The sequence below is a fragment of the Pan paniscus genome, chromosome 9, assembly GCF_029289425.2.
Source record: "Pan paniscus chromosome 9, NHGRI_mPanPan1-v2.0_pri, whole genome shotgun sequence".
Lineage (NCBI taxonomy): Eukaryota > Metazoa > Chordata > Mammalia > Primates > Hominidae > Pan > Pan paniscus.
The window spans coordinates 7,075,979-7,143,540 of record NC_073258.2 but is presented as its reverse complement, the minus strand read 5'-3'; the positions used below and the strand labels follow the sequence as shown (position 1 = coordinate 7,143,540).

The 67,562-nt window shown below is 41.2% G+C and overlaps 2 protein-coding genes and 1 pseudogene across 3 annotated transcripts; 2 read left to right on the top strand and 1 right to left on the bottom strand.

Annotated features, from left to right (window-relative positions):
* The first annotated feature begins 572 nt into the window (after positions 1-572).
* Positions 573-5,303, top strand: LOC100976603 (olfactory receptor 51E2). Its single transcript, XM_003804647.4, has one exon. The coding sequence runs from the start codon at positions 623-625 to the stop codon at positions 1,583-1,585; it is 963 nt and encodes a 320-aa protein (XP_003804695.1). The 5' UTR covers positions 573-622; the 3' UTR covers positions 1,586-5,303.
* A 16,407-nt stretch (positions 5,304-21,710) lies between these two features.
* Positions 21,711-22,741, top strand: LOC134731160 (olfactory receptor 51I2-like; annotated as a pseudogene).
* Positions 22,742-28,006: 5,265 nt separating this feature from the next.
* On the bottom strand, positions 28,007-46,263 carry LOC100977711 (olfactory receptor 51E1). 2 transcript variants are annotated; one of them, XM_057299068.2, is made up of 3 exons: positions 45,718-46,263; positions 43,612-43,703; positions 28,013-31,008 (listed from the first exon to the last, which is right to left on the bottom strand). In XM_057299068.2, exons 2-3 carry the CDS (start codon positions 43,687-43,689, stop codon positions 30,013-30,015), a joined length of 1,074 nt encoding a protein of 357 aa, XP_057155051.2. In that variant the 5' UTR covers positions 43,690-43,703; positions 45,718-46,263; the 3' UTR covers positions 28,013-30,012. The 2 variants fall into 2 exon arrangements, with proteins under 2 accessions (XP_054950004.1, XP_057155051.2); XM_055094029.3 differs by lacking the exons at positions 43,612-43,703; positions 45,718-46,263 and adding an exon at positions 39,452-39,551 and having other exon boundaries at positions 28,007-31,008.
* Between the last annotated feature and the right edge of the window lie 21,299 nt (positions 46,264-67,562).

The window sequence follows — 67,562 nt, the reverse complement described above, 5'->3', positions numbered from 1 at the left end:
AATTTGCAGTTATCTCCTATCCTCACTGCCTTGGAACACCCATTATTCCACTCTGTCTAATTTCTACTCATGTTTCAAGTCTAAACAGGAAGATTCCTCTGTGATCATGCCTCTCCCTTTCTCATGAATTAAATGCATGTATTATGCTAGTAATGCTTCTGGAATGAATGAATAATAGAAAGAAAGAAAGTGGGGGGAGGGAAGCAGGGAAAGTAAAATAAGAAAGGCAGCCTTATCTGGAAGGAGCTCCCAAAAGTGTATCTCTTAACACCTATCAGAAAAAAAAAAGGGCCAACAAATATCCAGGCAACGAAGGTATGGACCAGTGGGAAGAATCTGAGGGAATTACATTTTGGAAAAAGCATTGCTCTCCCAAGATTCCCTTTTAAAAATTTAAATAAACCTTGAGAGTAGTGATGCATAAATGAATTTGATCTGTCACAGTCCCGCCTTTGGAAGAGGGCCTCAGAGCTTATGAAAGACCCTAAGTGGGGGTGGGAGAAGACAAAAGGGGTGGGATGTCAGTTTCAAGTTTCCAGGGCATTCTCTGATTGTGCTCTATGTCCCTGCAGACTGCCAGTGTGACCTCACCCTCTCCAGTCACCCCTCCTCAGTTCCAGCTATGAGTTCCTGCAACTTCACACATGCCACCTTTGTGCTTATTGGTATCCCAGGACTAGAGAAAGCCCATTTCTGGGTTGGCTTCCCCCTCCTTTCCATGTATGTAGTGGCAATGTTTGGAAACTGCATCGTGGTCTTCATCGTAAGGACGGAACGCAGCCTGCACGCTCCGATGTACCTCTTTCTCTGCATGCTTGCAGCCATTGACCTGGCCTTATCCACATCCACCATGCCTAAGATCCTTGCCCTTTTCTGGTTTGATTCCCGAGAGATTAGCTTTGAGGCCTGCCTTACCCAGATGTTCTTTATTCATGCCCTCTCAGCCATTGAATCCACCATCCTGCTGGCCATGGCCTTTGACCGTTATGTGGCCATCTGCCACCCACTGCGCCATGCTGCAGTGCTCAACAATACAGTAACAGCCCAGATTGGCATCGTGGCTGTGGTCCGCGGATCCCTCTTTTTTTTCCCACTGCCTCTGCTGATTAAGCGGCTGGCCTTCTGCCACTCCAATGTCCTCTCACACTCCTATTGTGTCCACCAGGATGTAATGAAGTTGGCCTACGCAGACACTTTGCCCAATGTGGTATATGGTCTTACTGCCATTCTGCTGGTCATGGGCGTGGACGTAATGTTCATCTCCTTGTCCTATTTTCTGATAATACGAACGGTTCTGCAACTGCCTTCCAAGTCAGAGCGGGCCAAGGCCTTTGGAACCTGTGTGTCACACATTGGTGTGGTACTCGCCTTCTATGTGCCACTTATTGGCCTCTCAGTGGTACACCGCTTTGGAAACAGCCTTCATCCCATTGTGCGTGTTGTCATGGGTGACATCTATCTGCTGCTGCCTCCTGTCATCAATCCCATCATCTATGGTGCCAAAACCAAACAGATCAGAACACGGGTGCTGGCTATGTTCAAGATCAGCTGTGACAAGGACTTTCAGGCTGTGGGAGGCAAGTGACCCTTAACACTACACTTCTCCTTATCTTTATTGGCTTGATAAACATAATTATTTCTAACACTAGCTTATTTCCAGTTGCCCATAAGCACATCAGTATTTTTCTCCGGCTGGAATAGTAAACTAAAGTATGGTACATCTACTTAAAGGACTATTATGTGGAATAATACATACTAATGAAGTATTACATGATTTAAAGACTACAATAAAACCAAACATGCTTATAACATTAAGAAAAACAATAAAGATACATGATTGAAACCAAGTTGAAAAATAGCATATGCCTTGGAGGAAATGTGCTCAAATTACTAATGATTTAGTGTTGTCCCTACTTTCTCTCTCTTTTTTCTTTCTTTTTTTTTTTTTTTTTATTATGGTTAGCTGTCACACACAACTTTTTTTTTTTTTTGAGTTGAGGTCTCGCTCTGTCACCAGGCTGGAGTGCAGTGGCACGATCTCGGCTCACTGCAACCTCCACATCCCATGTTGAAGCAATTCTTCTGCCTCAGCCTCCCGAGTAGCTGGGACTAGAGGAATGTGCCACCATGACCGGCTAATTTTCTGTATTTTTTAGTAGAGACAGAGTTTCACCATGTTGGCCAGGATGGTCTCGATCTCCCGACCTCGTGATCCACCCGCCTCGACCTCCCAAAGTGTTGGGATTACAGGTGTGAACCACTGAGCCCGGCCTGTGTACAACTTTTTAAATAGGGAATATGATAGCTTGGCATGGTGGTGTGCACCTGTAGCCCCCACTACCTGGAAAGCTGAGGTGGGAGAATCGCTTGAGTCCAGGAGTTTGAGGTTACAGTGATCCACGATCATACCAGTACACTCTAGCCTGGGCAACAGAGCAAGACCCTGTCTCAAAGCATAAAATGGAATAACATCAAATGAAACAGGGAAAATGAAGCTGACAATTTATGGAAGCCAGGGCTTGTCACAGTCTCTACTGTTATTATGCATTACCTGGGAATTTATATAAGCCCTTAATAATAATGCCAATGAACATCTCATGTGTGCTCACAATGTTCCGGCACTATTATAAGTGCTTCACAGGTTTTATGTGTTCTTCGTAACTTTATGGAGTAGGTACCATTTGTGTCTCTTTATTATAAGTGAGAGAAATGAAGTTTATATTATCAAGGGGACTAAAGTCACACGGCTTGTGGGCACTGTGCCAAGATTTAAAATTAAATTTGATGGTTGAATACAGTTACTTAATGACCATGTTATATTGCTTCCTGTGTAACATCTGCCATTTATTTCCTCGGCTGTACAAATCCTCTGTTTTCTCTCTGTTACACACTAACATCAATGGCTTTGTACTTGTGATGAGAGATAACCTTGCCCTAGTTGTGGGCAACACATGCAGAATAATCCTGTTTTACAGCTGCCTTTCGTGATCTTATTGCTTGCTTTTTCCAGATTCAGGGAGAATGTTGTTGTCTATTTGTCTCTTACATCTCCTTGATCATGTCTTCATTTTTTAATGTGCTCTGTACCTGTCAAAAATTTTGAATGTACACCACATGCTATTGTCTGAACTTGAGTATAAGATAAAATAAAATTTTATTTTAAATTTTGCTGAGTGTTATGCCTATTGATTTTACATTTATAGAATCCTATAAATCAGAATTGGAGATGTGAGTGATTTCCTAGTCTTCTTTCTCACCAGTGCAGGAATCCTGACTGGAATGGTTCACACGTTAGTAAGGATGCTGAATGCATCTTATTTCAAGGTAGGGTATTCCCACTGTACTTTTGAGCAGATCCAGTGAGCAGCTGAGATCTGAATACAATCATTGGGCCTATATGTTCCCTCTGTAGCTTCACTAAGCAAGTCTTGGGTGCAGGACTTGGGTAGATAAACCATGAGGGAGACTCTATACTGTAGGCTCTCTCTTAGGAGGAGGGAACCACAGATACTTGATGTGTACTGATGACAGATTCTGCTAGCATATAGATCTGTGAGCATTCAACTGTGCTTCATTGTTCAGAGGCAGTAAAGTGGCTTCCAAAGTCATGCAGTTAATCAATGTGCATAGGCCAGGGCTAAGGGGAGAAAACACAATGGAAGAAATGGGTGATTTCTCTAAAGAAATGAAAGTGTACCCATGCTCTGTAAAGTGGAGATTCAGGTGTTGGGCCCCACCCTCAAATAATGAGGTCAGGTGCCTCATTTTATGAGGTTAAACTCTGTTATGTCTCTCCCCACAATCTCAGTCCTCTTCTACCTTCCTGTCCATTGCTTTACCTCAATTTGGATCCTCCAGCCTACTTCCATATGCCTAAGAACATAGCCATATTGACAATTTAGTGAATAGTGGATTTCTTTCTCTTCTGTGAATAGCTAATCCCTTACTGTCTCCCACTATGATAGGTTGTTTATATATTCTTATTATCTCCTCTCCCCTTTCCTCTGTCCTAAGATTTTTAACTTTTAAAAGTAGCCCAGGCTGGGCACGGTGGCTCACGCTTGTATTCCCAGCACTTTGGGAGACTGAGGAAGGTGTATCACCTGAGGCCAGTAATTTAACACCAGTCTGGCCAATATGGTAAAATCCCATCTCCACTAAAAATACAAAAATTAGCCAGGTGTGATGGTGGGTACCTGTAATCCCAGCTACTCTGGAGGCTGAGGCAGAAGAATCACTTGAACCAGGGAGGCGGAGCTTGCAGTGAGCCCAGATCGCCACCACTGCACTCCAGCCTGAGCGACAGAGTGACACTCCTTCTCAAAAAAAAAAAAAAAAAAAAAAAAAGTAGGCCAAAGACTTCTGTGCCAATGTTCATAGCAGCATTATCCACAATAACCAAAAGGTGGAAATAACCCAAATGTCCATCAACAGATGAATGGATAAACAGAATGTGGTTTATATATACAGTGGAATATTATTCATTCTTAAAAATCTGGTACCTGCTACAACATGGATGAAACTTGAAAACATTATGCTAAATAAAATAAGCCAGATGACAAAAGGACAAATAATATATGATTCCACTCATATAAGGTATCTAGAATAGGCAAATTCATAAAGAAAGAAAGTAGAATACAGGTTACCAGGGGCTGGGGGAGGGGAGGATGGAGAGTTATTGTTTATGGGTGCAGAGGTTCAGTTTGGGATGATAAAAAAGTTCTGGAAATGGATAGTGGTTATGGTTGTACAACAATATGAATCTGCTTAATGTTACTGAATTGTACACTTAATGTTTAAAATGTTAAATTTTATTTTATGTATGTTTATCACAATAAAAATTGCCAAAAATAATGTAAAACTCTCATTATCAATTTTATCTTAAGAATATGTTGAAATGATTATATTTTAGATGTTAGGTTTAAAATATATTATTAAGTTTTTTTTTGTTTTTTTTTTCTTTTTTCAAAATGTGTTGCCAGGTGCTGTAGCTCACGCCTGTAATCCCAGCACTGTGGGAAGCTGAGGTAGGAGGATCGTTTCAGCCCAGGAGTTCAAGAGTAGCTTGAAGAGGATGATATTTAGTTCAAAGTAATAAAGTTTTAATAGTAGGACTACCAAGGTTGTAACAGGGCCATTATTTATAGTGGCAATTTTTATAGCCTTCAAATCCCATCCTGAAGGATACCAGCTGTATGTACATCTGGTCACCTAGCCTAAGGCTGAGCAAACAGAAGGCGGGAGACCAGGCTTCCTGGCACTGTGCACACTTAGGTAAGTCAACTTTCTCTTCTCCATTTTTCTACCTATAACCTTATTGTAGGTTTCATTTCTCAGACAGCAGTACAGAAATAGAAAAAATTCCTTCAATTATACTTTGTGTAATTGAATTATACAATTCAATTATAATTATGTAAGTATAATTATACTTTCAATTATCCTTCTATGACTGCCAAGTAATAATTTAGCAATACCTTACTGATTGGAATAATAAAGTTGTGATCATGTGGCTGAGAAAAAATCATATGACCTTGTGATGGTTAATATTATGTGTCCACTGGCTGGACCACAGTACCCAGATACTCAGTCACACATGTTTTCTGGATTTTCCTGTAAGGGTGTTTTTTTCCAGATGAGATTACTGTTTTAATCAGAGGACTTCAGGTAAAGGAGATTGTCCTCCATAATGGGGGTGGGCCTCATCCAATTCGTTGAAGGCCTTAATAGACCAGATTGACCGCCCCTGGGCAACAAGAATTATCCCAACAGACATGGCCTGAGGACTTAATTGCCATGTTGGTTCCACGTTGGCTCTGCAGTCTACTGACTTACCCTGCAGATACTGGATTCACTAGTCTCCATTGTGTGAGCTGATTCCTCAACATAAATATCTCTATTTCTCTATCTCTACATATTGTCTATCTATCTATGTGTCTATCTATCTATATATCTCCTTTTGATTCTGCTTCTCTGGAGAACTCTGACAAACACAAACCTAAAAGTTATAAAAGGGGGGAAAATTGTCCCTGTGAGCAGCTAACCTGTGAAGGGAGAACTGAAAATTGAAAGAAACCCCATAAAAAAGACAACATGCAAAACACAAATTAAATTAACTGGGCCAGCCCAATCTAAGGTCGGCATCACAAACTATACAAGTCCAAATTCTTTATTTATTTATTTATTGAGACACAGTTGTCTCAATACACTCTTGTTGCCCAGGCTGGAGTGCAATGGCGCGATCTCAGCTCACTACAACCTCCACCTCCCGGGTTCAAGCGATTCTCCTGCCTCAGCTCCCCGAGTAGCTGGGATTACAGGTGCCTGCCAGCACGCTTGGCTAATTTTTTGTATTTCTAGTAAATACGGGGTTTTACCCCGTATTGGGTAGGCTGGTCTGGAACACCTGACCTCAGGTGATCCACCTGCCTCAGCCTCCCAAAGTGCTAGGATTGCAGGTGTGAGCCACCGTGCCCAGCCCCAAGCTTAAATTCTTTTAGTAACAGTTTGTTCAGACCATGTGATTGCAGATCAAAGATAAACTGATCTAACCATAACTCTGCATGAACTCACATGTTCTAAAGACAAAATCCCTGAACAATCCATGTGAAAACCATCCTATGACTAACCCTGGATCCCCCACACTCCATAAATAGGCTTCCCTAACTCTCTCCTTTTGAAATACTTTCTTCCATTGAATTGTTCTTCTTAACTGCAGCAAGTTAATAATCTAACATTGTTTGACTACAGGTATGGCCCTAGTGTTCTTTAGCTACTGGGTTTTAGCAAAATTTATAAACATAAGAATTCTGGTTTTTTTGTTTGTTTTTTTGTTTGAGACGGAGTCTCGCTCTGTCGCCCAGGCTGGAGTGCAGTGGCGCGATCTTGGCTCACTGCAAGCTCCGCCTCCCGGGTTCACGCCATTCTCCTGCCTCAGCCTCCCGAGTAACTGGGACTACAGGCGCCCACCGCCACGCCCGGCTAATTTTTTGTATTTTTTAGTAGAGAAGGGGTTTCACCGTGTTAGCCAGGATGGTCTCTATCTCCTGACCTCGTGATCCGCCTGCCTCGGCCTCCCAAAGTGCTGGGATTACAGGCGTGAGCCACCGCGCCCGGCCAAACATGAGAATTCTTAAGCACGAGGCAGAGAGTTATATAAGAAATGCCTGAAATATTTATTTGGGGGTCCTAAAAGCAGTGCCTGAGACAGGGACTTGGGTGAAGGTAGTGTAATTAAGACATGTTTCTAGAAAATAGGAGTGAGGGAACAGAGACAGTGAGACAAGGAAGAAGCAAATTCAACACAGAGTTATTACCAAGGTTGCTGCTGTGGACAATGACCACTCAACTCTGCTAGGACTCTGTTCAGAATGACTTGGGGAATTTCTATCCAAAGGCTGGACTAGGGCATTTGCAGTCAACTGTCTTCCTCATTTGACCCAAGGTTGCCCCTGGGCTTTGCCTACTTCTATGGCTTTGAAGAAAGCACAAAAGCAGAAAAACGTGGAGAAATGGCACCAATTTAAAGTGGGAGAAATACTCAGAATGAATTAAAATGTCTTTCACAGCCCCCGGTAAAGTCAGAAGTGGGCCAAGGCGGTATGACATGAGACACAGAGCATCCGTTCCACCTGGGTGTGGGGAGTGGAGGGTGGTAAAGGTTTGAGAAATCTTGGATTCATGTATCTCTATTGCATTTAATATTACCACATGCTGAGGGCTTACTGTTCATCCTCCAGTAAAATAATACCTTACTTACATAATCCTCAAAACAAGCATCTGGGGCCGGGAGCAGTGGCTCACACCTATAATCCCAGCACTTTGGGAGGCCCAGGCGGGCCGATCATGAGGTCAAGAGATTGAGACCATCCTGGCTAACACGGTGAAACCCCATCTCCACTAAAAATACAAAAATTAGCCAGGTGTGGTGACGCGCGCCTGTAGTCCCAGCTACTCAGGAGGCTGAGGCAGGAGAATCACTTGAACCCAGGAGGCAGAGGTTGCAGTGAGCAGAGATTGTTCCACTGCACTCCAGTCTGGCGACAGAGCGAGACTCTGTCTCAAAAAAACATATATAAAAAAATTAAATTAAAAAAAACAAGCATCTGTGTTGATGGCCACTGTTCAGACTAGGAAACTGAGGCACAACTGGGAGTTGTATAATTTTCTGAGTCACTCAATACTTCAGACTTGAACCCAGGTCTCTCTGACTTCCCAGTGTACTCTTTGTGAATGAAGATTGTAGCCTGACCAGGCAGGCATGGACCAGCATGGACTGGCATGGACCGGCCCAGCAAAGTGATGACTGATACTAGGAAAAGACTTCCCCGACAGGAGGTGACTTTGCACAAATCACATTCTTCTGTGTACTTCTGTTTTTTCCAGATGAAACATGGGCAACAGTGTAACACTTGCCCTTCAGAGATCAAGGAGGGTTCAGTCACAGGCACAGGATCATTTGCTTTCAATGTTTCTGCATCTCTTCTGCAAGGAAAAAGAGCATTAGAAGTGTAAGCCAATCTGTCCCAGTTCCCACAGGTTCTACCCACGAGAGTTATGTGAGATTTTCTTTTTCTTTTTTTTTTTAAGCCACTTCATTGAAGTCTGATTGACATACAAAAAGTTATAGATTTTTAATGTATACAACTTGATATATTTGAACATAAGTGATATACCCTTAAAACAATCACCGTAACTAATGTGGTAAACTTATCCATCACCTCCAAAAGTTTCCTCTCACCTCCTTTATTGTTGTTGTTGTTGCTATTGTTTTTCGTTCTGTGGTAAGAGCACTTAACGTAAGAGCTAATCTCTTAACACATTTTTAAGTGTACAATACAGTAGTGTTAATCACAGGCCCTATGTTGGGTTGCTTTTAAAGAGATGCCTTCCCTCGTGCTCCATACTACGTTCCCAAGGAGCAGGTCCAGAGAGAACCTGGGGGCAGGGGTAAAACACAAGAATAGCCTGCCCTGGGTCCTATATTGGGGGAAGGACAGAGCCCTGGAATGGAATTTGGAGCTCTGAGCTACATCTCATGTTCTGCCACTAGGAGGATGACCTTACTTAATTCATATAATCTCTTGGGATTAACTATAAAACATGGTGATTGAATTAGGACATCTCTAAATCCTGCCCCCATTCTAAATATTACATTCCCTGGACACCACTAAGAAGTCACAGGCAATTCCAAAGGGCCTGCAAAGGCTGACACTCTCTGCGGTGTCCTTGGAAACTATTCTCTGACCCACACGAGAAAGCCAGCCCCCTTCCCTGTGGCCACCTCTTTGCCCAAACATGGCATTTCTCCACTTGATCTCCTACCTCTTGTTCCTGCCAATTATGACTCTCTTCAAAAATCAAACCTGTTCCCAAATATTGTGGATTTTCTACCCCAAGAGATATTCACAGGTTTCCTATAAGGAAACATAGTCCAATAAAAAGAACAGATAGTTATCTTACTCATCAACTCAATTCACTCTTTGTGGGCTGGCTTTCATCTGTTTGCTAGGGATGATAATGCTGTCTATGCTCAGTGCTTTTGTGAAAATTATGTGCAGTGATCCACAGACAATGCCCAGGATAGTATTAATACATAGTATAAACTCAACAAATACTCATTATTATTACCATGGAAACGGGATAGGTAATAATATCTGCCTCACAGGAAAATGGAGGGGATAAGAATGTGCATTGGTGTGTGTGACAAGCAAGTCACAGATTTTCTTAAAACACTCACTTGGTCACATCTGCCTAGAAACTTGAAGCTTAAGAACTGGGTTCTCGTTCTCTCTCTCTCTCTCTCTCTCTTGCTGTCTCTCTTCTCTCTCTCTCTCTCTCTCACTGTCTCTCTTCTCTCTCTCTCTTGCTGTCTCTGTTCTTTCTTTCTTTCTTTCTCTCTCTCTCTCTCTTCTCTCTCTCTCTTGCTGTCTCTGTTCTTTCTTTCTCTCTCTCTCTCTTTCTCTCTCTCTCTCTCTTGCTGTCTCTGTTCTTTCTTTCTCTCTCTCTCTCTTTCTCTCTCTCTCTCTCTCTCTCTCACACACACACACACACACACACACACACACACACACACACACACAGTAGTACCAAGACTAAGATTGGAGGACAGTAAAAAGAAAGGTAGCATGGTGAGCAGGGGACGTGGGATTCAAATAGGTTTGAAGTGAGCCTAAAATGACTGATCTATGCACTGAAGAAGGAATGGCAACAGAAAGGCCAGTTTCCAATGTTGTCTCAGGAAAATATGATTGAAGTTTAAAAGGTGGTGAATTAAAAGGGAGGGGTTATGGCCACTGCTTATTTCTTGTTCACAAGGATCAGCGTCCTGGGAGTGTGTTTGCCTTCCTGTTCTCATTAATCTGGAAGGGCTTCCTGGGTGTTTTGGGAGCTGAATCAACTCACTGAGGTGGTCCTAGACAGCTTCTTCCGTGAGAGGCTTCCAGAATTGGGAGTCTCAGGCAAGTGGTCACTATAGTGAGAGTATCTTTCCCAGTGAAACAGGGTCTCCAGGGACTAAGGACCATAAAAACATTGCCCTTTTCCCAGCCATGTTTATGTTGGCCTGGTCAGTGGAGGGTACCAGTTTAGGTGGCCAATTCCCCCGGAGAGCCACAGTCTGAGGTTGCCCAATAAATAGGACAGCTCCCATCCCCCAGTAATTTCATCTAGCCCCCATCTCTGAGCAGCACATCATCTATCCCAGACTAGATTGATAAGAAATAAGAGAAGAACATAAATGTGTTTGTGTCTGGGGATAGATATTTCCTTAGGCATTTTATTATTGTAAGAAAAGATTTACGCTCAATATTATTTATGACCAGAGATTACCAGCATCACATATTTGGGATTCTTTCCGACTATAATCATCACCAATTCTCCCAGCTGGTGCTAAAGTTATTGCCCAGTGTCCGTTTCTTAATATCATTTAATGTTAAACCTTCAAGAATGATTGACAATGTTTGGCAATGTTTCAGGACCTAAAATATAAAAGAAACAAAAAAAAATAATAGTGGATATTACAATGAGTATCAGATATAAAACCAAATGTATTGAGAGCCCTCAGTGCGCCCATGGAGGAATAAACAAGGTACAGCAGCCACAGAGAAGGGAGAAACCAGCTTTGTTGTGGAGATGAAGGAAAGCTTCATGAACAGGTGACATTTAAACAGGGGCCAGATTGAGGTTTGGGGGAAGTAAGTGAGATTAAAGCAGAGGGAGTATATGGAGACATCAAATAGTGAGGTGACTTCTGACAATGCAAGAAGATTTTATTGCCAGAGCATAGGCCATGTGTTCCCCTGAGTTCTCCTAAGACAAAAGCCTAAGAGCAGCTACTCTACTGGGGACTGGACCCAGTAAGCAAAAGTCAGGGACAGGGAGTTTGGAGCAGGGAAAAGGGAGAGCCCAAACAAACATGCACTGTAGAGTTGTCCACATAATATGAGACTGTTGCCAGTTCTTGCAGTACTTGCCCATAATCTTCTTCCTGGGGGAAGTAAATGAAAAGTAATTATTCCTCCTGTATTCAATTAGTTAAGAATTGCTCCACAGAGCATTAACTCCCAAAACTGGCAGACTGCCTATGCTTGAGTATTCAGTGGGTTCCCATGGGCCCCCACGACAGAGCATCAGAGGAGAAACCCCAGGGTCCAGATGAGCCTGTGACAGGCTGCACCTGCACAGAACTGGTAGCCATAGCAGTGGCTGAAATGGGAATTGAAGTTGCAGGGATTTTAAATGATTTACAATTATCTCAGGAGCCAAGGCTGAATAGATGAATTAAAAATCTTAAAAGAGATTCCTCCCACATTGGGGAAGACAGAATAGACATATTTTCCTATTTATTTGCTAAGAACATGTTTCTATTTATTTGCTAAGAACAACTAAAAACCTTGGGCATTGTGTATAAAACAAACACAAAATTCCAAGGGTAGACAAGAGGCAGACCATCTAAGGAGCTTGGGATATGAGGAATGACATCATGAAATAGAGGAATGACATAGTGGTCATCCTTAATGATTGAATTTTCTTCTTACCTCATATATCTGACTTGGAGCTGAAGAAACTGACAACACAGAAATGCTAACGTGCACAAATAGTAAAAGCCCTCTCAAAAGCCTGCTCCCTCTAGCCAATGAAAGGGGGATCCTAGCAAGGCAGAAGATTCAAAAAACCACTTTACTCCAGCAAAACACTGCAGAAAAAAAAAAAAACAAAAAAAAAACTGTGACCACATGACCCCCAACTCATGTCAGCAAAGGCCAAATGGAGAACCCAGACTTCCAACCTCATGAGGCTGTAATGAGGCACCCAACACCCTCCTCAGGGTGGTGGTATCAGAGAATGTCGAATAGGCAGTTGAGACTGTCATTCCTGCCAGCCAATAATGAGTAGCCCCTTTCTCCATGGTGTCAGTGGAAACCACGCGGGTGCCTGGATTTCAACCCTCACTGGGCAGTAATGAGATGTCCATCCCATCCCCAATGGGATGATGGCAGAGGAGGCCTAGTAGAGAATCAAGATATTCACCGCCACCCCAGAGTAATGAGGACCCTCGCACCATGTTATCATAAAGAAAATGTGGAGAAAATACCCATCTTCACTTAGCGGTAATAAATCCCCCACCACCAGTATCAACGGAGACCAAATTTAAAAAGAATAAAAGTTACACGCAATATGTTCTCCAATACAATGTAATCACAGAAAGATAACTTGGAAATTCCTAAATAATTAATGATAACAAAAAGCAGTCTCAATGGAAATAAAAAATAATTTGACGTGAATAAAAATGAAAATAAAACATACCGAAATTTGTATAACACAGATAAAACAGTGCTGAGAAGAACATTTGTAGCTTAAATGAATATATTAAAAAGGAAGAAAAGTCTCATATCAATAATCTAGGCTATGCCATCAAGAACCAAGGAAAAGAAGAGCAAAACAAAACCCAAAGCAAGTAGAAGGAAATCATAGAGATAAGAGAAGAAATCAATAAAATTAAAAACAGAAAAAAATAAATAAAATCTTTGAAACAGAGCTGATTCCTTGAAGAGATCAATAAAATTAATAAGCTCCTAGCAAGACTAACAGAGAAAAAAGAAAGAAGGCACGAATTAATAATATCAGGAATGAAAAGGAGGTTATTATTACAGACTCTGTGTACATCAAAGGAATAATGAGGAAATACTACAAACAATTCTATACACAGAAAAGTGGACCACTTCCTAGTAAAACACAAACTACCACAACTCCCAAAATATGAATATATAATTTGTAACCCTGTAACGATTAAGAATTGAATTTTTAGTTTATAAAATCCCCAAAAAGAAATTCATAGGTCCAGATTGTTTCACTAGAAAATTCTAACAAACATTAAAAGAAGAATTCTACACTATCTCTTCCAATAAATGGAAAAGGAGAAAACATCTCCCAATATGTTTTGTGACGTTAGAATTACTCTGATAACAAAACAGTACAAAAACCACAAAAAAAAAAACTACAGGCTAATATCTCTCATATATAGACACAAACATTTTTCACAGTGCACCACACTCAGTATGGCTACTAGAATGTGGAGAAATTAGAATCCTTTAACACTGTTGATAGAAATGTAAAACAGTAAAATGTTATCACAGTTCTTCAAAATATTAAAAATAGAATTACCGTATGTTCCACTGATTCTACTTCTGGGTAATCTCAAAAGAATTGAAACCAGGATCTTGAAAGTATATTTGCACACTCATGTTCATAGCAGCACTGTTCACAATAGTCAAAGGGTGGAGGCAACCAACTGTCAATGGACAGATGATGGATAAACAAATTTAGTATATACCGACAATGAAAAATTAGCCTGAAAAAGGAAGAAAATTCTGATAAGTGCTACAGCATGGACAGAACTTGAGGACATTATGCTAAGTGAAATAAGAAAGTCACAAAAAGACAAATACTGTATGTTGTCACTTATATGAGGTAGTCAAATTCTTAGATACAGAAAGTGGAATGGTGGTGGCCAGGAGACGGGGAAGGGGCAAATGGGAAATTGTTTGTTTAATGGGTATAGAATTTCAGTTTCACAAGATGAAAATGTTCTGGACATTAGTTGTACAACAATGTAAATATGCTTAACACTACTGAATTGTACACTTAAAAATGGTTGGGCCAGGCGTGGTGGCTCACGCCTGTAATCTCAGCACTTTGGGAGGCCAAGGCAGGTGGATCACGAGATCAGGAGTTCGAGACCAGCCTGGCCAATACAGTGAAACCTCGTCTCTACTAAAACTACAAAAAATTAGCCAGGCATAGTGACGCGTGCCTGTAATCTCAGCTACTTGGGAGGCTGAGGCAGGAGAATCACTTGAACCCAGGAGGCGGAGGTTGCAGTGAGCGGAGATCGCGCCATTGCACTCCAGCCTGGGCAACAGAGCAAGACTCCATCTCTAAAAAAAAAAAAAAGGGTTAAGATGGTAAAGTTTATGTTATGTGTACTTTTTAAAATTATAACCAAGCATGTTTTGTTTTCAGGAGGGCCAGTCTTGTTCAATATTCAAAAATCAAGTAAACTGCCATATTAACAGCATTAAAAATAAATTTCACATGATGATATAAATTGATACAGAAAATGCATTTGATAAAAATTCAACAAACATTTATGATGAAAACTCAGAAAAATAAGAACAGAGGAGAAATTCCTCAACTTGAAGATGAGCATCTATAAATACCTATAGTTAATGTTATAGTTAATGGTGAATGACTGAATGTCTTCCCTCTAAACGTGGGAACAAAGAAAAAATGTCGACTGTCATCATTCTTATCCAACATAGTCCATAGTCAACGCAATAAAGCAGGAAAAAAAGTAAAAGGCATACAGACAAAAATAAAGAAATGAAATATCCCTGTTTGTACATTATATTATATACCTAATATTACATACATAGAAAAATATTCAAATAATCTATTTTTTTAAAAAACCCTAAAACTAAGTGAGTTCCACGAAGTTATCATATTATACAAGAAAAAATGATAAATTAGACTCTATTAAAGTTAAAAATTATTGCTCTGTCAAAATTCCTGCTAAGAGGATGAAAAGAGGACCCAGAGAGTGGGACAATGTATTCCCAAACCAAGGATACAACAAAGGACTAGTGTCTAGAATATATAATGTCTCAAAATAACAAAGTTATAGCGATATAGAACACATTTGTGGTTTTCAGGGATTAAGAAGGGGATGGCAAAGGAGGAAAGTGAGCATAAATGCAAAAGGGCAACATGAGGAATCCTTGTGGTGGTGGGAATATTCAATGCCTTGACTGTATCAATGTTAATATTCTTACTGTTTTATTTTGCAAGTGACTTTATTTTTTCCAGATTTATTGAGGTATAATTGACAAATAAAAATTGTATATGTTTACAGCATACAGTATGGTGATTTTATTTTTGTTTTTGTTTCAACTTTTATTTTAGATTCAGAGGGTACACGTGCACATTTGTTACATGGGAAAAATGCATCTGGCTGGGTTTTGGTGTATGAATGATCCCATCACCCAGATAGTGAGGATAGTATCTGGTGGGTAGTTTCTCAGCCCACACCCCCTTCCCACCCTCACTCCTCTAGTAGTCTCCAGTGTCTATTGTTGCCATCTTTATGTCCACGTTTACCCTAACAACATAATGTTTTGATATATGTATACATTGTGAAGTGATTACCACAATCGAGCTAATTAACATGCTAATCACCTCACATAGTTCCCTTGTGTGTCTGTGTGTGTTGAGAACTTTCAAGATCTCTTAGCAAATTTAAAGTATACAATCGGATATAATTAATTATAGTCACCATGCTGTACATTAGATCAGATTTTATTCATCCCACGTAACTGAAATTTTGTACCCTTTAAACACCTCACCATTTTTCCCACCCAGCAGCCCCAATCATTGGAAACCATCGTTCTACTCTCTGCTTCCATGAGTTTGACTTTTTTAGATTCCACTTATAAGTGAGATCATGTAGTACTTGTCTTTCTGTGCCTGACTTATTTTACTCAACATAATTTCCTCCAGGTTCATCCATGTTGTTGCAAATGACAGGGTTTCCTTCTTTATTAAGGCTGAGTAGTGTGTGCGTGTGCGTGTGTGTGTGTGTGTACGTGTGTGTGTGCATCACCTTTTCATTTTCCCTTTATCTGTTGATGGGGATTTGGGTTAATTCCATATCTTGGCTCTTGTGAATAATATTGCAAAGAACATGGGCATACAGATATCTCTTTGAGATACTAATTTCATTTTTTGGGATATATATCCAGAAAAGGGATTGCTGGATCTTATGGTAGTTCTAGTTTTATTTTTTGAGGAACCTCCGTATTATTTTCCATAATGACTATATTGATTTACATTTTGACCAATAGTATACAAGGGTCCCCCTTTCCTCACCAACACTTACCATTTTTTTCATTTTTGATAATAACCATTCTAATAAATACGAGCTGATAATGTGGTTTTGATTTGCATTTCACTAACGATTATTGATGATAAACATCTTTTCAAATACCTTTTAGCCCACGGGTCCTCTTCATATTTTGAATTTAGGTCAGTCACACTGTAAGAATGAAGGGAGGCCTGTTGGGATATGCAAGACAGCAAGGAAAAATTCTTAGGTTGAATGACTCCCTGCCCCTCTAAAGAAAAAAACAGACAGCTGGTGGCTACATTCATCTCTCCCTGTTTCAGGGCCCTTTTCTCCCCATCTAGGCCCTCAGATTGCTTGATTCGTATCTTCTGTTGAAGAAAATGGAGCTCCCACAATGTCCATGAGGAGTAGACACAGGAAGTGGGGCTGCTTCCCCTGGATGTCCATCCCTGGGGGCTAAGATGGAGTGGAGGGAAGACACCACTGACCCTGACAACCTAAAAGGCTGTCACTGAGAGAGGCTACAAAGTGGTCTCTGTGACTCCAAATGGAAAAGCTGATGTCACTGAGGAGCACAGTAAAGGAAGTGATTGAAGTGCCCAGTGAAGCTTCCTGCAGGTGTGGCAGAGTGGAAACACTGACAGAGTGGGGAACTCAGACTCATTGAGCTCAAGGTATTGAGCACAGAGAGAGACATGATGATTCTAGCTCTCTCGTCTCCTCCACAGCTCAGTTGCTTAAATGTAGCTCTCCTTCCCAACACACACACCCCAGTCATTTTCTATTGCCCAGGAACAAGTTAGCAGAGAATCTTCTGGGTGGCCTGGGCCCCAGGGATCCCTGGGGAACAGCATCTCACCAGGGCATCTAGCCAAGGGTGTAAAGATGGGACGTCAGTTCCAGAGCCTTCCTGGGCTCCTTCGGGATGTGGAGAGGTAAAGAAGGCTTTGACAACAAGCAGGGTGAGTAACACAGGGCCTGGACTCAATCCCTTCTGCACTATTTAGAAGGGAAGGGGCCTGCTCAATGAGTCTGAGTTCCCCACTCTGTCAGCTACCACCAAAAGGAGGAATCAGTGGGATGAGAGATGAGCAGGTGTCAGAAGCAGGAAAGGAGTGAGGAGGCCTGGACTTCCATAGATGGCAAGAACATGCCCCTAGATGAGGGAGAGTAAGGAAAGAGGCAACGTTCCTGAACACAGAGATTTCTCAATTCAGATCATTATTCAGAAACCTAGACTCTGTGACCAAGGGGATTCATACTCTTTGGTTTCTCTAAGTAGGGCAACTCTGTGAGGGAATCTTAAGATCCCATCTCAGGTAGCATCCTGGGGATGATCTGAATGTTTGCTTGAGATGTCACCTTTCGCCATGAGATTGTTCTTCATATTCTCTTGGATAAGAAGAGCCTTTAAGGAAAGCACTTGACTTGGAGGTAGAGGAAAGCAAACATGTTGAATCACTCCTTTTGACTCCCACAGACAACGTACAGTCATGGAACATTCTTAGAGTATTAAAATAAACATAAGTTAGAAATCACCCACATTTTTCCTCCTTCTTCCGGGAAGAGTTATGATTTTTAAATAGGTTTGACTCTTTTATGTCCTAGATATAATAGCAGAAAACCAAACCTGGTCTAATTTCCAGAGTTGAGAGATTTAACTTTAAACTTTCTGAGTCCATGGGAACTAAGAAACATGGTAATCCAAGCTGTCTACTAGAATGGGTATTTATAGAAAAGAAAGAAAACAAAAGCAAAAATTTTCATTTAAATACACAGAATTCATCCCTCATGTCAGACCTCTCATATCACTGTAATATTTACAATACATGAAAATGGATGAAAAGACAATTATCTGGAGATGAGAAAACTTAGTTTGATTGTACAAAGTGCCACAAATTTTTGGCAACTTGTCCTAAGAGGTACTGTATAGTCACATCTTTAAGTGTTCAGCTTCTTGTAATATGGAACCAAACTTAGCATTTTGATCCTTCTACCACATCCAGGAGAAATAGATCAGACAAATACCCAGAGTTACGGAGGACCTGCGTTTCAACTAGGAGACAACTGAGAGTTCTAGGATAACGCATTTGTGAGTCACTGGAGAACAGATAAATCAATCCAGGCTGGAAGAAAGGGAAATGTCACATTAACTTCAGCAAGATTTATCCTCAGATTGCCGAAAGTTAAATGGAGAGTCCAGAACTTACCCTGTATTCTGATTTATGTTACCAATGACAAAGAGACTATTTTCTGGATTGACCTTACCTAACTTTAAATAAGACTGACTGAAAATAACAATTAATTTAATTAATCTGAAGGAGTCATTGATCTTTTCTGTATGCAAACTATACAGTAAAAGTTGTGAACATGTGCACTAGAGGAGGCTTTATTAAGGCTTGGGGTAAAGAGGAGTGGATTATATAAATAAAGAAATCATTATTCAATAATGTATTCACTTGCTCATCCATTGATTGTCCCTGAAAAAAAAAAAAAGAGCAGAGATTTGGAAATCATCAAAATCAGAACATTAGGATTGAATGAGGTTTCTGAAGAAATGTCACTTGAATTAGTAAAAAGAAAATAAAAAATGGAGAGGCAATTAGCATAATAAACGGCAAATAGTATGAAGAACCAAAAGGGTTATACTGAGTAAAGACAGTTTTAAAGAAATAGGAAAACACTGCATCTGCAGAGCCCTAAATCATGTCACCATGAAACATTAGAAGAAAATAGGGACTTCCAGCTAATCTGCTCCAAGCGGCCCACATTTTACCAATCTCTAGCATCTAGTATAATGCAGACAGTTTGAGACTGTTGAAAGGTTTAAGTGAAGTAGACCTGAATTTGAATTTGTACAGTCACATCTAGACTGGCCTGGAGGAACTCAACCTCTCTCTCTAGTTTTATTTGTTTTAAAATAATAATATTATTATTATTGTTATAGCTATCTTTTTTAAGAAGATGATAATATCTACCTTGCATGATTGTTTTATAAGCAGAGAGGTATTATGTACAATCAGAAATGTGAAAAGTCTAATATCTGGAACATAGCATACTGAATGATTGATCCATTAGTAAATTTATTTGCCCAGCATCAGACAATAACATTAGTAGCATTCGTAGAACAGACTCCACAGAACATTGAAACTAGCCTAAATTTATGTCTTTGATTCATGTTTTAACAGGTGTCTTTGGAAATTCTAACTTTAGGGGAGAACCTCAGGCTCCTTGGGCCTGCAGCTTTGGCCCTCCCGACTAGGAAAGACAATGTTAAGTGATTTAGGGGGAGGCACATTCAAGGACAAAAGACTTTAGGAAGGATATGCTAAGGGGCTGAAGGAAATATTTGTCTGACATTCCTAAATTCTGGGAAATGTTGAGTCACTGGGGTGCAGAAATGATTCTTGTAATTTGCAGCCTGAATTGCAAGGGCATCCAATGACCCAGTCAATATTCTCTGGGCAAGACACAGAAAGACCTCACATCTTTGACAGTTCTTAGTGACCTGGTAAGAATCAAATCATCACTTCATTTACCAAAATATTCCTACTACCTATTTTCATTCTTACCCTGAAACTTTCTCATTGGTGGGACTTGATTACTAGAGAATGTCAGGATTTTGCCCTCAAATCTTACACACACACACACACACACACACACACACACAAGGTTTCTTTTGTTTTGTTTTTTGTTTTGTTTTGTTTTGTTCTCGTTTTGTTTTGCGTTGTTTTTGAGACAGAGTTTCACTCTTGTTGCCCAGGCTGGAGTGCAATGGCAGGATCTCAGCTCACTGCAACCCCTGCCTCCCGGGTTTAAGTGATTCTCCTGCCTCAGCACCCAAGTAGCTGGGATTACAGGCATGTGCCACCACGCCTAGCTAATTTTGTATTTTGAGTAGAGACAGGGTTTCTCCATGTTAGTGACGCTAGTCTCAAACTCCCAACCTCAGATGAACCGCCCTCCTGGGCCTCCCAAAGTGCTGGTATTATAGGCGTGAGCCACCGCGCCCGGCCACAGTGGAGTTTTAATAGCTGTTTTATGGGGAAGGCTGCAGTTTTCATCTTTCTTTGATAGATTTAAGCATTTCTCTCCACTCACTTTAGTAAAAATGTTTTCCTTCTTTGTATACCTGGCAAAGTAATTGTGAGACTCCAGTGACATAATTACTGTGAAAGCACTTAGAATACTGCAAAAAATATACTATCAGTGGAATAACAATAAGGACCAGGACAAAAACAACAATGTGATGATGATAATTATGAGTATTGATAGTGTGTTTTACATCTGAAATAAAATTAGCAAACACTTTCATTTAGTGAAGACACTGTATGTTAAAGTGAAAGCAGTATAAACTGTATAGTTAACAGCAACTAAATTCTATAATACAACATATCATCTTTTATTCTTGAAAATGCTAAGGCCAGGTATGGTGGCTCATACCTATAATGCCAGCACTTTCAGAGGCTGGGGTGGGAGAATTGCTTAATTCCAGGAGTTCAAGACCAGACTGGACAACACTGTGATACCCTGTCTCTACAAAAATTTAAAAAATAAATAATTAGCTAGGCATGGTGGCACAGACCTGTAGTCCCACCTACTCAGGAGTCTAAGGCAGGAGGATCGCTTGACCCCAGGAGTTTGAGGCTGCAGTGAGCTATGATCTTGGCACTGCGCTCTAGCCTGAGCAACAAAGCAAGACCCTATCTCAAAAAAGAGGAAAGAAAAGAAAAGTAAAGAAAAGAAAGGAAAAGAAAAGAGAAAGAGAGAGAGAGAGAAAGAGAAAAAGAAAGAGGAAGAGAGGAAGGAGAGGGAGGGAGGGAGGGAGGGAGGGAAAGAAAATGCTAAGAGAGCGAATTTTAACTGATATTCCCCACAAAAATCATAAATGTATGAGGTAATGCTTGTGTTAAATAGCTAGATTTCACCATTCCACAGTGTACATATACTGGAAAACTTCATGTTGTACAGGATAAATACATACATTTTTATGTCAATTTAAAGAAATAAACATGAGAAAAAAACAAATTCTATATCTACCATTATCATTCATGTCTTGCTAACTAGGGAAGAGTTACGCTATCCCTTAAGACTTGAATTTCATTTGAGGGCGTATTAGTTAATGTCTGCACATTCCTGGAACAGTTAATAATAACAGACCAAGGGCTAGGAAAAATGGAAAACAATTAATGAAAAAGCCTACACAGCATAAATAAATGTCTTTCTACTGACAGGCATCCTGTCAATGTCCTCCTATCTACTCAGATTGAAGAACTCACATCTCTCCAGAGCCTTTGGCTGCCTCCCTAGGATGCTCCCTTCCCAGACCTATGTCAACATCTCCTTCTTCCAACCGCCTGCTCTTCTCATGATTGGCATCCCAGGGCTGGAGGCCGTCCATGGCTGGCTCGCCATCCCTTTCTCCTCCATGTACACTGTGGCCCTCACTGGGAACTGCCTGATCCTCCTGGCTGTGAAGAGGACCCCCAGCCTGCACCAGCCCATGTGCTACTTCCTGTCCATGCTGGCGCTCCCCAAAGCGGGCCTCACCTTGTCCACACTGCCCATCACCTTGGCTGTGCTCTGGTTTGACCATCGGCTCATGGGCTTCAATGCCTGCCTGGTCCAGATATTCTTCCTGCACTCCTCTGTGGTGGAGTCCTCAGTGCTCCTGGCCATATCCTTTGACCACTTTGTGGCCATCTCCAACCCCCTGCACTATGCAGCTGTCCTCACAAATAGTGTCATCATCAGGATTGGGCTGGCCATTGTGGCTCAAGTTACCTTGTGCCTCTTCCTGTGCCAGTTCTGGTTAAGTGTCTAAATTTCCGCCCTGGTGATGACATCCTATCCCACTCGTTCTGTTTCCACCCTGATGTAATGAGGCGGGCCTGTGCTGACATCACGATCAATGTATGCTATGGGCTCTACGTGGTTGTTTCTACAGGGGGCATAGACTTGCTGCTCATCTTTCTGTCCTATACCTTCATCCTGCACACAGTCATGGGTCTGGCTGCTCCCAGGGAGCGCATCCGGGCCCTCAATACCTGTGTTTCCCACATTCTGGCTGTCTTTGTCTTCTTTATTCCAGGTATCACCGTGTCCATGATCCACCATTTTGGGAGGCACCTGCCCCACATTGTACATGCTCTTGTTACCTATGTGTACCTGGTGATGCCTTCTGTGCTCCACCCCATCATTTACAGTATGAAGTCCAAGCCCATCAGGGAGGCCATCCTCAGGATGCTGATGGGGAGCAGCCAAGGCTGATGAAATTACAAAATATTATAGGGCCGGGGTAACATTAAAGAGACTGCTATAGCCTTACAGAAACCTGTTAGACCCAGCTAGCACTGAAAATCCCTAATCTGTGCTAAGATAGTGGGAAGCCCATAAGGCTTATTTATGTTACAAATTTACGTTCAGCATTTACTTTGTAAGAAAGTAGTGATGAGGATGAAAGACTGAGAAATAAATGAAATGTGTTCCTTTGTCTCTGAAAGCTCACAAACTTGTGCCAGGAGAAAGGCAAGTAAAGACACAGCCAGACTATAAACCAATAAGTGCCATAGTAACGTTCCTCTCAAAAGATTGCTAGAGACTACAAATTGGTCATTGACAGAACATTCCTGGGAAAGTGTGGCAAGCTTCCACAAAGAAGAGAATAATTTTTATTTCACCTTGAAAAACTTAGAATTTTTCTAGGCTAAGTAGGAATTAAATAAGAAACAGAAAAATCTAGAAAAAAAAGAGCAACGTGAAAAAAAGACTCCACGTTTTGAAAAAGGAAAAGTGTTTGTGAAAAGGTTTGCATTCCTGTACTTCTTTATGTCTCTACCGCTTATGTCTTTATAGGCGTGGCTGCGGCATAGGGTAAGAAGAGGGAATGGTAGGGGATGAAGAAGTAGGTGACCAAATTGTATAGGACTGTGCATACTATGCTAAGTTGTTTGGTTTGTATCTAGTACCTAAAAATCATTATATTTTTACTATAAGTTAGTAGTATAAATTGCAGATTAGAAGTGTGTTGGACATATGAACAAAACTAGAACCAGGAAGACTAATCAGTTTAACCTCTTATCTGGCCTCAGTTTTCCCAGATACCTTTTACACTGCCTGGAACATTCTCATTCCCCCCATGCCTGTGTCTCATTTCAAATAAAGTATAAACCTAATTTCTCAGAAAATCCTGTCTCATTAATTCTCCTTTCCAGATTATTCAAGGTACTATGTTTGCTTCCTGCATATATACAATAGTTTGTCATTCAACTAGATGGTAAGCCCCGAGGGGGCCAACATATACTCAGTGCCTAGTACTGTTGGTGGAATAGCAGATACTCAATAGTTATTTTGAAGATTTAATGATAAATTATTTTGAATAGGAGATAAGGCAATGAGTTGTTTAATTTAAGATGTAATTTGGAGATGTTTTCCTCTAGGGAGCTTTTGGTCCTTCAGAGAAAAGAATACATGTAAATAATTGTAAACATTTGTGAGAAGGTTTTCAGCTACGTTGGGTAGACAAACTGGAAGTGTAAGAGATGCAATACTACTGACTGACTAAATTAAGTATTCTCTCTTGGTAAAGAAAAGTTCCCTATTTTCTCACCCTAGGAGGTCTCCTGGGCCTTTTTGTTGGAAGTGATGACCTTCACACCTCAGTGATATAAGTACTTTGGCTCCATAAAGGGTTCTTGTTGAAAAAAAGAAATGAAAAAGGGCTTTGGGGCATACAATACTGAGATTTGTTTACGTGTGTCTGCTGGAATGCACCTTCTTACAAGGTGAAGTTGTAAGGACATGTGTATCTTTCTCTTCACCTGTGCCACTACCCTTCCTACTACTGAAGAAGGAATTCATGCATTTTACAAGTACAAAGACAACTGAGAAATTTTTACTTTTTCCTTTAAAAGCTAAGTGTAGTGTATCCCCCCCATAGTCTAAGTTAGAGAAGAATACTAACTGCCTGTTTTTCCTTCTGTGCTCAGCCAGCCTTATCTGTACTCACCAGTTTCACATTCCTTGAGGCTCAGCAAGTTCCTGCTTCACCTCCTTAGCACAGCTGCAGAGTTACAAAGTTGATACAGAAACATGGTTTCCCAAGGATGTAGAACATGTAATATAGATAAATGTAAAAAACTGATCAACTGCCTTTGTTCTCGCTTCTGTAAGTATGCTTCCTGCATCACGTAACTCCTGACCACCGACTGCTTAAAAGGTGACTCCTTTCTTTGTCCAGGACTCATACTTTCCTGGACACTAGTCCTACTGAGCCAGGTGATCACCTTTTAATAAAGTCCTTTCCTGAACTCACTCTGTTGGGTCTCTCCTATCTCTGATTGTCCCACAACACTACGTGTGAGGTCAATTTCACAGGATCTCAGTATGTAGTGTCTGAACTGGGTAATTAGGATTTTATGTTACAGTGTTTAAGAACACAAGCTTAAGAGTCAGGAAAACAAACCTTACTCAAACTCCATCACAACTGTCTCATTCCTGTCAGCGATCTGACTTGAAGCATTTTATTCTTCGTGTATTAACAAATAGTTCTTTTATTTTTTCTTTAGTGACTCCTGTGAGCCAGACACTCTGTTACATGATGGACAAGAACACAATGCTACCAAAACCAGACTTGATCCTTGTGGAAGGAATACACATTAATTAAATATGTTTACAAAGAAATATAAATTTGCAATAGCATTAAGCAATATCCATTTAGGCTTTTCTTCCACCAGGAGACTGTGCACTCCATGAGGGAAGAATTTAAACCACCTTTTTTCTCCATTGCATTCTCAGTGCTGGGTTCACACTTATTTTAATAGCACTAAGAATGTATTTGGTGACTACATTAGTTTCCCATTGCTGCAGAGAAAAAAAAAAAGCAGCTTAAAACAATACCCATTTATTAGTTCATATTTTGAAGGTCAGAAGTGTGGGTGAGCTTCTTAGCCTTATGAGAAGTATAGCTGGGTTCTCATAAGGCTAAAATTAGTTTCAGCGGACTGGGTTCTAATTTGGGAGCCTTGGGGAAGAAACTGCTTCCACATTCATTTTGGTTATTAACAGAATCCAGTTCCTTGAAGCCGTGCCACTGGGATCACTTTTCCATTGTTCTCCATTGGCCCCTCTCAGCTCCCTAGGCTGCCCACATTCCTTCTCCCGCACTCCTCCATCATCAAGCCAGCAACAGCACATCACATCCTTGCCATGCTTTGAATATCTCTGATTTCTTCTGTCACCAGCTAGAGAAATGTCTTGTTTTTAAGGTCTCATGTGATTAGATCAGGCCCATGAGGCTATAATCTCCCTATATGAAGATCCAGTTGTGCAATACAGCATATAACACAATCCCAGAAGTGATATCTCATAATATTCAAAGGTTCTGGGAACCAGAGCAGGACATTTCTGTAGGGCCATTTTAGAATTCTGCCTATGAAAATGACTAAATAAGTGAATTAAGAATAGATGGTTCTGGCCAGGTGCGGTGGCTCACACCTGTAATCCCAGCATTTTGGGAAACCGATGCAGATGGATCACGTGAGCTCAGGAGTTCAAGACTAGCCTGGAGAACATGGTGAAACCCTGTCTCGACTAAAAATAGAAAAAATTAGCTGGGCGTGGTGGCAGGCGCCTGTAATCCCAGTTACTGGGGAGCCTGAGGCAGGAGAATTGCTTGAATCCAGGAGGTGGAGGTTGCAGTGAGCTGAGATCACGCCATTGCACTCCAGCCTGGGCGACAGAGCGAGACTGCATCTCAAACAAACAAACAAACAAAAAAGAATAGATGGTTCTATAAAAGTATACAATAAGGGTATCTTACCTGCCCTAAGGTGTAAGGAATGACTTTTCTCAAGAAATGATAATTAAGGGGAGGTCTGAATGTTAAAAAAATAATAACAATAACTGGGAAAGAATATTTAGGGGAAGGAGTATTAGGCATAAAAAACCATGTCTCCAAAGAGCTTGTAGAAGGAGGAAGTATGGTGAAATCAAGGAATGAAACAAAAGGCAGTGGGACTGGAAGTCAGTGAGCAAGGAGCCGGTGGTTGAAGAGAAGACTGAAAATAGAAACGGGCTCCACCAAAAAGATGGGAAATATTAAGAGTATTTTAAGCAGAGGAGAGAGTGGTTTTGACATGAGCACATTTGCCTTTGGAAAGATGGTTTTACACTGTGTTGCAGAGAATAGATTGAATTAAAGCTGTAATGCATGCAAATTTACCACTTATAAGGCTATCGAAATAGTCCAGATGAATTTATTGTGGCTTGGACTAGGGGAGTAGTGGTACAAATAAAGAGAAATATGGGATCAAAGTTATAAAAGCAGTAGAAATTATATAACTTTATTTGGAATTAAATATGAAGGTTAAGAGAAGAAAAAGAAAAGGCCAAGTTTCACTCCTAGGTTTGAGGCTTGCATGTCAGAATAAGTGGTGGTGAGATTAACTGATATATATGAAACATGAATGATGAATATAATTGCATAAAGAATATCATGAGTTTGATTTTTGGACACTTTGAGCTTGAAGCATCCAAATGGCTGGATTACACAGGCCATTGGAGCTATATGCCTAGAGCTCTAGACTAACCCGATAGTCTAGTCTAAAGATACAAATTATGTCACTGATATACAAATGGCAAAGTGAGTGGTGTGTGTGTGTGTGTGTGTGTGTGTGTGTGTATGAATGCATAGGAATTAGAGGCCATTAACTCAAATTTTATAGACCAGCAACAAATACAAGCATTAATTGTGTAGGAATTAGAGGCCTGATTAGAGGCCCTTTTACACCATATTCTCTCACCAAGCAGAGTAGAATGTATGTGCAAAGAAACTGAGAAGTATGCAGAGATATAAGAAGAAAACCATGAGTGTGATGCCACAAAGGGCAAAGGAAGAAAATGTATCAAGAAAGAGAGTGGTCAACTGTGTTAAACGTTGTTGAGAAATCGGGGAAGATAAAAACTAAAACCTCAGACACACAGAGGTTCCTGATGATGTGTAGTAAAAGTTCTTTGGTAGTTTGACCAAGGCCAAAACTAAACTGGAATAATGGAAGAGTTATATGAGAGATGTGTAAATGAAGGTAAGTTACAGATAACGTCTCTAAGAGATTTGGCTATTAACGGGAAGAGACAGAAGGAATATGAGTTCAGACAGATTTATACTGGTTGTTGTCATTGTTGCTTTTAATATGGAAAGGGAATTGAACATGATAAATGCTAGGAATGATTCATTTGAGAGAGTGAGGTTGAATATCTATGAGGGAGAAGAGACAATAATGTAAGTTTCCTAAGTGGTTGGGATGGAAGTGATCCAAAGCAAATTAATAGAAACCTGTATGAGACACAGCTTGATGTCATAATGATTAATAAGGACTTTGTGATACTTATGCTAGCATAAGGAAATATTTCCTTCTTTGATAAATTTATACCTCTTATGTAGGTATAAATATACCTCTTATGTAAGCATATAGGATGAAGAGCAGACTTTTCTGAGCCCTTCAGTTTTCAGTTATTATTTCCTTTAGTTTTCAATCTATTTATTCAACAACTATGAAATTAGTGTTTTATTTACAAGGCTAGAATGCTTTAAGAACAACAAAATCATTTTCAGAGACTTGACACAATAGTACTTTATTTTTCACTTATCCAACTGCCTCGTACAAATACAAGTGGGAATTGCAAATGACAGAGGTTTGGCTCTGCACAGTTTTTTTAGAAATCCAGGCTTCTGGTGATTTACTCTGTGTAACACATAGCTTCCCAAGTCACATTTAATGTCAACAGGAAAGGCTGCACATGGGAGGGTTTTATGAGCCAGGTATAGAAATTGCACATGTCACTTCCACTCACATTGGAAGTAATGGCTAGAATTTAATAATACCCAACTCAAAGAAGGCTGGAAAATTGCCTGGCTATGTGTTCAGGACAGAAGGAATCAGGTTTGGTGAAAAATAACCGGTGTCAAGCATAAGTACTATTATGTTCTAGGCACTTTGCTGGGGGATTCAATGATGAGCAAAGAGCAGTCAATGATGAACAGAGATGACATTCAATAATAAACAGTGCCCTCATGGGCTTACAGTCCAGCAGCAAATACAAGTATTAAATAGGCATTTCCAAATATGATATCCATTACAAAAGGGGATGAAAGCGTGTTATAGGAATCCATATCAGGGAACCTGAGGATTGAAAAAGAAAATGAATCTTACCACATATATGATCACATGTTTTAGTATTTGTAATTTGAGTTTCTTGGTTAAGACTGTTGTCATATCCTGTTGAAGATGAAACCTATTAACCCTTGGTAATAGCCCCTCAGAAGCAAAAATGCCTGATTCCCATGCCTAAGTCAGATTGCTTTCCTGGTCTCAAAGTCCCTGTTCCATACTACACAAAGCCCCAAATAAAGCATGGTCCTGAAGATTCCCTCACTTTCCAGCTACGAGTCACACTCAAAAGGCCAATGTTATCTTCAACACCTGCCATTCCATACTTCCCATCATAACTGGTGGCTCCCTAACCTCGCTGCCTATCAGAATCACCTATGGAACTTTTAAAAATAAATAACTTGCTATAAGCCCTATGCAGACTTTCTGAATAAGAATCTTCCATAATGGTGAACCTAGAAATCACTTCTTCCAAGACACAGGTAATTGGCAATTGGACCAGGACAATAAGCAATAGCTAGTGGGATTAAAGCCATGAGTTCTGTTGCCAGGAAATTCCTAAATACAACACTGGATGAGTGAGAAGAAATTAAATACCTCCTCTAGAAAATGTAAGACTCTGGAAATCTCTAACCCACTACCCTGTTGGTCTCTCTAACAGTTCTTCCACATCATATGAGATTGGGCATGAAGTCTTTTTTTAAAAAATTTTTATACTTGTATGACCCCATTTAATTCACTGATCCCCACTGAACATCAATTTTCCCATGGCTACAATGAGGGTACTAATAATATCTTTGCCTAATTAAAGGGTTGATAAGAAAATTAAATAGGAAAAACAGTGTCCATACGCTGTGAAAACTCTCAGAACAGTGTGTCAACTTTCATTAACGTAGGTAAATGTACTCTTTTCAAGGCTTTACTTCCAATCTTCCCCTTAAGTGCTAGTGTCCAGAGGAAAAATTATTTCTTCTCTGTAGAAGTCATTTTGAAGACAGTATTTTTCTGAGATCCAATGTGGTTGGGAGTTCTGAAGAGGAAGTTATAGTTTTAAGCTAGATTATCTCATTTTATTATATTCTGTGTTTATTTTTCTTTGCCGTGCTTAGGCCTTTGGCAAATGTTCTCTAGATGTACCATTCTTATCTCAGAATGCTGTAAACCATCAGTAGAAGCAGTTTAGATTTGGACTGCATGGTAAAATGAAAAGTAATAACCCTCCAACCACAACCTAGTCAGGGTATTAATAATTATATGTAGCAAGAAAACAAAGAAGAAAATAATATTGAAAAAATGGAGATTCCCCAACCAGTTTCATATTTGAAGGATCTGAGTTGTATTTTTATTAAGGAAATTTTTTTTCTGAATACTGTCTTCCAAAATGTTAACATTAAAATCTGAATCAGAGGACTCTGAATGTAAAAGAAGTTTGATCACTGACACCTAGGTCTCTGAAGCGTGTGTGGCCACATGGAAAAGTCGAAGAATGCGCTGTCGAATCTCCTTTGTCTTCACTCCATAGACAATTGGGTTGAGCACAGGAGGAACCAGCAGATAGATATTGGCCAAGATGATGGGCAGGGGAGAGTCACGCCGCTTGCTAAAGCGGTGCACCATGGACAATCCAATGAAAGGTACATAGAATATGAACACAGCACACACATGAGAGACACAAGTGCCAAATGCCTTGGCCTGGGCTTCACGTGTCAAGCCCAACACAGTCTTAAGAATAAGCAGATATGAGAAGGAGATGAGAAGTGAGTCCAGGCCAATGGCAGAGATGATGACGATAAGGCCATAGACGACATTGACCCGGATATCATCACAGGCCAGCTTCATGACATCTTGGTGTAGGCAGTAGGAATGGGAAAGGATATTGGAGCGGCAGAAGGGCAGCTGCTTGATGAAGACAGGAAGGGGTGCCATCAGTGCAGCCCCCCGCACCACAGCAGCCACACCAATTTTGGTGACACGAGGCAACGTAAGTACTGTGGCATGGCGCAGTGGGTGACAGATGGCCACATAGCGGTCAAAAGCCATGGCCAGCAGCACTGTGGATTCCATGCCAGATAAGGAGTGGATGGCAAACATCTGTAGCAGACAAGCATCAAACTGGATGGTAGTGGAATTGAACCAGAAGATGGCCAGCATTTTGGGCATGGATGAGGTGGAGATGAGGATGTCAATGCCTGAAAGCATGCAAAGAAATATATACATGGGCTCATGCAGGCTGTGCTCAGTCCGCACAATGTAGATGATTGTCAAGTTACCTAGCACAGCAATAAGGTAGAGGGAGCACAATGGGAAGGCCAACCAGAACTGAGCCTCTTCTAAACCAGGGAGGCCTATTAGGATGAAGTATGTAGCACTGGATTCATTGCCATTGGGATCCACCATCATGAAGAAGCTGAACTGTGACCAGCACCAGGCAGGTAGAGGCTGGAATGCAAAGATAAGCCACTGTCAGATCCATAAGCATCCCAATACCTAACACCTCACTCTATCCTGACGTCCTGTTCTCTAACTCAAACTCTAATTCCATTCCTTATGCAAATTCTAATCATATTCTAAATGCAATCTCACATAATCTAACATAATTCAAGAACCAGACACAAATTCATCCAGTCCTACTTACTAACCCCATCTGTATTGTTAATCCTGACAGCAAGTGAAAGACTAAGACAAAAATTTTAAGCATATTCCAAATCATTTAGTTCTCCAAAGAAAGGCTACTGGCTGAATATAAAAGAATCTTAGGTGATAAAAATATCTCACCATTTCCTCTATCCTAGCTTACCTTTATGCTTCCCTATGCTTAATACTAACTGCAGTTCTAAGCATATCATTAGACTATCTTTAAGAAAAAATTCCAGTCCAAGTGTAACAACACTAGTAGTAACAGATTAATACTGAAACCTAACCCCATCATTAATCTAATGATCTCCCCAATTCTAGACTTAACCCTAACTTTAACATAACTTAATATTTGACCTTTTAATAACCATTTCAATCTTAAAGATCGAATTGATGATATTCAAGTCACAATTCATATTCTATTATGATAAAATGTAATCCAATAAAAAACTGACACTAAATTAATCCTGAACTCTAACTCTACATTACCTTCTTGTCCAAATGACCACCAAAAGCTTTACACTTGTCCAGACTACTCAGTTTATTTCAAATAAAGAATGATGGCTCTAGTGGATACCGTTGGTGTCCCAGCCAGACCCCATTCACAAAGCCAATGTAACCATCTCCCATCTGCACTGAGCATTGAGTGCTAAGGGCTCACAGCTCCCCTTCTTTCCAGAGGATTGTCCTTGGTCAAATGGGAGGCACCTCACCCAGGAAGGTTACACTGTGCCCCCATGATGCACATCTAGAGGCCAGTGGCTACCTGACATAAGGGGTACCAAAGGTGAGCCCCATTGCCTCTGGGTGCAACAAACACTTTGATGCAATTTGTACTTCAGAGCTTCCCAAGGAACCAGCCTGAGGCTTGTCTCCAGCTGAGACCACAGCCCTGCTTAGCTTTCTTCCCCTGCCCTACCAGGATTCCCTCCTTCTTCTTCTCATGGCCATGTACTCCCTCAATATGTCATTTGGACAAGAACCCCCACCTCAGGTTCTGCTTCTAGGAGACCCACCCAATCTAAGAAAGTGAGATTGATACAACTAGAATACTAACCCTGAGGGGTGATGGCATTAGAAGCACTGGAGGCATAATCAATCCTATAGCAGAATTCAGTCTGCAAACAAACTGAATCTGACTATAAAAATGATTTGATATTACTGAGGTGGAAAATGTCAGACTTGGGTCATCTCAGATTGTATGTGTCTGTTAAGAGTGAACTGATTCCCTCCCTCCCTCCCTTTCTTTCCTCCATCTACAAATATTCATGTGCTCCTACTATAGGGTAGCCCTTATCTTAAATGCTTGAAACCAGAAGTGTTTCCGATTTGGGATTTTTTTTTGAATATTTGCATTATACATACCCAGATCAGCATCCCTAATGCAAAAATCTGAAATTTGAAATGCTGCAGTGAGCATTCTCTTTGAGCATCATGTTGGTGCTCCAAAAGTTTCAGATTTTGGAGCATTTCAGATTTTAGATGTTTGGATTAGGGATACTCAACCTGTATTTATTAGATCATGTGTATTGTAGTTTTTACATAGATTTGGCCCTTGAATGTTTGAGAGCTGGGATAGGGGTTTCTGCACTGGTTACCAGAAAGCAGCTGAGCATAAGTCAGAATTCATGGCCAGCATCAGGAGAGGTCCCATGGGCTCAGGGTGTGTCACAAATCTTTGTACCAGCATCAAGCGGTCACCCAGAGGTTTCCTCAGACCAGATAGAAATTAGTGGGAAACAATGGGAGCATGAATAGTAGAACAGAGGGTGAGAGAGTTTAATTCAATCTGCTGGGAAGGGAAGGTTTAAGGCAGATAAACCATATTTAACCTAGAACTTCAGGCAAAGGGCTGAAGTCATCAATGTCCCTTCTCGCTGCTGCAGCTTCTCTGCAGCATGTGGCACCAGGAGCACTTTCCTCCTTCTTAGAGCTTCTCCCTCTCCTTTCTGCTGTTCCTCGGCTCTCTCTAATCACTAATTGGTTTCGTTTCTGGATCTTCACTCTCCTCTCCAAAATTGTATCTTCAGTGCTCTTCCTGTTCTATATTCTCTTCCTGGGCCATCTCATCCCCTTCAGTAAATCCATTTTTGTTATACAAACAATTGATCCCCAAACCTAGTTAATGAACCCTGAATTCTCTTTTGTAATCCAGGTTCATAATTCGGAAGACTTACTAAAAGGGTTCACCTAATCGTCTCTCAAGCACATCAAACTCTCCATGTTCAAAAAACAAACTCTTTCAGAGGCAGTATTATATAGCCATTGAAACTATGATCTTTGAAATCAACATGCATTCTAAACCCAGTCTAAAACCTCTAGAGCTGTATGATCTGGGGTAAATCATTTAACCTTTCTAAGCCTCAGCATCCTCATCATTAAAATGATTATAAGAGTCCCTGGCTAATAGGGGGTCAATGTGAAGATTAAATGAGATGATAAATGTAAAGCACTTAACACAATACCTCACACATAGTAAGTATGCCAAAAATAATATCTGTTGCTGTTAACCATTTTCCTCCAGTGTTTCTTGTTTTCTGTTATGGTGGCCTGAACCATCATACAAGCCAGGTTCTCTGATCCTGACTGCCACGTCTCTAGGGTAACCTTCCTCATCCACAAAGTCCCAACAATCTAACCAGATGAAACCAACTCGCTCCCTATTATTTTAAAAAATACCCTTGAAACTCCAAATTGATTCTAGAACAAAGACTAAACTTCTTATGACATGGCTAAAGGTCTGACTTTCATCATCCGGGCCTGGGTTCCTCCCTCACCACTCCTCACCATGATCCCTATGATCTAGCCACATTGAAGTTCATGCTATTTCACAAATATAGCCTTGATTCCCATGACTCTGTGTCTTTCTGTCTTTTTTTACTTCTCATCCCCTTGTCAAGAAAAACTGTTCCTCCCAGATCTTCCTCCTTGACTTCCCACACTCATTGTTCACTGGCTTACTGTCTCCTATACTACTTTTCCTAAGCCTTTTTTACCTAGGCATAATTAAATGCTTACTGTTCTGTGCTCAAAAAGAACATTATTTAGGTCTTTTTAAAGTATTTACCCTCTTGATAATAGTAACTATAATTATCGCTATATTTTCCCCTGAATTATGAGCTCCTGAACACCAGGAACCTTATTATATTTATTAATTGTTTAATTAATGCTTTGGAAGATGAAAATGAGTTTTATCAACAGGAGAGTCTCTTAGTATACATCTAGTGAGGGTAACACAGCCAAGGGCATAGTTAAGACTGCTTGTTATCTGTACTAGAGAGACTTTTGAGAAGGATGAGATGATGTTTGGAAGGTCAGTGCAGAGTAATTTTAATTTTGTAAAAATAATCTTTAGGGTCAAACAGAAAAGTCCTTTCTTACCCAAGGAGCTGGAGGGCCAGAGAAATATGTATTAAAAAAAACAGAGCAGCTGCAAGGTCTTGGTCCTAATAAATGCAAAGTGGACATGCAGCACAATTTGTGCCTAAGAGCAGGATAGACCTAAGATCCCTCACCTGGAAACACTGGCAAGAAGGTTCTGGTACTCCAGAGGGTCAGATATCCATGCTATCCATCAGTTTTACATGAACAGATATGGCAGAGCAGGTTGATACTCAGGATTTAAAAAATGTGCTGTCTTAGGAAACACACCGGGAAAGAACTCTGGCTGGGCATATGCAACACTATTGCCTCTGAAGGTAGAGTGATGTGGTGAGCAGAATCCTGGGGCTTAGAACACAAGTCTTGGCGCTAAACAAATGCAGTGAATAATAATAACTGCATAGTGCTGCTGTGAAATTGTATGAGATAAGGCATGTCTAAAGAAATTGTAAAAACCAAATCGGAGTACACATAGTGCATTGTTTTCCACAAAAATGGGCAACAAGGTCTCTGAAAATGTATGAAATTTCATATACTTTTCAATTCCCCAAATTTGTCACCTTAATCACCACTTGGCCTGTATGTACACACTCATACACACACATATTTACTAGCAGTCAATTTCTCACAATAGCAAGACTGGGCACTGATACAAAGATACCAGAAATCAACAAAAGGAAGATTCAGCTGGCCTGGGAAGGAGGTGCCTAGGCAGTATAAAATGGGCAGCTATCGCTGGGGCTAAAATATCAGCCTGGACTCCAGAAGACTACAGCGGAGAGAAATGAATGGATGGAGAAGGAGCCAGCCAGAGAGCTCAAGTGCCACCGTTCAGACTGGCCAGCCCTGAAGCGTCCCGATGTTCAACAGTCCCTCCACGAGACAGGCAGAGGGACCAGATGACTTCCAGGTGGTCTTCCAGCTTGAGCAGCTGTTAGTAATTAAAACTCAGTGAGATGCTTTTGAGCTCTGGAGGAACTTGGAACTAAATTATTTTGAAAATAAGGCACAATCAAGAAAAAATAAACTAACAACGCATTTTTTTATTTTTAGAAAGCCCACACACTGCTCTAATCCCCAAGGAATAGCCCTGTGCTGAGATTTTCTGTGAATAAGTTGAACTATCTTAGCAAGTTCCAGGAATGTTTCTTCAGGAACTATGAAGGACACCTTAACCTTTTCTCAGGAATAGGGGAACAGGAGCTCCCAGCTGTAAAGACTGGAAATCCACGTGGAGGCCTTCAGTCCTCTCCCTTCCTTCCCCCGGGCTTCAGAACTCTGTCTCCTAATGCCAGCCCAGCCCCCCTCACCAGCCCATCCTCACATTCTTCCCTAGAACTCCTTCTCATAGACCCGTGAAAAAGCAGTCAGAGAGATAAACCAGACAGCAGGAGAGAAATGAAGGGATGGAGAGGAAGCCAGCCAGAGGGCCCAAGTGCCACCCTTCAGACTGGCCAGCCCTGAAGCATCCCAATGTTCCACAGTCCCTCCACAAGACAGGCAGAGGGACAGAAGACTTCCAGATGGCCTTCCAGCTTGAGCAGCTGTTAGTAATTAGAACTTAGTGAGATGGTACTCCAAAGGTGTACTATTAGCCTATTAGCCCTATCTCTTCTGACCCAAGAGAACAATGAGGTCACCTTTAACCCTGATTTTGTTGTTTTTATAATATGAACATAGATTATTGAGCACCTACAAAATGACAGAAACTATACAGTGCCATCTGTATAAATATTATCTCTAATCTGGGAACAGCTCTGCAGAAGGTGAGGGTGTTTAATTCAATCTGCTGGGAAGGGAAAGTTTAAGGCAGAGAAACCGATTTAACCTAGAACTTCAGGCAAAGGGGCTAAAGTCATCAACATCCCTTCTTGCTGCACGATGGATCCTCTCTATATTATGGGTGAGTACTATGGATCCTTTCTATATTATGGGTGAGAAAACTGAGGCTCCAAGACATTAAATAACATAACCAAAGTTTAACAGGTGACTGGCAATGCAGAAACTTAACCTAGATAGTCTCATACCAAGGCCTATACACTTTCCCTCATTCTAGGCTGCCTTTAATTTTGCTGCAGCTTCTGAAAGCTAATAAAATCCACCCAAAAGGCAAGGTATAAGAAGGGCTTGGTAAGTAGCACAGCTGTCCTGGGTATACTCTTAGAAGGGAAACCAAGAGGGCTGCAAAGAAGACTCTTCTGCACTGGAACTTGGGACACTCACCTCCTCTTTCAGCCCTAACTCCAAAGGCTGTGAGGTGGGTAGGCCCCACAATGGAGATTAAAAGGCTTGTCCTCTACCAAGTATTTCCTTATTATCTAATTAGAGCCTCTCATCCACCTGTCAAGCAGATATCATTAATCCCATTTGACAGATAAGGATGTTGAGGGTTAGTTAGAGCCCTTAGTGCTAAATCCATTGCTTTACAATATGCCAAGCTACTGCCCTACCCCTCTCCATGTCTCCTTAAGAAGGGACTTCGCTTTGTAAGCACTATTTCAATATTAATCTCTCAGGAATTCAACACTGACGACCCATGAGTCCAGGGGCCCCTCTCGGACTCAGGACACATGACCAGCTCTCCCCACTTAGGTTCAGTGTGGAAGGAGAACCAGGAGGAGATTCATTGTCAGTGTCATTATCTGGGCTAAACACACAGAATGTTTCATGCCCAGAGCAATGGAGTGAGGGCCTCTGGCGCTGCTGTCAGCCTCTGGGAATATTTAGAAAAGAATGTCCCTGGAGAGAAGCCCAGACATACCTGGGAGCCTCTGGCTCCTCATCCCAGGCACAGAGAGGGAAGGCAGACCTCAGGGGCAATGCTGTGGCTGGCAAGGACTGGAGGAGCTTGTCACTTGATTCTTAAATAGAGTCCCTTCCCTAACACTTTAGTGAGGGTAGTAGCCCCAGAATGACTTCCACTCAAATTATCTGCATCCACTGTGCCCCACACCTTGCTTGTATTTAATAAAGCAGATGAACCCTTGCAAGGTGTTGGCCACTCTTCTTAAAATGGCCAAGATGAAAATGGAAAGATGAGAGAGAGCAATTTCTAATTCCCAAAAAGCAAAGTGAGCCCTCACCCCACCCTGCTCACTCAAGTCAGCCTGACCACCTAAAATCACCCCTAGGCAGAGTTCCTAGGTTTCAGGTCTCTGCTCCTCCACTTCCTGAGTAGGACCAGATAAGTGTTCTAAAGATCTGCAAAGCTGCACCTAGTTACCAGTTCCCTGTAGAGCTATTCTGGCTGCAAGCAAATGTAAGGCAAGGGAAATGCCCAAAGTGGGATTTTGATCAGTGTACTCATTTTTTCAACAATCATTGACGGACTTCTGTGCCAGACTCCACTGAGTACCAGAGATATCGTTCCAGCCTTCCAAGGATGGGGAGAAATTGAGACAAATATGCAGCCATCACAGCACATTATGATAAATTCTGGACAAGGGTAAGCAAAAGGGCCTCAGAAGCAAAGACAACAATAGCTCAGCAAGCTTTTTAGGTTCCAAGGGCTTCCCTGAGGAGGTGACATTTAAGCCATGGCAGTGGCGGGACCTGCTGCAGGCAGGTAATGGGGCAGCGGCACAGGAAGTTAATGGGGCGGGGCACAGCAGCATTCGGTTAGACAACAAAAACATATTGAGTGTCCAAAACTGGAGATGAAACAGTAGATAAATCAGACAAGATGATGGCTTTTATGGAGCTCATATAACATGAGGCCAATAATGAGAAGTAAACAAATAAAATTTCAGTTGAAGATAAGGGCACGAAAGAAAGACAGAGTGATAGGACAGAGGAAGATGGGTGCAGGACACTCATACTGGAGACAGGGGTCAGGAAAAGCCTCTCTTAAGGATGTGACATATGATGAGAAAACACCAGCCATTCTAAGATCCAGGGAAAGTGCATTCCAACCGTGGGAGACAGCAAGAGAAAAGCGTCCCCCAGCAAGAATGATATTGGGGGATTCATGGAACAAAAGGAAGGGCAAGGTGGCCAGAGCATCAAGAGCACAACAGAGTTTGAGAAGATGAGGTGGGAGGAGGGCAAGGACCTCATCAGGTAACAGGGTCTTGCAGGGTATGGCAAGGAGCTTTGGTTTAATTCTGAGTGACTTGGGGGAATTTCAGCAACAGACCTTATCTAGTTTGTTTTTAAAAATACATCCTGGCTAATACAAAGAGCCAGAGAGAAAGAGAACAGACCTTGTTTGGAAAGCTGAAAGTGACTTAGTGTAGCTAGGGTAAGGAGTACAAGGCAAGGGGTGCTGCCGTGTGGACACTAATCTACTTTTTAAATGGGCTGAAGACTGAATCCTGATCCTAGACACAGACCAAGCTGAGATCGGAGCCCCAGGAAGATTACTAAGTCCCAGTCTCAGCCACAGCCTGACTCCTGATGTACAGCATACAATGAAACCAACCTCACTCAGAGCCCCACTTCCACCCCAGCTGCAGCCTCATCCCCAGTCATAGACTGAGCTTCAACCACGTTCACCCTGCTCACACACCAAACCCCAACTCAACCCCAATGCAGCCCCAGTCTAACCCCAGCCCAGCCTGTCCTCTGTCCTCTGTCCTCATTCACATCAGCCCCTGCCAGCCTCTAGATGGGCATACTAGTAAACTAATCACTGAAAAACTGCTTGAAAACTACCCTTAGGCTACCTCCAGCACCCACATGCTTCTGTTCAGCACACAAACCTAGAGATCACTGAGGCTGCCTGTCCTTTGAGTCAGGGGCTTCCTACACATCTCCCACTTCTGGTTCTTCACAGCCTGGCTTCTCATGCACTCAGCAAGTCTAACAGGAGACCCCTAGCTGCAAGTAACCCATGCACCTGGACATGCCCCTGGCCTCCTGCACTCACCTCAACCGTATAGAAGGAATGTGTGACCCCCTTTGTCCAGTCTTCCTCCAGAAGAGGTCTGGGAGGCTGCACTGAAATACAACCTCTCTGTCTCCGCCTACTCCCTTGGACCTCCCTGGTCAGGGTTATTTATTCTCTGCCTCACCCTCTCCCTCCTTCTGCTTCTTCCTGCAGGGTGGGGCAGAATGCTGTCCAAAGGGTACATCAGCAGGTACCCCTCACTAGCCCACTGTGGTCCTGGACTGCTTCTCAGCTTCCGTGCCCTGGGAGGATATGCCTGGGGGTATGGGGAGGAGAGGCAATGGGGAAAGGGATCTCTAGAGTCCTCCCCTGATGGGCTGCTGGGATCCTCATGCCAACTCCCAATGTGAAGGATAGATAGGGAAAGTGAGTAGAAAAAAGCTAGAAGAAACTCATTAGTGTAGTCTTCGTGACGGTCTTTATCCAAGTCTCTTCTCAGGTTTATCAAACTCAAACAGGAGAATGGCAAAGGAAGTTTGCAGAGACACTCCACGGTTAAGTGTCAGCCCATTTCCATCCTGAAGTGTTCTTTCTGTCCTCCCTTCTCTCATTTGGGGGACACTGTTTAGGTCCTTGCTAAGCGTGGAATTCACTGGGTCCATCCTCCTTTTCCCAAAGCCCTAGGGCTACATCTTTTTTTTTGTCTCCCAGGCTCTGGTCCCTGTGTCTGGATAACTTATAACCAAGGTCCCCAGGGACAGTGCCTCTGCCGTCCACTCTCTGGCCTTGGATTACTGAACTTCTGGCTGAGGACAGAAACGTGGTTTCTTTAACCCTCCCTACCCCAACACCAGCCATGTAAGACCAATGACATCTGGTTTCTCCCTTAAGGGCAAAAATAGTCAGAGAACATTTTAGAGAGTTAGAGAACAATTTGAATGTAAAACTAAATACCTCGTATTTTGAAATAAGTAAAAACTACATCTATAAATAGAACAACATGATTTTTAGTTGGTCTCCCCTTATTTTTTACTGATCAGTTTCACAACTGTAAGTTTTAAATTCAGAACACAGGACACGCTAAATCAAGCTATGCTAAAATAGATCATGGCAAATCAGACCATTCTAACTCAGACCACATCAAAATTACTGGTGACAACAGTTTCTGGTGCCTACAGAGCATGCAGCCTGACACTTGCTATCAGAACCCTGGAGCCATCTCTGCTGCCTCCATTAACCTCATTAACTTAGACATGGCAAAGACTTTAAAAAATACCAAAGGGACTTCTACTTCCATCCAATATGGAGTAACAGTGAGACATGTGGAAGGACAGTGAGACATGAGACAAGGTGAATAATGAGGTGAATGCTACAGTTTTTTCAGCTTCCTGCCTTAAGGGAGTTTCCATGCGGCAACAGAAGGGAGATTGACTGGCTTCCCCTCCACCCTTGCTTTCCCAGAGGGATTAGGAGAAACTCCCTACAACCAAGGCTTTTTTTTTTTTTTTTTTGACACAGAGTCTTGCTCTGTCACCAGGCTGGAGTGCAGTGGCATGATCTCGGCTCACTGCAACCTCCACCTCCCGGGCTCAAGTGATTCTCCTGCCTCAGCCTCCCAACTAGCTGGGACTACAGGCACGTGCCATCACACCCGGCTAATTGTTGTATTTTTAGTAGAGATGGGGAACCAAGGACTTTTATACATGTTTGGCAGACAAGCCAAAAAGGGAAGGGAGAGGTGAGGATACCATGACCTGCTATTGAGGCAGGAGGGCAGGGTTTAGGGAGGCCAGTGCCTCAGATAGCAGAGGCAGGAAAGGTAGGAAGAGGTAACAAAAGCCCTTGAAATCCTTGTGTTCAGGATGAAGAAGGTGTGGTCTGGCCTGTGAAAAGGTGGAGCAAGGAAGCACCGTGTTTCCTTTCATTCCCACAGACTGAGCTATCACCCAGGCTGACCCCAGGCCGAGAAACTGGGCATCTTAGAGTCATGTCACTCAACTTTGGAAATTATTTCTGCTGCTCACAGCCAGACTTCTTCAATCTCCCTCCTCCATTCCAAGATACATACAGACACCACACATCAATCAATGCTCAGAAATACAGATGCTGTCCCCATTCGTGTCACATACACACCCAACACACAAAGAAAGTTTGCCTTAAAACATATACACTAGACATATGCACGAAAATAGCATCAGTACCAACAATATGCACACAGAATTCAGATGTACATTTCACCGACTTACAACTAATAACACATATACCGCACAAAATGGTTTTACATCTCAAATATTATGCACAGTGGACATATACCCAAACACACTGAAAGATACAGGCATCCCAATACTACACATTCCACACATTCCACACATTCATGCACCACATTCACATAGTACAAATAGGAAGAAAAGGTAGAGGCAGCATTCTTACCAGATACACATAAAGGTACTGCCCACCATGCAGATACAGACACCAGCATTCTCACGTAGACACATATCATATACCAACTAACAGATACCACAGAAATACAAATGCGCAATCAGAGACACATCTCATGAAACATACATGTGCCAGGACAAAGCTACCACACTCACCAGGACACAACCAGTACGTATTCCATGTGTGCACCCTCTCTCTCACATATACGCACACTGAAAAGCAAGTGTCCACATAAACACACCCACATATTCACACCCACAACCAGAATACGTGGCACCCTTATGGACAAATAGTTGTATAGAGCCACACAGATGCAAATTGGCAGATTTCACAAATCTGCCAACACACCCTCTTGCATACAGAAACTTCAACATTGCATGTGAGCTGCCTCTTGTCTTGTTGCTGTCTCTCCAGTTACTATTCCCCAAATACCTTCATTAACCCCTGATTATGGCTGGGCAACCACTTTAGGGTATTTGCAATAACGTTTATAGTCCATGCAAATTCACCAACATGGGCACATGGGGGCAAGAACATTAAAATCATACTTCAAAACTGGAATGAACCATGAGGTGTGATCTTTACAGCCTCCCTATGTCAAAACTAGATGTATTTTCTAGCTGAGAGAGAAGGAGAAGGCAAGACCACCATAGCAGAGGGACTAGTGCAGTCATTCTCCAGGATGTCCAGACAGGGTCATAAGTTCAGTACTGACACATTCCTGGAGACAGAATACATGACCTACTTAAATTGCTGGAAGAAGACAGCACAATAGGTTTGATACTTTAATCACCAAGGCATTCAATAGGATCCTAATATTCCCATCTTCCGTAGTAGTAGTAGAAGCGAGACACTAAGGTATCTCACTTGCCACCTTGTGAGAACATATGGAGGACCCTTGAACGGATCTCTTTGGTCTTGGCTCCATAGACAAGGGGGTTGACTACAGGTGGTAGCAGCAAGTAGGTATTAGCCATAACCACATGGAGGAGCGAGGTGGGACCACCCAGCCTATGCACCACCGAGAGCCCAATGAGGGGTACATAGAAGACCAGAACAGCACAGAGGTGGGAGATGCAGGTGTTGAAAGCCTTGAGTGCTGCCCTCCGAGAGGACAGCTCCAAAACAGCCCGCAGGATGAGGATATATGAGAAGCCAATGAAGAGAGAGTCCACACCCATGACTGAGAGGATGATGAAGAGTCCATAAACCACATTGACCCTAGTGTCAGTACAGGACAGCTTCATAATATCTTGGTGCAGACAGAAGGAGTGTGTGACAGTATGTGTTCGGCAGTAGGACAACCACTTGAGGATGAAGGGCAGTGGGAAGAAGAATACAAACCCCCTGGTCAGGGCAGATAGTCCAATCTTGGCCACAGTACACCCTGTCAGCACAGAAGCATGGCGCAATGGGTGGCAAATGGCCACAAAGCGGTCAAAAGCTATGGCCAGTAGGACAGCTGACTCCACGGCTGACAGAGCATGCATAAGGAACATCTGGGCCAGGCAAATGTTGAACTCAATCTCCTGGATGCCCATCAGGAAAAGACTGGCCATCTTGGGCATGGTGATAGAGGAGAGGACTAGGTCAATAGTGGAAAGCATGGCCAGGAAGAGGTACATGGGCTCATGCAGTCGCCTCTCCACACGAATGATGAGGACAATGGTCAGGTTACCCAGGGTGGCCAAGGCATACATAAAACACAGTGGGAAAGCCAGCCAAAAGTGTATGGTAGGCCCCAGGCCAGGGATACCCACCAAAAGGAAGTATGCTGCGTGGACCAGATTTCCATTTGAAGTGGCTATGATAGGGACCAAGAGCTGGGGCTTCTGCATACCAAATCCAGGGTCTAGGAAAGGGAAAAGTAGAAACATCATTTAGTTGTGGCTCAGAGGAGAGAAAGGACTAATGAGGAAAAGGCATTGGAGTGGTGACAGTAACAAACAGGACTAAGTCATCCTGGTAATTCTGAATCCTAGTCTTTCTCTGCTCTGATTCTCCTTATATACAACTTCCTGGACACCTTGAGCCTTACCCTGACCCTCCAAGGCCCCAGTGCTGCACAAGCAGATTCTATTACTGTCCCATGAATCTCAATGTGTGAAGACACACTCATAAAACATGTAAGACAGTCCTGCATCTTCAGAGCTGATGTTGCTGCCCAGGGCACTGCTCTTAGCCTTTTCCCATCAGAGTAGACTTGCAGGATTGCTCAGAATGGTCCACACTGACCAGCTCTTCTGATGTATCCTGGGGTTAGGGTGGGTCTGGGTTCAGATTTAGAGGCTCAGTCTATAGCTGCCTTTAAGACCTACTATAATCTAATTTAAGATAGGGAGCAGGGGCTCAGTCTGGGATGAGATTTCAAGAGAGGTTTGTGTTTAGGCCTGAATACCATTTCTCAAACTTTCCTGATAGAAACATCTAAAGTAATTGACAACACCATCCCTCCAGGTCCTGCTCCAGGCCCAGAAAATCAGAATTGCCAGGGCAAGGTTTTGGAAATCTTTTTAAAAAACAATAAGCCCCGCCGGGTACAGTGGCTCACGCCTGTAATCCCAGCACTTTGGGAGGCCGAGGTGGGCGGATCGCAAGGTCAGGGGTTTGAGACCAGCCAGGCCAACATGGTGAAACCCTGCCTCTATTAAAAATGCAAAAGTTAGCCAGGCGTGGTGGAGCGCACCTGTAATCCCAGCTACTCAGGAGGCTGAGGCAGGAGAATCGTTTGAACCTGGGCGGCAGAGGCTGCAGTGAGCCGAGATCACCCCCACTGCATTCCAGCCTGGGTGACACAGCGAGACACCAACTCAAAAACAAAACAAAACAAACAAACAAAAAACGATAAGCCCCTTTCCCCTAGGAAATTTGTGCTTTAAATCAGAGAACTTTGGGGAAAGTTGTTCTGGTGTTCTTGGGGGCAGGGAGGTGAATGAAGAGGGACTATCATTTCCATTTCCAGCTCCCAAACGAACAATAAACAGCATCTGCCATCAGGATCTCTCAAGCCCCAGGTGAGAGTCAGTCCCAGGTTGCGCTCAGCAAGAGGAGCATGTCATGGAAATCAGATGCAGCTGAGACATGAACAGAAAATCAGCCAGTGCTGCTGCTGTTACTCCACAGTGTTCACAGGCACACTCCTCCCTCCACCTACTCTCCCTGGTGATCACACAACGTCCCAGGCTCAACTTCTTTCTCTCTATAGACCACACTGTTCTAAGCCTGTGTCCTGAGATTCAGCCATATAACCTACCGCCTCCTTGATATTTCTACCTGGATAGCCTATGGGCCTCCCACTCATCTTGCCTCTAACAGGGACCCCTTCCAAACCTGTTCCTGATCTCAGAGAATGCCACTGCTCAGAACCCACATCACCCAAGTCAGGGCAGCTGGTCTCATCTTGACCCCTCTCCTCTTTCACCCCCACATGCAATTCAACTTTTCCAATTAATTATTGGGGCCGTTCCTCTTAATACACCTCCTCCCAACTTAATTATATTATCCACTCTGCCCTGATTATAAAAAGAGCCTTCCAACTTACCTCCCTGCCTCCAAACCTAGTCTATTCCAAACCACCTTCCACACCACTGCCATCTAAACAGCAAAACTGGACACCTGGGGCTCCTGCTGAGCAAGTTAGGAGTGATTCCCATAGCGTCCCAGATAAAGTAAGAACTAGTAACTCCACAGTATGTAGACAAGGCCCTTCACAGTGTTCCTCTAACTCAACTTTCCAGCCCAGCTTCAGTTTCCTTCTTCATCACCAATCACCACCACCACCACCACCACCACAACACACACGTGCACATACACACACACGTACACACTCACACACATTTTTTTCCTGGTAAAGTAATTCCCCTTGCCTTGCTTAAGTGAAGAGTCGGAGGCAGGAACTGAGGAGTCCTGTCCTGGGACAAAGGATAGGCAAAGCTTGGAACGGGTCTCACAGGCTTGAAGAAATTCCTCTGCGTAGGAACAAGGTCCAGGAACCGGGCTACTGTGATCTGGAAAAGGTGTACACTAGAAGACCTCTCCAAGCAGCCAAGCTGACTGATCAAGTCCCGGCTTCCTTATGCAATGAGCCTTCTGTGCCTGTCTCTGCGGACCTTCCCGTTGCCTAACCTCCCTGGGCTGAGCCTGCTACACTCACCACCAGTGCTTCCCCAGCGCATGGAGGCCGCCCAATTATAGCTTCTCTGGGGCCCCTCAGGCGTGTGTAGAGTGATGGAGAGTGAACGAGTCGGGTCTCCCTGGCACTGACGCTCTGCTCAGACGCCCAAGGAAAGCTGAGCCCTGACTCCTACCCAAAGGGACTGAGCTCTGTCACTATCCCTCTGAGCCCAGCTCAAGAGACTAGAGGGAGGCTGTGTCGCGGGGTGGAAAGGAGAAGAGGAATAACGGGGCTGGAAGAGAGGACCTGCTGGAATGGAGGGGTGGGCACTCAGCAGAAAGCACGCAGGGATACCAGCGCTCCGAACACACTAACTACCCGAGGGGATCGAAGCTGTGTCAGGGACTCTCGCTTCTTCATGCTGCCACCTTGTGGTCGCATAGGGGATCTTCAGCCTCGTGGCCGACCCTGAGCAATGGCTCTGAGGATGATGCCTTTAAGAACCAAGGACCCAACTGACTCTAGCATCTGAGCTCTTTCCACTACTCTGCGCTGCCCCTTAGCTCTCCCTCTCACCCTCTCAAGCCCACCCTTTCTTCCTTGGGTCGCTAATCATAGATGTCCTGTCCTTCCAGAAATGAGACCGTGTGGCATATTTGTTTGAACATGGGGCTCTAGAAGGAAACAGACTTGGGTCCGCCCATTTATTAATAGTATGACTACTATAAGTATTTAATGTGAAAGCATTTAACGTGAAAAACGAAATGAGGTACTAGCAAGTCTCCAGTGAATGTTTGTGTTCATTATTACTAGTCAAAACAAATGGAAGAGCCAAGGACGTAGGAAATCCAGTAGACAGTGCCACAAAAGAGACAGGAAAAAATATATTGACAAGGAAGATTGGTCAGCAGTTCAGAAAGCTGCTGAGAGATCAAGCAGTGAAAAGACTGAAATCAAAGGTCACTGGCTACCTGGATAACAGGGTGGGGGATGGAATCTTGAGTGAAGCAGTGTGAGGAGTGTGTTAGGAAGAGATGAAGAGAGTAGATGTAGACAACCCTTTTAAGATATTTGTACGTGAACAGAGGAGTGAAATGGACAATATTGGGAGGATTTATAGCTCCACAGAGATTTTAAAATGTGTATTTTGGAACTAGAAGAGACTAAATGTCAACAGGATGGAGTTGGCAGAGAGACTCCTTGTCCTTTACTCCTCACATTACTGGTAGCTATGGCCCAGGAAGATAATCTGTCTTCCCCCTCTATATAGTAACTATGAGGAATCTTACTTTGTCCAATACCTTTCATCACCCAAGCAGGCCAGACCAATCTCCTAAACTCCAAATATGGTAAAGTCTATTGGACATAGGTGTCCTTCAGGCACCTCAAACTCAACACCTAACTCATTATTTCTAAGCTCATTGATTTCATTATCAACTAAGCTCATCATCTCTGGTCTTCAATCCGGACCCCGCTCCCTGTCTGTTTTATGTTCCCTGTCATATAAATCACTCTGTTGGCCATGTCAAAAATTCAGAAGTCATCATCCCTGCCTTCTCCCCATCTCTCTCTCACCTTCCTCTCCAACCACATCCAATCAGTCGCCAAGTTCTGTTCATTTTATCTACTAGGTATCTATTTTGTGAGTCTGATTATCTTTCTCCATCTTTTTTGCCTTTTCTTCATTCCAAGCCAAGACAGTCTTTTGCCTAGATCATCAGAATAACTTGTTCACTGGTCAGACTCACAGAAGAATTTCCCTACCAATCTGTTGTCTATGCTGTGGCCAGTGTGATCTTCCAAACACAAATCAGTTCATGGCAATTCTCCATTGCCTTTAGAATGAACAGTTGAATTCCCCATTGCCTGTAGAATGAACACACTCCTGAACCCAACTCATAGGAACTCCATAAGCCATCTCAGTGCAACTCTCCATCTCCATCCCCAACCATTTTACCTCCCTTTTTGCATACATAAGTCCTATTGGACCCAAAATATTTCCACATCTTCAATGTGCCATGCTCTCTCTCACCCTTCAGCCTTCACATATATTTTTCCCCTGGTAAAAACACTCATCCTATTCCCAGTTTTAATTCTTAGCCTTTTCTGTTTAAACACCCTTGCTTAGAAAGACTTTTCTTGACCCCTAATCTTGGCGGGACCTCTTTACCCTTTTTCTCTTTGTTTTACTGATAGCATTTAACGTTGTGATATTATTTTTCATACTTATGAACATATCTTCGTACCTTTGTAGGGAGGGTGGACACTAATGTGTATGTATAAAACGAAACGTGAACAGAGTCCTCTTCTATCCACTCTTAAGGCAGAAATTATTGGTCTTGTTGATCTGCACTCATACCTCACAACTCTATGACTTCAATTGAGGCATGTTTAATGGGTAGGCCCCTTAAATTATTATTAATATTAATAACATTATGTACCTAGCTGGCGTAATTTCCACAGGCACTTTTCAAGCGTTCATTTTTTTTTCTCTTTTTACAGTATTAAGAATAGATCTTATTAAGGTGACCCACAGTATGACTTTAAAAATAATAGTTTTCCCTCTACTTATATTTCAATATTTTTTGAAGGAAAGAAGGGAGGAAAAATCATTCAATGTAAATGGAATGTTAAAGGTCCAATGGATAATGGAGAGCTTTGGCCAAACATATACTCATGGCTTAGGAGGTCCTAAAAGATATGAACTTGCCTAATTCGACAGCCCCATCTCATGACACCTCAACTCTCCCTCAATACGGCCCTGCATTGGCATCCTTCTAGTTCCTTAAATAAAGTTCTCTATCTGTACACCTTCTTCTAAGCATTTGCTCAAATGCTTGTTTTATCTGGGATGGTCAACCTCTTTGTTTCCCTCCTCTAAAAACTAACATTTATTTAGATTCTGTTTTAGGTGCTATTTCTATAAGAAGGTCTTTCCTGTAAGATGTTTTCTTGTTTCTTTAGTATCCAAATTTCATTTTTAGATGACCAATGCCATTGTTTTTTGTTACGAGATAATGATATGTGTGTCACACACAAATCCCTACAACCTCCCATGAAAAGAAAGAGTGTAATGGTACCTAAAGATAAAAATGATTCCTTGTGTTAATAACCTGTTATAAAGCAAGAAAAAGAAACATGATATGAGAGTTAGAAAATGAAATTAGTCATTATTTGTAGATTAGTGATTGTATATGTAGAAAATCCAAAAGACTGTATTGATAAGTTATTAGAAATGAGTATGTAAAGATTGCTGAATACAAGGTCAACTTACAAAATTCCACTGTATTTCTTTATAAAATTTTTAAGCATTTACAATAACAGAAAAATCAGATGTCTAAGAGTAAATCTAACAAAGAATGTAGAGGAATTTCTGCACAGAAAACCACAAAGCATCCTTAAAAGAAACTGAAGAAGACCTAAATAAATGGAAGAAAACACTATTCTTTTTAATTGGAAAACTCGATAATGTGAAGAATCTACTTAGCCCCCAAATTTTTCCATAGAATCAATACAATCCCAATAATATCCTAATTGGTGATTGTGTAAAATTTGGTAAGCTTGATTAAAATATACATAAAAATGTAAATTGCCAAAATTAGCCACAAAACTCTAGAAGAATAGGACAAAGTGAGATTTTATATACTAAATATCAAAAATTTAAAAACTATAGTAATTATGCATATGTGGTATTTGTTCAGGGATAGACAATTGAGCCAATGAATGGAAATAAAATTTCAGAAGTATGCCCACTCATACACAGCCAGTTGTTAAATGACAAAGGTAATTCTGTGAGGCAATCAGAAAAGGAGAATTTTTTTATTAAATGATACTACAATAACTGAATATCCGTATAGAAGAAAATAAAATTTGAACCCTAAATTCACACTACTTATAAGAATTAAATCTTTGTGGTTTGCATATATAAGTACAAAAGGCAAACCAATTAGCCTTCCTGAAGTAATATAAAAGAATATTTTCATGACCTCAAGTAAAGATTGACTTCTTAATGCAGTTAATTCATCCATGAATATTTATTGAGTGCCTAATATATGACAGGTACTCTTCTAAGTGATGGAAACACTTTAATGAACAGAACAGACAAACTCTCCTGCTTTTGTGGAGCTTACATGCCAGCCAGTATGATTTAGCTTTCCTCTGTAGGTATATCTGTCTAGATGCATGCCAGATAGTTTTTTTTTTTCACTTGCAGTTTATAAATTTCATTAGGAATTATCTAGAAATAGATCTTTTATTTTATAAATAAGTGAGCATGGCATATCTCCAAATGCTAATGAAGATGCAGAGAAACAACCTCTAATGCATTGCAGGCGAGAATGTAAAATGGCACAACTACTCTGGAAAATAGTTTAGTAGTTTTTTTTTATTAAATTTTAAGTTCTGGGATACATGTGCAGAACATGCAGGTTTGTTACATAGGTATACATGTGCCATGGTGGCTTGCTGCATCTATCAACCATTATCCAGATTTTAAGTCCCACATGCATTAGGTATTTGTCCTAATGTTTTCCCTCCCCTTGCCCCTCGCCCACTGACATGCCCGGGTGAATGATGTTCCCCTCCCTGTGTCCATGTGTTCCCATTGATCAACTGCCACTTATGAGTGAGAATATGCAGTGTTTGGTTTTCTGTTCCTATGTTAGTTTGCTGAGAATGATGGTTTCCAGCTTCATCCATGTCCCTGCAAAGGACAAGAACTTATTCTTTTTTATGGCTGCATAGTATTCCATGGTGTACATGTGCCGTATTTTCTTTATCCAGTCTATCATTGATGGGCACTTGGGTTGGTTCCAAGTGTTTGCTATTGTGAACAGCACTGCAATAAACATACATGTGCATGTGTCTTTATAGTAGAATGATTTATAATCCTTTGGGTATATACCCAGTAATGAGATTGCTGGGTCAAATGGTATTTCTGGTTCTAGATCCTTAAGGAATGGCCACACTGTCTTCTACAATGGTTAAACTAATTTACACTCCCATCAACAGTGTAAAAGTGTTCCACATCCTCTCCAGCATCTGTTGTTTCCTGACTTTTTAATGATCACCATTCTAACTGGTGTGAGATGGTATCTCATTGTGGTCTTGATTTGCATTTCTCTAATGACCAGAGATGACGAGCTTTTTTTCATATGTTTATTGGCCACATAAATGCCTTCTTTTGAAAAGTGTCCATTCATATATTTTGTCCACTTTTTGATGGGGTTGTTTTTTCTTGTAAATTTGTTTAAGTTCCTTGTAGATTCTGGATATTAGACTTTGTCAAATGGATAGATTGTAAAAATTTTCTCTTATTCTGTAGGTTGCCTGTTCACTGTAATGATAGTTTCTTTTGCTGTGCAGAAGCTCTTTAGTTTAATTAGATCCCATTTGTCAATTTTGGCTTTTGTTGCAATTGCCTTTTGTGTTTTAGTCATGAAGTCTTCGCCCATGCCTATGTCTGGAATGGTATTGCCTAGGTTTTCTTCTAGGGTTTTTATGGTTTGGGGTTTTACATTTAAGTCTTTAATCCATCTTGAGTTAATTTTTGTATAAGGTGTAAAGAAAGGGTCCAGTTTCAGTTTTCTGCATATGGCTAGCCAGTTTTCCCAGTACCATTTATTAAATAGGGAATCATTTCCCCATTGCTTGTTTTTGTCAGGTTTGTCAAAGATCAGATGGTTGTAGATGTGTAGTGTTATTTCTATGGCCTCCGTTCTGTTCCTTTGGTCTATATACCTGTTTTGGTACCAGTACCATGCTCTTTTGGTTACTATAGCCTTGTAGTATAGTTTGAAGTCAGGTAGCATGAAGCCTCCAGCTTTATTCTTTTTGCTTAGGATTGCCTTGGCTATACAGGCTCTTTTTTGGCTCCATATGAAATTTAAAGTAGTTTTTCTAGTTCTGTGAAGAAAGTCAAAGTTAGCTTGATGGGAATAGCATTGAATCTGTAAATTACTTCGGGCAGTATGGCCATTTTCACAATATTGATTCTTCCTATCCATGAGCATAGAATTTTTTTCCATTTGTTTGTGTCCTCTCTCATTTCCTTGAGCAGTGGTTTGTAGCTCTCCTTGAAGAGGTCCTTCAGGTTCCTTGTAAGTTGTATTCCTAGGTATTTTATTCTCCTTGTAGCAATTGTGAATGGGAGTTCACTCATGATTTGGCTCTCTGTTTGTCTATTATTGGTGTATAGGAATGCTAGTGATTTTTGCACATTGATTTTGTATTCTGAGACTTTGCTGAAGTTGCTTATCAGCTTAAGGAGTTTTGGGGCTGAGACAATGGTTTTTTTTTTTTTCTTTTTTCTTTTTTTTTTTTTTTGGCAGAGCTAGCTGAGGTTTTATTTTGGACCAAAAACAAAAACAAAAACAGCAATGGAATTGTTTTGTAGCTGGAGGCATGGGCAAAGGGGTTTTCTAAATATACAATCATGTCATCTGCAAACAGAGACAATTCGACTTCTTCTCTTCCTATTTGAATATCTTTTATTTCTTTTTCTTGCCTGATTGCCCCAGCCAGAACTTCCAATACTATGTTGAATATGAGTGGTGAGAGAGGGTATCCTTGTCTTGTGCCAGTTTTCAAAGGGAATGCTTCTAACTTTTGCCCATTCCATATGATATTGGCTATGGGTTTGTCATAAATAGCTCTTATTATTTTGAGATATGTCCCACCCATCAATACCTAGTTTATTGAGAGTTTTTAGCATGAAGGGGTGTTGAATTTTACAGAAGGCCTTTTCTGCATCTATTGAGATAATCATGTTGTTTTTGTCACTGGTTCTGTTTGTGTGCTGGATTACACTTATTGATTTGTGTATGTTGAGCCAGCCATTCTTTTGCATTTGCTGAGGAGTGTTTTACTTCCACTTATGTGGTCGATTTTAGAATAAATGCTATGTGGTGCTAAGAAGAATGTATATTCTGTTGATTCGGGGTGGAGAGTTCTGTAGATGTCTATTAGGTCCGCTTGGTGAAGAGCTGAGTTAAAGTCCTGAATATCCTTGTTAATTTTCTGTCTCATTGATTTGTCTAATATTGACAGTGGGGTGTTAAAGTCTCCCACTATTATTGTCTGGGAGTCTAAGTCTCTTTGTAGGTCTCTAAGAACTTGCTTTATGAATCTGGGTGCTCCTGTATTGGGTGCATATATATTTAGGATAGTTAGCTCTTCTTGTTGCATTGATCACTTTACCATTATGTAATGCCCTTCTTTGTCTTTTTTGATCTTTGTTGGTTTAAAGTCTGTTTTATCAGAGACTAAGATTGCAACCCCTGCCTTTTTTTTTCTTTTTTTTTGCTTTCCCTTTGCTTGGTAAATATTCCTCCATCCCTTTATTTTGAACCTATGTGTGTCTTTGCACATGAGATGGGTCTCCTGAATACAGCACACTGATGAGTTTATCCAATTTGCCAGTCTCTGTCTTTTAATTGGGGCATTTAGCCCCTTACATTTAAGGTTAATATTGTTATGTGTGAATTCGATCCTGTCATCATGATGCTAGCTGTTCATTTTGCACATTAGTTGATGCAGTTTCTTCATAGTGTCATTGGTCTTTACATTTTGGTATATTTTTGCAATGGCTGGTACTGGTTTTTCCTTTCCATATTTAGTGCTTCCTTCAGAAGCCTTCCTTCAGGCCAGGTGGTGACAAAATCCCTCAGCATTTAATTGTCTGTAAAGGACAATGGAACAGAATAGAAATTCCAGAAATAAGACTGTAAAGCTACAACCATCAGATCTTTGACAAACCTGACAAAAACAAGCAATGGGGAAATGATTCCCTATTTAATAAATGGTGCTGGGACAACTAGCTAGCCATATGCAGAAAATTGAAACTGGACCCCTTTGTTATTACCATATACAAAAGTCAACTCAAGATGAATTAAAGACTTAAATGTGAAACCCAAAACTATAAAAACCCCAGAAGAAAACCAAGGTAATACCATTCGTGACATAGGAACAGACAACTATTTCATGCAAATACCAAAAGCAATTGCAACAAAAGCAAAAATTAACAAATGAGATCTAATTAAACTAAAGAGCTTCTGCACAGCAAAACAAATAATCGACAGAGTAAACAAACAACTTACAGAATGGGAGAAAACCTTTGCAAGCTATCCATCTGACAAAGGTCTAATACTGAGCATCCATAAGAAACTTAAACAAATTTACAAGAAGAAACAACACCATTAAAAAGTGGGCAAAGGACATGAACAGACATTTCTCAAAAGAAAACATACATGTAGCCAACAAACATGAAAAAAAGCTCAACATCACTGATCATTAGAGAAATGCAAATCAAAACCACAATGAGGTACTATCTCACGCCAGTCAGAATGGCTATTAATAAAATATCAAAAAACAACAGATGCTGGCGAGGTTGTGGAGAAAAGGAACACTTTTACGCTGTCGGTGGGAATGTAAATTAGTTGAACTATTTTGGAAGACGGTGTGGCAATTCCTCAAAGACCTAGAGGCAGAAATTCCTTTTGACCCAGCAATCTCATTACTGGGTATATACCCAAAGGAATATAAATCATTCTATTATAAAGACACATGCACATATATGTTCATTGCAGCACTATTCACAATAACAAAGACAAGGAATCAAACTAAATGTCCATCAACAGTGGGCTGGATAAAGTAAATGTGGTACATAGACACTACGGAATAGGATGCAGCCATAAAAAGGAAAGAGATCATATCCTTTGCAGGGACATGGATGGAACTGGGGGCCATTATCCTTAGCAAACTAATGCAGGAACAGAAAACCAAATACCACATGTTCTCTCTTATAAGGGAGCTAAACGATGAGAACACATGGATATATGGGGGAAACAACACACACTGAGGCCTGTTGGAGGGTTTGGGGTGTGAGAAGGGAGAGGATCAGCATAAGCCTATCTGACTAGTAAACCCAAGCAAAATTGTCTCAATTATTTTTAATACTGACAATTCTGAAGACATTCCTTAATAGGAATTTTAACAATAATTTTAAAACTAGCTTTATTTACTGTATGTTATCTTAAATCACATAGAAATATCATATAAACAGACAGAGGCACATCTTATAGCTTTCATTAAGATGTTTCATTTGTCAACTTCCAAATAGTTTTTATTTTCCCCATTCAGACTATCAGTCTTCCAATGGCTTGTTTCATTGCCCTACGCAACTGTTAGCTAGGCAGTCCTAAATTTGCACTTCTAAAAGGATGACTCCTAGGTGAAACAAGGTGGAAAATTTGTATCTTAAAAGTACAGAGCTGAGACTTCAGACCTAAATATCCTACCATCATTTCCTCAAGCCAAAGAAAAAGCGTGTAGGTAAAAGCCCATTTAAGACAAGATGGCCAGGAAAAGCACCTTAAACAAAAGTAAGACTTGTTATGTAAATGAAATACAATGGTAAGAATTTCTAGTGGCTCAGTCCTTCCTCTCTTTCGTGTACAGAGGCAAACACCCTCACAAATGGACAGTTCCTTTAAAGATGTAAATTTCTTTTCAAAAGCATTTCAAAATATTCACCTAAATGCCAAAAGGTATATTTTGGAGACTGACTTTGTTCCATAGGTGGTCATTTTAACTTAGCTTCTGTTTTTCACCTAAAATTACTGCATTTAGGGTGAAGCCCATTAAGGAATAGTGCAAAGAAAGCATTCGCTATGTGTAGACTCATGGATAGCTCTGAAAAAAAACCAGGAAGCCTACTTTACCTGAGGGTCTACCTTTTACAAACACTTTATCCAGCTTTCTCTTCACCTTCAGGGCAGGGTAGTAACCAGACTAAAAGGTTAGAAGACTTAATTTTTCTTATCAATTAGTTGCTTAAGCTTTTTGTCTTTTATAAAGAGTTTTCTTAAAGACAATAAAAATAATGAAATCTTTTTAGAAGCATCTGCACATCAATAGGCATCCCTGGATGAGCCTAATTAGACAGCTCTAATTTTCAAATGCACTTTTCAAAATGGAGTGTTGTTCATTTGGAGCTTTCTATTATAATTTTTCATTATTTTTAGTAAGATTTTACGACTTTTGTCAATGTGTGCTGCTTCCCGGGCCTAATACTTAATACTATAGGTAGGTGTCGCTAGAAGATGGAGTACTCAGTTCTTCAGTAATTAAGCATCCCATTTTTACATTTATTCTTGGCTTAATTCTCAGATCCCCTTGATCAACTTAGCCAATGATTTTTTCCCTACCTAAAAGCACAAAAGAAATAGAAGATACAAATCCCTGCAAATTTTCGAAAGCCAGAGTTTACACCCTCTGAGGTACTGATACAGGAGTTAAGAAGGAATTACTTAGGCAGATAGCAAGGGAACCCCCAAATCATTCTCTAACAAAGAGCAGCCTGCAAGCTGGGAGCTTGCATGGGTGAAAGCCGCAGAAACTGAGGACTAGACATTTTCATAATGGTGGCTCCATCTTCCCTTCTCTGCCAGCCACGTGTATCCTAAGGAGCAGACCAGATGGGGCTGATCAACTGAAAAGCCCATTTGCATAAGATTAGGGTAAGGTGACCAGCCTTCCCCATGTGCCATGTAAATGTCATACCTAATTGAACCAATCTGTGAGCCCTACATAAATCAGACACCACCTCCTCATGCCAGACTAAAACAATCGGTGCATTCCCTGCCAGCCGGTGTTTTATTCTTCTCCATCCTTTCCGCATGGTCTTTTCTGCTTGGAGAACCCTTCCTCTATGGAGGAAGCTGTTCCTCTTTCTCTTCTCTTCTACCTATTAAACCTCTGCTCCTAAATTCCACCTGTGTCTGTGTCCTAAATTTTCTTGGCATGCGACAACGAACCCCTGGCATTACTCAAAGGCTTCTGGACTGAACCCAGCCTCCGACAGTCCGTCCAGGTGTTGGTAAAGGATCTCCAGCTATCCTGTCACAAAACTTTCCTTTCTTTTCTATCCATGGTCATTATGTCTCCTATGCTCTCCGTATATGCAATGTGCAGGAATTTTTACAATTCAGGGGAACAGTTCTGTTAGGAAAGATCGGCAAACATGCAGTAACTCAATAAACGTCTTTACCATTTCTCTGGTGAGTACAAGGTATTACTAGGCCAACAGCGCCCCCTAGTGGAAACAGAAATCCTCTTCATGAGGCACATTGTGAGTCCTTTGCCGTAAACTGCGGTGTCCCAATCCTTGCTTTTCGCACTGCTAGAAAGGCTTTAACTGTGAATGGGAAAGCTCTGCCTTCAACAATTAGGAGCAAAATGTCTTCTGTAGCCAAATTTTAGGCTCAATACTGTCCCATCAGCAGATAAATGGCCATTCAGTCCCTATGTTCTCTTAAGGCACCTATTCTGCCTCCAATTGGAGTGGTACCTAACTAGTAAGGGGATTTTAAGTTTGGAAGTTAGCCAAAACCATTCTATAAAGGTAAATGCTTCAGCACCGGCCATAATAGCAAGATACAGAGTTTAATCTAGCATGCCCCCCCGCCCATTAAAGGGGCCTTGCCCAACTATTACATAGTTTTTCTTGAGATCCGTTTTTCAGGGAGCCAGGCAGCTCACACAAGTCTAGGAAGTCAAAAGGAAATCAAAGGCAGAGGACTAGAGCCACCTGGGTGAGCATGACTAGCCCTAATTGCTTAGTTCCTCTGGAGTGCATTCTGAAGCACAAGGACTTCTGTGACCCGGAAACTTTAACAAAAATGTGGCTCATTTTCTTTTGCACAAGGGCATGACCTTTTTACTAGACCTCTGCAAGCATTGCAAAATAAACCCAGCTCTTTTAGCAATCATATCAGGCAGGTCCAAAAGAAAATAATTCTCTAAAATTAGAGAAGCAACTCCCAGGGGAACTATCTGAGGCTCCCCTTTATTTGGGGCCCCTTCAAGTTCCCTTCTCATTACAAGATCTTAGACAAATGAAGGGAGACTTAGGTCAATTTTCTAACGACCCTGATAGGTATATAGAAGCTTTCCAAAATTTAACTTAGGTATTTGACTTCTCATGGAGGGATGTTATGCCGCTCCTAAGCCAAACCCTAACCACAGCTGAGAAGCAGGCAATTCTGTAGGCAGCAGAGAAATTTGGAGATAAGCAATATGTCTTCTATAGCAGGCCTAAAAGGAAAAGCGAAAATAGAATGCAGGCCCAGGACCCCATAAGCCTGCTGTTCAAGCCAGCCCAACAACATAATCAGTAACGAACTTGACTACAGGCCTCCATCTTGTTTCAGGTCCTTGGGAACATGACCTGGAACCACATGGCAATACTTTGTTTTAGTCTCCACCATTTTACAATGGTGCCTGTCTTCTTGTGCTCAGTCAGCTCCTGGGTGAGGACCACACAATCAGATAAGCCAGTTTGTCAGTCTAGGTGGTGCCAGCTGATCCATCAAGAGCAGGGTTTACAAAGTATATTAAGGACTAATCTTGAGAGCAGTTAAGGGAGGGTCAGAATCTTGTAGCCTCAGCTCCATGACTCCTAGGCCATGGTTTCTAATCTTATGGCTAGTTTCTTGGTCTGCTCCCCAGGCAAGAGGTAAGCATATCTTAAGAAGGGGCTGTTACCATCTTTGTTTTAGACTATAAACTATAAACCCAGCTCCTCCCAAAGTTGGTTTGGCCTATGCCCAGGGATAGGCAAGGATAGCTTGGGAGCTGGAAACAAAATGGAGTTGGTTGGGTCAGATCTCTTCCACTGTCTCAGTCACAATTTTGCAATGATAGTTTTAAAAGCTGCCTATCACCCCTTTGAAAACACCGTGTACACTTGAGGTTAAGTCATAACCTAATTAAGGCTTGTTGGTTTCACCTGTGAGATTACTTTTTGTAACGTTCAAAAGCTGAAAATCTTAATTGCTTTGCATGGCTAAAGTCTAGTAACAAGAGATTTAAAAGGATTTTCTTAAAAAGCTCTCAGCTTAATTAAAAGTGGATATACAAGTTATAGGTATATTTAAAAGGCCTTTATGTTTTTCTCTTCTTGGATCTTGTCTTTCTGGAAAAAGTTTTTTTTCTTCTCAGTCAACTGAATTATTTTTCTCCATTTTTTGGCTTGCCACTCTTAATGCACACATAAGACGCCCTAAGATAACTTCTGGTAGCATGGAACTACGAGGCACCACAGACCCTGTTTTGGGGAAAAAAAAACCCCCCTGTTTTCCTCATGAAACCACAGGAATTAAAAGCAGATAGTTTAATCTGTAAGAAGTAAAAATAGTCTTAAGGATTATCGGTAAAATGCAAGTGTCATCAAAATGCAAATAGGTGATCTAAATCATTCAACTTAGATACTAGGTTTGCCGAATGGTTCGAGGTTGTATACTGCCTGCTTTACAGTTAGGTAAGGCACAGGGAGTTAGAATCTGGAAAGAGACAAGCCTTATCTGCACTTCTGTCTGGGTCCTAAGCGCCACACATGGCACATAATTAAAATCGCTTACTAACCAGGTTTTTCACCAAAAGTAACGGTTGCTAAGAGTAACAGAGCAACATGATCACTAAATAGTATTATATGAAAGGCATATAAAAACAGTAAAATGTGTCTTTAGTAAAAGATTATAGGAAAGCATGGAAATGTTAATTTTGCCCAGGGATGAAGGATTATATTAAATTTGATAAGACAGAGCTAGAGGTTTAAGCAAGTTATAGAAAGATTGTAAAAATTAATCTTGCAAAAGTGTGTAAACATTAATTCAAAAGGATCTTTTGAATATATGGTCTTTTCATAAACTGAGCATCAAAATAAAAGCACAGCAAGGTGGTCTTAAGATGCTTATCTGGCCTTTAGCAAAAGGGTTATAAAAGGTTTGTAAAGATTTCACCTCATGGTCAAATTGGTTAAGGTTAGATGGAATCATCTATAAGGTTTCATTTAAACAAATTGGGGCTGGGCATAGTGGCTCACGCCTGTGATCCCAGCACTTTGGGAGGCCAATGCAGACAGATCACTTGAGGTCAGGAGTTCAAGGCCAGCCTGGCCAACATGGTGAAACCCCATCTCTACTACAAATACAAAATTAGCTGGGTGTGGTGGTGCACACCTGTACTCCCAGCTACTTGGGAGGCTGAGGCAGGAGAATCACTTGATTCTGCCAGGAGGCAGAAGTTGCAGTGAGCTGAGATTGTGCCTCTGCTCTCCAGCCTGGGTGACAGAGCAAGACTCTGTCTCAAAAAAATAAAAAATAAATAAAATTGGGTTAACATTAATAAACTAATGCAAGGGTGAAATATGGCTTTAAACAGGATTTTCATGTAATAGTAATGCTACTAAAAGGTTTTTGCCTTTTGAGTCATCATTTTGGCAAAATAAATAATTTCTAGCATTCTGGAATTCTACTTCATAACATCCAGTGTTTTAAACCTCTAGCATTTAACAGACATCCCAAAATCAAACCTCAAGTTTCAAAATTGTCTTTCCTGCTGCCTGGCTTTCTGGATGGCTCAGAGGGCCCCTGAAACATCCATAGAAGAGGTAAACAGGATTATTTGACATGTTTAGTCACATGAGATTTCCAAAATGATGTCCAGTCTTCTTTAAGTCATATTCTGGTGAATAATACTAATATATGTTCCAAAGTTGTATGAGATTTCTAAAATTCTAATGTCTGAATATATGCTATCAATCATAATTAAGGGTAAAGTTATCACAAGCCGTGGAGATAACTAAACTTCTTTGTCAGTCATGTTTTTAACTGTAACTACCATGAAAATGTTGTCATTTGCAGACAATTGTTGTCTTGCTTTGTTCCTTCTGAAAAGATGGGCTATAGTCAAGCTATAAGACTTTAACAGGTGTTTTCAAATCAGGTTTTTAATAGCTTTGAAGATTGTAACATTGGAATAGAGAAAGAATGTATGGGACTTATGAAGAACTGAAATGTTCATGAATGTCAAGCAAAACAAGAAGTAAATGGACTGCACTCACTCCGAAAGTCAAAGCAAACTTTTTGACTTTTGCTTGGAATATTTCTGGTCTTTTTTTCTGCTCAGTCCTTTCTGCTTGCTCTTTTCTGCTCAGAGAACCCTTCCTCTATGGAGGAAGCTATTTCTCTTTCTCTTTTCTTCTACCTATTAAACCTCTGCTCTTAAACTCCTCATGTGTGTCTCTGTTCTATATTTTCCTGGTGCGTGAAAACGAACCCCAGGGTATATACCCCAGACAATCTAGCCAATTCAGTACTGCCATTTCCTGCCAGGTTCTGTCTGATCCACTCAGATATTCAAGACTTCTAACTAGATCCAATCCAGTTGATTATCAGACCCAGTCTGATCCTTCACCCAGTCCAGTTTCTGTCACAACTTCTGAGCCCAATTCAGATAAAAAATGTGCTCAAACGCATATAACTCAAAACACAAATCCACGGAGCTTTAGAATTGGAGCAAGAATATACCCATGAGCCCCATTTCCCCACTTGCTGTGAGGGAGCAATGGACACAATGGGTCTGACAGGTACCTCACTGGGTCAATTCATGCTCCTGGGGATCACTGAAAGCTCGAATTTTAATCCCACTTCTAACACCATCTGTTAGAAGATAAACTTAAGACAAATTTAGTAGAGTTCAACTGAGGAAAAAATGATTTCTGAATTGTGCAGCCCTCAAAACCAGAACAGGTTCAGAGCAACTCCAGGGCTGCTATATGATCTAATATTTATGTACAGGAAAAGGAAAGTGACATAGAAAAAAATGGAAGTGAGGTGCAGAAACAGCTAGATTGGTTACAGTTGAGCATTTGTCTTCTTTGAACATGGTAAGAACAGTTGAATGCCTAATATTTGTAAAAAATAACATACATGTGGTGGTCCATTTTCAATTCTAAAGGCCTTGAAATAGGTTTAAGCAGGCTACAAAGAAACCAAGAAGCAGAATGTACGAAGCCATCCCCTCTTCTTGCTTTCCCCTTTCACCCAACAGCTAGGCACCTGTCAGTCAGGCCCCCCCTTAACTTCCCTCTCCCACCTCACCAAAGAATTTGGTTTAGGCTAGTTTACAACCTAGGTAATTATACCCTTTCTTATCAGCTAAGCACAGCCACTAGGGCCATAAGTCAAAGTTTAAAGTCCTGAAATAGTCGCAGGGCATTGTGGGCTGCAATAAAATGCAGCAGGAAAACCCTAAAGAACACACTGGAAGCCTTAACCCAACTACCAATAGGTGACATTCGGGAAGGTTGTAACCTCACAGTATTCAGCCAGTGAGGAACTGGGGAGGGAAATAAATTGCTTGTTGTAACCATCCCAGGTGTGCCTGCGTGCCAGACGCCGATCTTGCAAGACTGCCATTAAAAGTCTTGCTTCTGCTGTTCTCCGGGTCCCTGAGTCTATTCTTTGGGTTTGGATGGGTAAGGGTATTTTTCACAGATTGGCTACAACTTTGCTTGATACAAGAATAGGTTATAGTCTTTACACATTTCGTTAGGTTACAGTTCACTACTAAAGAGAAACTTTTATACTGAACTGAAGATACGTAAGGAGGCAGCTTTAGGCTAAACTTAATTTAACAAAAGTTAGAAGGTTGAACGCTGAAAGACTTTAATGGAAATTGGATGTTAATGCCTGACCACAGTGCCTTCATAGAAAGCTTTGCTATAGCTGCAGAGACAAATGGGTACAGCGAGGTAAGGAGCAGCATTTGTTGTTGTTGTTGATTTTGTTTTTATTTTTCCATAGGTTATTGGGGTACAGGTGGTATTTGGTTACACGAATAAGTTCTTTGGTGGTGATTTGTGAGATCTTGGTGCACCCATCATCCGAGCAGTATACAGCCCACCCTATTTGTAGTCTTTTTATCCCTTGGCCCCCTCCCACAAGTCCCCAAAGTCCATTGTATCATTCTTATGCCTTCGCATCCTTGTAGCTTAGCTCCCATATATCAGTGAGAACGTATGATGTTTGGAGCAGCATTTTTAATGGAAAAAGAAAAAGAATTATAAACAGAACTGAACAGGTAATAATATTTTCTTGATTTCATGCTATACAAATCATACTGGATCACAACATGCTTATTATCAGATGAGTGATCATCTTATAATAAACTTTGTGGCCAATAAATCTGTTAAAATTTGCAAGTACCTATTGTCTAGTACACATTCAGATCCCATCATATCATTCCCTATCTTAAACGTTCAAATGTCTTTATCCTTTGGATAAAGTCCATATTCATACTGCTTGGCAATGGGAATAGCCCTGCATGATCTAGTACCTGCTGTCTTCTCCAGGGACTTTCCTGTTGTGCGATGTTCTATTGTGCCTTTATGTCTTTGCATGTGATGTACATTCTACCAGGAATGCTTTTTTTTTTAAATCAAATCTAACTATGGCTATCTCCCCATGGAATTAGGGCTGCATTAGTACTGTTTACACTTTGCGTCAATTGTGCCCTTCATCTCACATCTTTGCAGATTGGGGAAGGCGGTGTAAGATAGAGTAGCCCACGTGCAACTCCAAAGACCATGTGTAGGCAGAGGGAAGCTTCAGAGAACAGTTAATACACATTTCCTTTTGGCTGTCCCTTTCCAGGAAACCAAGGAGATGGCAGGAAAAACTGAGCCTCAGAAACTGCACCCTGCCCTCTCCTTCTTTTCTCAATACAGAGGGACTGCAAGAGTCTCTGCTCATCTCCAAATGGCTGGGATGGTCCTTGTTCCTGTTTTTGACTGACTACTCAAAAAAACGTTTTCCCAGGGATAGGCAGAAAAGTCCTCAAAGCATATTTGGGTGCCAGGGTCTGGTCCTCAACAATTACTTATGGTTGGGCTGGCCTCCATGAAGATTCAAAGTGGAAGCAAACACTACTCTTCCCTATCCTATGGCAGCATTTCCATTTTCTGTTGCTGTGAGATCAGATTGTAGGATGAGGTCCAGGCAGTGAGTCCTTTCCTAGCAGGCCTTTTTAATACTCCACTCAGTTTCCACAGCAATTTGTTCTAGTCATTCAGCAGAAATGTATTCAGCACCTAATACATGTCAGGCACAATCCTGGTGCTGATGACATGGTGATGATCAATACCTGCCATCGAGTTTAAACTGCACAGGCGTAGTCATCACAAACTTTGAATCAGTGCCAAATTTCCAGCATGGGGAGGTGTTTCCAATCCCGTACCATACAGCATCAAGTAGTTTTTCCTTCCTTTATAGTTCCCATGTGTGACTGTGCAAAACACTGTTAGACATGGTGGATACATTAGTAGGTGTGGTACATACATCATTATTTAGTGGAAACACCAATTTTATGAGCTAAGTATTATTAAACCTAATTTAAAGACAGGAAACAGGCCTAAAGGGAGAAATCGGGTAACTTACGTACAACCTGAAACATGGCTGGTGATCTCTCCACTACTCAGGGTTGCCCAGTCTATGAACCTATGAATAAGCAAAGGATTGATAAAGACAAATTGGATGAAATTGTTGTAAATAATAGTGTGGTATATTTTAAATGTATACTTGTATACATATATTTATGCATATGCAATATACTGTGTGTATATGTACATATACTTATGCACACACAATATACTGTACCTATATGTGTATATGAGTATGTGTGAGTGTGCATATGTATATGTCTTCTCAACCAAAATATTATTACCCATGTTATATGGTGTGATATGATTTGGATTTCTGTCCCCACTTAAATCTCATGTTGAATTGTCATCTCCAATCCAGTGTTGGACTTGGGGCCTGGTGGAAGTTGACTGGATCATGGAGGCAGATTTCCCCATTGGTGCTGTTCCCATGATAGTGAGTAAGTTCTCACATAAGAGCTGGTTGTTTAAAAGTGTGTAACACCTTCCCCCCACTTCCTCCTGTTTCAGCCATGTAAGATGCCTGCTCCCACTTTGCCTTCCACCATGAGTCAAAGTTTCCTAAGTCTTCCCCAGAAGCCGCCATGCTTCCTGTACAGCCTGAAGAACCATTAGCCAATTAAATTTCTTTTCTTCATAAATTACCCAGTCTCAGGTATTTCTTTATAGCAATGCAAGAATGGACTAATATGCCATGCTAAAGGTTCATAGCTCTGTGGGAAGGGCACTCAGCCACAATATTCAAAAATAAAATGTTCCCAAACTCAGGGATGCCACATTGATAGAGTTGAATTAAAAAAGGATTTTCATACACACCAGGGTTCAGATCGCAGCTTGGGCTCTCAGGTAGATAAATTAGAATCTTCATCTGTATGATGAATATGGCAAATCCTCATAGAGATGTTGTAAAAATTGAAATGCATGTAAATTTACTAGCACAAAATCAATAATAATAGTGATGTTCTGAGTGCTGTTTATATATAATTCAAAGATTAGATATTCTACATATTTTTAAAAAATCGAATTATGTTCCTGGATATATGTGATAATTATCCATGTCCAGAGGAGTTTTGGTCATCTGGGTCTGTGTTTCATAACCACCCCTTATCCCAAATTACAGTAATAGTGTCAGGGAAGTACCAATTTAAGCTATTTATTAAGCTATTGGCAAAGGCCTCAAAACAAGTAACCCTCAATACCAAAAAAAAAAAAAATAGACCTTCCAGTGTCTAAAAACTCAATAGTATGAAAGAGAGTAAAGTGGATGGAGAAGTTGTTTGAGAATTTACTTAGCAGGTAATCTGAGTTATCATAGGTTGGATGCCCAGAAACACAACTGAAATATGGATTTTAGTTCAAGTAGTTTATTTGGGAGATGACTGCAAGATGAAATAGTTGGGGAGTTAGGAAGAAGGAAAAGAAAGGAAAGGAAAGGAGAAGGGAGGGGAGGAGAGGGGAGGGGAGGGGGAGAGGGGGGAGGGAGAGGGGAGGGGGAGGGGAGGGGGAGGGAGGGGAAGGGAAGGGAACCAATAAAGGAGTCAGTTTATCCCCATGGGCAACTGGGTCTCAATTCCTTTAAAGATCTCTTGGAGGAAGTAAAACATACCTGAGAGTTGTACTACATGAGGAGTAAGAAAGTGAACATCTTCAAGTAGGTTACCACTATGAGCAACTAGAACTCAGTTCCATTAGAGATTTCTAGGAGGGAGTAGAACATACCTCAGTTATACCACCCAAGGAGTAAGGAAGTTGAGTAATAATCCTCCAACTTCCATTTTCACTGGCTAAGGGATGCTCCAGGACTATTAACTCCCTGGCATTCCTGGTTTGCCACACAAGGGAAAACTTTCAGATAAGAGACACAGGCTTGCAGTAAGACATGGCACCAACAACATCTGGTATACATCTTATTTATGGAGAAATCGAGAATCTTAGGTTTATAGATGATCCCCCCACCTATAAACATATCTACGCCCATTCTTGTCTTTTTTTCTGTATATAGAGTCGGGTATCTCTCCTGTCCAAGACAACTTCTCCACCTGTTCTCTGAACACCATGCCCTCACATATCTTCTAGGACCCCATCCCCTCAATGTACATCTCATTTGTATCTTTAGCCTCTTGTTCTTCACTAAATCTGTCCCCTTAGCAAAATCAGAATACCTGTCTATCTGCTACCTTTATCTCTATGACCTTTTACAACCACTCTGAACCAAATAATACACTTCCATTTTGTCAAGTTATTCTCGTTAAGATGACCAATAGCATGTTGCCTAGTTAGCAGATGAGGGAGAAACTAGACCAGGTTCTGTCATTGGGAAGCAAAGTACCATAGGAGCAATTGAAGGTGCTGAACTGGGGAAGGACTCCCTCTTATTTAGGCATCCAAGCGCAAATGGTTTTGCATGCACAATAGCAAGATCTTGATTTGTAGAGCCAGGGATTCACCTTACAGGGCAGGAAAGTCTTCTTCCTTAAGTCAAATGGTAAGAGTGGAATAATTCTACCTGGGCTGGAGTGAATTAAATTCAAAGTAAGTACAGATCTATAAAGAATATTTTAGGCCTTTGGGTTGTTACAGCCATGAATTAGTAAACTGTATTATATATGTTTCTCTGGATTTCTTAAATTCTGTTTTAAGCTGTATCATAATCGAGAGATGACTAACTTTCAGTAAACTGCATGTCTTATCTATAGTCTTTCCCTGGGAACCAACTACATTTGGCAAATTATCTCAGTTCATTTATTGGTTAAACTTTGATCAAAGTTGTAGATTTAAGAGCTCTGGAACATGGGTCCAAGCACAGCAAATATCATCATAAGCAGATAAAGAAGAAGTTTCATTTTCAACCAATGTGGGAGGCAGGGGGACAGGAGGCGGGAATAAAATAATCACAAATCCTAAGGCCAATAAATAATGAAAGGAAACCTATAACAAGAATGGCGTTGCTTTCTTAATCAGATTGGCATGGAAATAGCAGTGTCAGATGCATCATTTTAGTCAACAGATAAAAGAATGACAGAGTGCCTTGATGAAGAGTTACAGAGGTATCTACAAGACAGTTTTAGCTTTAGAAGTGGAAACAAATTAAGAGTGTATCAGAAATTGAAGGAAAAAAAAATTTCCTTAGGAGTTGAGTTGAAAAATAAAATTAGGGTGAGTTGAAAACGAAAATTAGGTGTCTTCTGCTAGATCAGAAGACATTCTGATCTAGCAAATATGTGGCTATTATAAGTGGTAGAGAAAAATGGAGCTAATGCGTTTACAAAAAAAATGATGGACCTACTTGTACTGACAGGAAAAAAAAGAGGGAAATA

Coding starts and splice junctions, on each gene's coding strand:
- LOC100976603 (XM_003804647.4), top strand. CDS start 623: ATGAGTTCCTGCAACTTCACACATGCCACCTTTGTGCTTATTGGTATC.
- LOC100977711 (XM_057299068.2), bottom strand. CDS start 43,689: ATGCAGAAGCCCCAGCTCTTGGTCCCTATCATAGCCACTTCAAATGGA. Junction 31,009..43,611: donor ACGCAGCATACTTCCTTTTG/GTGGGTATCCCT, acceptor TTTGCATTCCAG/CCTCTACCTGCCTGGTGCTG.